At 39.7% G+C, this 72,089-nt stretch overlaps 5 protein-coding genes across 6 annotated transcripts; 2 read left to right on the top strand and 3 right to left on the bottom strand.

The window, feature by feature from the left end:
• LOC110432778 (PGR5-like protein 1A, chloroplastic) lies at positions 13,906–19,189 on the bottom strand. 2 transcript variants are annotated; one of them, XM_021453600.1, is made up of 10 exons: positions 18,629–19,189; positions 18,405–18,501; positions 18,055–18,155; positions 17,312–17,368; positions 16,637–16,713; positions 16,413–16,464; positions 14,734–14,844; positions 14,555–14,652; positions 14,381–14,469; positions 13,906–14,181 (listed from the first exon to the last, which is right to left on the bottom strand). In XM_021453600.1, exons 1-9 carry the CDS (start codon positions 18,962–18,964, stop codon positions 14,400–14,402), a joined length of 999 nt encoding a protein of 332 aa, XP_021309275.1. In that variant the 5' UTR covers positions 18,965–19,189; the 3' UTR covers positions 13,906–14,181; positions 14,381–14,399. The 2 variants fall into 2 exon arrangements, with proteins under 2 accessions (XP_021309275.1, XP_021309274.1); XM_021453599.1 differs by lacking the exon at positions 13,906–14,181 and having other exon boundaries at positions 14,380–14,469; positions 18,629–19,160.
• Positions 27,204–28,148, top strand: LOC110432628. The gene has a single exon (XM_021453399.1). It carries the CDS (start codon positions 27,204–27,206, stop codon positions 28,146–28,148), a length of 945 nt encoding a protein of 314 aa, XP_021309074.1.
• Positions 38,039–45,154, bottom strand: LOC8057319 (zinc finger protein VAR3, chloroplastic). Its single transcript, XM_002461823.2, has 5 exons — positions 44,460–45,154; positions 43,813–43,930; positions 40,206–40,558; positions 40,024–40,122; positions 38,039–39,537 (listed from the first exon to the last, which is right to left on the bottom strand). Exons 1-5 carry the CDS (start codon positions 45,119–45,121, stop codon positions 38,373–38,375), a joined length of 2,397 nt encoding a protein of 798 aa, XP_002461868.1. The 5' UTR covers positions 45,122–45,154; the 3' UTR covers positions 38,039–38,372.
• LOC8057906 (glutamine-dependent NAD(+) synthetase) lies at positions 47,938–60,256 on the bottom strand. The gene is made up of 14 exons (XM_002461824.2): positions 59,883–60,256; positions 58,922–59,227; positions 58,312–58,535; positions 57,546–57,649; positions 56,661–56,795; positions 55,583–55,751; positions 54,109–54,244; positions 52,055–52,193; positions 51,343–51,519; positions 51,029–51,196; positions 49,850–49,945; positions 48,749–48,877; positions 48,419–48,678; positions 47,938–48,301 (listed from the first exon to the last, which is right to left on the bottom strand). The coding sequence occupies exons 1-13, from the start codon at positions 60,074–60,076 to the stop codon at positions 48,457–48,459; spliced, it is 2,199 nt and encodes a 732-aa protein (XP_002461869.1). The 5' UTR covers positions 60,077–60,256; the 3' UTR covers positions 47,938–48,301; positions 48,419–48,456.
• On the top strand, positions 63,262–64,886 carry LOC8057907 (protein FAR-RED IMPAIRED RESPONSE 1). Its single transcript, XM_021453400.1, has 4 exons — positions 63,262–63,491; positions 63,786–63,921; positions 64,030–64,140; positions 64,254–64,886. The coding sequence occupies exons 1-4, from the start codon at positions 63,262–63,264 to the stop codon at positions 64,884–64,886; spliced, it is 1,110 nt and encodes a 369-aa protein (XP_021309075.1).

The following is a 72,089-nucleotide window of genomic DNA, read 5'->3' on the forward strand; positions in this document are numbered from 1 at the left end:
CCTTTGTGTGTTGAGTGGCCGTGTCTAGCTCCTAGGTACTCCTTTCTAGCTACATGCTTGGCTAAAAACAAATCATTCTCTTCATGATGTACCACACCCTACTGTATGTACTACGCAAAAAGCGACAATCAAGTAGTGCAGACGGTTGAGATTTGAGAAATAGAAATTACCAGTCGATTAAGCCAAATACGCCTTGTCAAAACAAATAAAATCACAGCTGCTTGTGGGTCCAGATAAATATTTGTACTACCATCGGCGTGCTCAGTTCACAGAGACTTGTCAGGTAGTGTTTTAATATTCAATTTTTAGTATAATTTTTTCCTAATGTTTCCAAGTAAAGATTCTCATGTGCATGACTAGTGATACTTAAAAACACTAGGAGAATTCCAACATTTTGGTACTGATTAACCCATAAAGATTTGTAAGTGTCACAACAGACTAATTAGGTTTAATAAATTTGTCTCACAAATTAGTCTCCAACTGTATGATTATTTTTTTATAATAGTCTATGTTTAATATTCCAAATTATTGTCTAAACATCTAATGTGACAAGGATTAAAAATTAGTTCCTGACCACTCGCCTGGATGCATTTCGACTGTCCTCGATGAGAGGAATCCGATGGGTAGTTGTGGACCGAGAAATTGTTCAGGACTAGAACCTCTACGTAAGAACAAAATCAAATCCTTGACATCATACAGAGAAATAAGTAAAATAAAAGAAAAAAAATTCTAATTGATACGACGTTTGAACTATATATATATTTAATAGTGCAATGAAATTGTTAAGAACATTACATGGTACACTTAGAAATAAATACCCAATGAGGCGAGGCATTTGCATCTTCTATGTCATTAAAGACTTACATGTGGATAAGATGATGACAATGTAATTAAAAAAAAGTCATGGTCCTCATCAACAATCTATAAGTTTAGATTCATGGATTCTACTTTTAATTTTCAATCCAATTTATTAGATTCTACAAGTATACAATACAACTACAAATATTTGCAACTGAAAATTGGTTTCGACTTTCGAGAAATACCTCGAACTGGAGGCTGCAGCGGAGTGGACGAACGCACGTGTCTTGGTCTGGATGCCAAATCGGCGAGCCAGGAAGTGAGGTTTATGACGAGTACAGGTGGACTATATTTAATTCTTATTACGATAGCTTCAATGGCAAACATATAGTACTTGGCACATTATTATTATTATTGTTTATATCTGCATTCTTCCTTTCTTAATTATTCTTACCTATGTAACAAAAGAAAGTACCTCATGGTGCCAATTATAATCGTCCAATTAGAGGTGGATGATGAGCCAACTGTATATTTTTAGCTTTCCTTGAAATTGAGATAATCTTATTTATTGTAGTATCCTGATTCAACTTCAAACCAAGTTTAACGAGACGAGCCTAACAAGCCAATAAGCTGAAGTAAGAAATCATTCACAATCAAGTCATTTGAAATTGAGATAATCTTAATGATTGTATTATCCTGAACTGACTTCAAACCAAGTTTAACGAGACGAGACTATAATGAGCCGAGCCAAAGTAAAAAAATCACTCAAAATTGTCAACGAGTTTGATCTGAGCACTTTTGAAACAAGCCACCGAGCCAGCTCGAGCTTCTTATCTAATGATCGAAGGGGGGACAAGGCAGTTTGGTGACGACATTGATATCTTTCTAACATCACTTATTATAATATAGACTTCACAAAATCGTGAAATGGATGCACTGAGACAGGTGATAAAAGTACTTGGCATTCTAGGATTTTTGCCAAAACCACAAAAAACGGCCTCCAACAAGTTGGCAAAACTAATTAGCATTTTTGTGAGCTTGGCAAAATTTTCTCTCCAATTGGCAAATATGCCAAGTCCTCCATCACTTGGCATTATGTGTATCCCAATTTGCCAACTAGTTTTGCCAACTTGTTGGAGGCTCAATTTTGTGATTTTGGCAAAAATCCTAGGATGCCAAGTATAAATAACAAATTGTCGGAGAAGGCTTCTTTTTTCACTTGGCATTTAGTTTTGAGACTTGGCAAAACTATAGATTTGCCAAGTGAGTTTTAGCAAACTATTGGACTTGCTAGTTTCCAAACTAACTCTCAACATTGATTTTTTAGCAAGACTGAAAAGATGGCTCTCCATTAACTCCCTATCTCAACTCCCAATCTTTCCATACTTAGGGAAACTTCACCTAATCGCACACATAAAAATGCATGTGTATCCATCACGACTAATCTAAAGGTAGAAGGAAATGAGGGAAGAATAAGGACTAGGACAAGATTCCCGATGCAAATGTATAAGAGAGAAAGAAAGTATAAAATTGGTTGGGTGATTTAGAAATAATTTGAGATTCTTGATGCAAAAATTACATTATATTTTTTAGGAGCGAGATTTTAGAAACAGTTGGAGAAAGCCATAAATATGCTCCTAACTTATTTTTAGTCACCCAAAAAATAATCAATTTACCAAATGATTTTTTAGAAATTATTGGAGATGCTCTAAGTCATCATCGATTGTTATTTCATTTGCTACAATGAATAATTATCAGGCCATTGGCAATCTTGTGAGGTAGACTACCAAAATGAATTCAAAACTTTAGTACGATAAAATAGAGTAATAGACGATGTGAAGCTTGTTCAGGAAAAAAAATAACTAAACCTACGTGTGCTAGACAGGTAGAGAGATGAGTCATACGTGCAGATTATAGCTAACAACATGGTGGGAGGGTGCCTTTTTAGACGAAGGCACCTTAATCTATATCCACCTCTACAGATCTGGCCGTCTCTAAAAGGGACGACCGGAAATAGAACTATCTCTGAAAATAAATTTATAAAGACAATTAAATCTAGAGCCATCTCTAAAAAACAATAATAGTTTAGTATAGTTCCATTTTTTGAAACAACCTCGAATAGATGAAAGATCCTAATAGCTAGAGAGCGGTGAATAGACTAATAAAATTTTCTACATATTACTAGAGCAAGTGTTAGACAAATAGTAAATGAAACCTTTTGCTCTAGCTCTACAGAGGTTGCAAGTCACCTTATTCCAACAATTCTAGTCAATTAATATCACTAAAGCACACTCGAAACTAAGTCGGTAAAGCTACTCTAGTTGAGCCAGCAAACAACTAATAGAAGCTAACCAAGCTACTCAATTAACTAGAAAGAGAGCTAAACTACTCAAACTATCTCTACAACAAGTAAGTAAAGCAGTAAAGCAAGAGAGGTAGAGTGGGGGTATTGCCGACGTTGCAAGAGACAGTACGATCATCAAGTGAAAATCAATGAAAGCCAAGGGAATCAATTTTTATCTTGAGGTTCACGTGTTTGTCAGCATGCTAGTCCCCGTTGTGAAGGCCGATTAACTTGGTGGTTCATGAGCTAATTGACACTACACCAAGTCCTACACTAACAAAAACCTACACAAGGGCACTTAGCTTCATAAGCAATCCTGATGCTCTGCCGGAGAATAAGTCTAAGAACCCCTCACAAATCACCAGGACATGGTTAGCCACGCTCAGGTTGAGTCTTGTGAAGACGAAAACAGACCTTTTGCGGGACGCTAACGGATGGATCGACGTGGCTGGGCCTAATGGGCCATGTAAGTATACAAGCCTGGCCTAGCGGGACTACGGAACGATTCAGTTTCCTCGAGTCCACATCCACCCAAGGGGAGATGCGATCGATTGCTAGTCATCACTTCATTTCTGCCCGCCATGATTACTAGTAGAGTACAGAAGAAGGGGCGGGCAGAAGAAAAGGTAAGTGAAATTGGGTTTTCTTATTTCGAATTTGTATGATGAACCATTGCTACGGTAATAACTAATGTTTGGATTCTAAAAAAACGTAATTTTGGTATTTAATTACATCATTTTTTCTTTCATCTTTAGAGGACTTGATGATAAAAGCATTATGAATCAGTTTTAAACCATCAAGGATGGAGACAAGATTTGCTATATTCTCTACAGCATAGTCATTGTTCAATTGGTATGTTCATTCAACATTACTAGAAAACATAAGATTACATCTTTTAGTTATGTTTATGATTAATTATGAAGAACAAGTAATTATTTACTATAAATTGGAACCTAACATGATTATGATATCGTTTATGAATTTATATGCCATTCACATTATTGTCTCTTTCTATATAATTGTTCCATCACTCGAATTATTAGTACAAAGTTCGCCATAGGTGAATTTTCATCCTAGATCCGCCACTGTGGCCATGAACAATCACCAACTTATGCCAATGCTCCTTCACTGTTCCAAGCCATCTAGGTGGCGGCACCATCAAAAGAAACAAAAAAACCATACCTCAAATGATCGTCAAGTGCCACTAGATGTAATCACTCAAGCAAATACACATTGTATCACTCCAACTCACTTGGATGCACAATCAACCAAGAGATTGAGTGGGAGAGCAAGCTTTGGCTCAGCTCACAAAGGATTATGGATGATCAAAATGTCCAAGAAGGTGAGCTACAATCGCACCCTTCTATTTATAGAGCCCCAATGGCTCACTAGCCGTTATGCAGCAACATTCGGTCACTCCACCGCAGCCAATCCGCATGCGCCACGCCATCTGGCTTCAAATTCAACCATTGTCGTGCCGAACGGCTAACTTCTAGTCACTGACCGAACACGGCTATACATTGACCAAACTTGCCACCTTCGCGTCCGGTCACTCACTTCCTCGCAAGCTTCTCAACAAGGCTAGATGCGCCTGCAATCGACTAGACGTGCCCCAACACTGAGTCCAATCGAATATAGAGAGCTCCCATAGCGCTCAAAATCGACGGGATGATGTAAGGTCTTTCCTTGTAAACCAGCCATGAGCCACTATATGTCACCATGACTGGATGCGTGCATAGTGGCAGTGGCGCATCCGGTTCGATTCCTTCACTAGGGCTTGGTTGATGACACAAAGCCGCGCCACCCTAGGGTTAGGCACCAGACTCACACACCTTGGGTCTTGTCCCTCTTGACCTTGTTTCTCCACCTTGTCAACTTCTATCTCTTCACCCTTGCTCCCAAGTGCTAAACAGTATATCATCATTATCCATGTGTAAGGATGAAAACGGTCGGAAACGGTCGAAAAACTCCTAAATTGTTTTTTACTTTTACATTTGAAATACGAAAACGAAAACGAAAACGGTAAAGTCGGACACGAAAACGAACACGAACTTACGAAATATCGAGAATTTCGAAAACGAACCAATTCGATCGGATTTATGTCGAACACAGTCGATATACGAAAACTCAATACGAAATACCGATATATAGTACCAAGTGCATGACTAAAAGTATATATAGGATCAAGTTCAACTGCATATAATAATTAAAAAGTGCATGCTCCTTAGTCTTAGGTATTTAATACAATAGCCCACATATAAATACAAGTCTAGAATAAGCAATTAATAGCTAACATGAACACAACTAGCCACTGGTAGAAAGAACGCAGATGTATGGTGAGTAGTCTGTAATTGGGCTGTGTGACCCTACAGTTGACTAAATTCGGTTTAAATCAAATTTTGAATTCGAAATATTTCATATTAAAAGTAGAAAAGTAGAAAACGGTCGAAAAATGTTAAAACCGTTTTCTACTTTTATATTTGAAATACGAAACATCTAAAATACGAAAGCGAAAACGATAAAGTCGGACAAAAAAAATACGAATTCGATCGCATCAAATATAGAAAGCGGTTCGGTTCGGTTCGGGATATTTCCGTTCCGTTTTCATCCTTATCCATGTGTGTTAGCATTTTCTCAAAGCATTTTCAAGGACCACGCTAGGTCCTAATGCATATGCACGATCAATAACACAGTGGTAAATGATAACTGTTTTAATCATGATTTTCTCCTCTTCATAGTATGGCTATGTGGATTATTCTTTTTTCTATTTTGAGGCCCGCTTTATGATTTCTGAACAATGATATAGCCATCTCTACAAATTAATTTTTAATGACAGCTTATCTTCTTAGCCGCCTCTAGCTAGAAATCCAATTTGTAGACGTGGGCGAAGAACCAACTGTTGATTTGCATAGAAGAAAATTTGATCAGCCGTCTCTAAACAAGCCGCATGTATTAGTGAGAACTCAAGATGATCGATGGAGCCATCATCCATGAAGAGGTGTTGGTATTTGGTAGGTAACAGCTACCTAGAGCTGTAGCGTCGTCACTGACTCACTGGGATGCCCCGGCCTGCACTACATACCCTAGAAGCTAATAATTAACGAAACGAACCCCGGCGTGGCATCATCGGTATAGCCTAGGCCACCGTAGTGGGAAGGCGCAGGCGCACAAGCCCTCATCGATCGGCGTTGTGTCGTGGCGGGTACGCAGGCGCACTTGGCCAATAAAGTACTGTCATTTAGATGTCGTTTAGGACACTGACACGGTCTCCATAACACAATTTTGATTTTTTATTTGTATAAAAATATTTAGGAAAAAAATAATATATGTGTATTTTATAAAAGTGTTTTTCAAAATAAATCTATTCATGTAATTTTCACATTTGCAAACTTAACAATTTAAAAGTTATTGATGATTCATATTCCTAATGTTTGACTCAAATCTTGTCCAAAACGATATCTAAATCCTATATGGAGGGAGTATGCCACATGTCAATTGTAACTGTAATAAGTGGATGGGCACACGCCTTACATCGAGCTATCCTAACATACATCTGGCTATTAGGGCACCTGCCAATAAGAGTCATTTACTAGCTCTAAGTCAACCTCTCAAATAATGTTAGCTTTAAGCAATGCCTCATAGTATGATTAGATCTACATGATACACTCACATATTCTTAGGATGTGTGTGTCATGGGCAGCCAACAGGCTGCCAGGGGCTGACAGGCCTGATAGTTCGGCCCAGTTATCTTTATAAGTTTAATTATCTTTGTATTTGCAATTTATATTAGTCCTAAATAGGTTATTAAGCAAAAGAGATAAAGTAGAAGGGACATAAATATCTGTAGTCTCTATTGATATAATCAAGCAATGAATTATGAAGAAACAATTCTAGTCTCTCTTAATCTCTCAAGCTCTTGGCAAAGCATAGCATAAGGCCTAGTTATCCCAAAATACCCCCTCAATCTCTCAAGCTCTTGGCAAAGCATAGGCCTAGTTATCTATCCAAAATACCCATCCCCATTACATCTGGTATCTAAAGTCCAGCGATCCTCTTCCATCAGCCGGATCCTCCAGCACCTCCGATCCTCCATTAGCCGGATCCTCCATCACCTCGGGTCCTCCATCAGCCGTTTCAAAAAAAAACAAACAAATATTGATCCAGATCGTCGCGTCGCCTACCTCATCCATCGTGCCGCGCCGCCACAGCAACGCCACCAGCCGCCGCCGCACCCCCATCACCACAGCCTCCGCGCCGCAGCCCCATCACCACCATTCGCCGCTGCCGCAATCATCGATCCAGATCCACCGTGACCCCCTCCCCCCTCCCCCCGCCGCCACCCCACCACCCACCGCCGCCACAACGCTTTGCCTCGATGGACTTCCCTAAATTTGTGGGGAAATCTGATCTTGTGGCCTTCGTCAACCAGTGCGACTCCTACTTCCGTGGAGAGCACATCATGGAGGACCAAAAGGTATGGCTGGTTTCCCGTAATTTGGAAGATGACGCCCGGGTTTGGTTCCTCCAAGTCCAGCACGATGAAGGCACCCCGGTGTGGCGTCGCTTCACCTAGCTCCTGCACCTACGCTTCAAATCACCCTCATGCCCCAACCTGCTCCATCAGGTATCCCTTGGTGTCGACAACACCCTACACATCCTTGCTGATGTGTCCACACAGCTAGATCGCCTCAGGGCACGTCTCTATGCGAAGGACAAGGAGGAACATGAACACCGACTCCTGGCACGCCGCCGAGCGTAGGCTTTTCATGCAACAAAAGCATCGAAGGAGCAAGCAGCGGTGCGCCTACAAGCATCAGTGCAAGGATTTCTTGTCCGTCGCTGGTGCATATGAGACGCATGTTCCTCATGTCGTCGCGCTGGCAAATCACAGCCGGATCTTGTAGCGTTCTAGGTCTGGTGTCTTCTGGCAACAACCATGGCAACACAACGACCAACACCACTGACAGTTCAACTTGTGCGACGAATTGCAGTGGCCATCTAATCTGTTCAAGCGTCCAGCGGACTCGTTGGCTGCTACGTCCTCCTCTTTTCAGTCCGTGCGACGCTAGCTATTGGGTCTTTCCTATGGGATCTAGGACGCTCTCAGCACCTTCCTCGACCACTATCACTGCAGCTTGAGGACGAGCTGGTCCTCAAGAGAGGGGGAGATGTCATGGGCAGCTAACAGGCTGCCAGGGCCGACGGGCTGATAGATCAGCCCAGTTATCTTTATAAGTTTAATTATCTTTGTATTTGTGATTTATATTAGTCCCAAATAGGTTATTTAGCAAAAGAGGTGAAGTAGAAGGGACATAAATATCTGTAGACTCTATTGATATAATCAAGCAATGAATTATGAAGAAACAATTCTAGTCTCCCTCAATCTCTCAAGCTCTTGGCAAAGCATAAGACCTAGTTATCTTAAAATACCCCCTCAATCTCTCAAGCTCTTGGCAAAGCATAAGGCCTAGTTATCTCCCAAATAACCATCACCATTACATGTGTGTGTGAGCCTAGCTAGCTCTTGATCAAGAGCTATTCTCCCTCTTCTATTAAAAAATGAAAAAAACATTTAGAGTTAGCTTATGAGTCATGGTTCGTCTATACACCTCCGTCCTAGACTAGTGGCAGAGGACAAAAAAAGTATGGTGAAGTCGATGACATAGATAACAAAAATTTCTTGTTAAATGGTTTATACATGTATAAAATGGTATTATTGGCATCTAATATGTATGAAAGTGAGAAAGAGGACGAAGAGATGAGCCTCTGTGTTACACTAGGGTTGGGCTATGCTGCTACAGGAGGTTCTCCATAAAACTTTAAGGAGGTTGCTGCAAAATGATGAGATTATCAAATCTTGCCTTCATATTGAAATAAAATTTACATCAAGATTCTAGTAATAAAATACCCAAACACGGTTCGTGTTTAGAGAGGACAAGTTAGAGGACGGTTTGAATTTCTAAAATATAGAGGTCTTTTTTTAGAAAATAGACAATGATATATGTCACCGTGCGCAAGATCCAACCAAGCTCTGATTCTCTTGAGCGAGCAGATAGAGGGTGATTTTAATAAACCAAATATATTAATGTTGTACATCTTTTCTATGTGGTGATTATAATAAATTGGTAGCATTAGTTTGGACACAGTCAAGCATTGTCAAAAGAAATTATAACTCACACTGTGGAGCAAATAATTAAGTTGTAAAATAGTGCTAGTTATGACAACAAAAAATGAAGCATGTCGTAATGAACCATCTAAAGAAAAGATGATGATATCTAGATTATTCGTTAAAATTAATGTATGTATGTTATATACATCATAGTTTAGTAGTATAAGTAATGTACTATATCTATTAATAACTATACTATATCTATTAATAAATGTACTATATCTATTGATAGCTATTTGCTTCCAAATATTATATTATATTATATTATATTATATTATATTATATTATATTATATTATATTATATTATATTATATTATATTATATTATATTATATTATATTATATTATATTATATTATATTATATTATATTATATTATATTATATTATATTATATTATATTATATTATATTATATTATATTATATTATATTATATTATATTATATTATATTATATTATATTATATTATATTATATTATATTATATTATATTATATTATATTATATTATATTATATTATATTATATTATATTATATTATATTAATATTAATATTATATTATATTATATTAATATTATATTGTATTTAGTGCTCCAACTTTGTATGGGCAGTTTAGTAATTCATATAGCCATAGACATTGTTAAATACCTACGGCCACCAATAGTGCCTCTTTAGAGTAGTAGCTCACCGCATTGCAACTATTCTAGTTTTCAAAAACCATATTCTGATAGTTTTCTGGTGCCGGCGAAGGGAACGAAGGCTTACCTCAAAGGTATGCATTGACCATTTTTCCATTTTAATTTATGTTTTTAAGTAACATTTTGCTATGGTAGTCTAAAATAATTATGGGACAATAATTTAATTAGATTGCATATGGTTACGATCATCTATTACCTTGAGTTAATACGTGATAAGTTGAACCTAACTAACCTAATATAAAGTCTAGTAGCATATGATGATATGCACACTCACCATCTAAATCGAGCTTCCCCCACCCTCTACGCCAAAGAGGCCACTGGAGGCGAGAGGGGGGGGGGGGGCTTGTAGATCGGTGTCGGAAAGTGCTCACCCCCTGTTTGTTCTGATTTACTGTAGCAAGAGGAAATGAGTTGAGAAAGAGAAGAGCACGATGTTAGCTTTTTATGAATGTAATGCCTCCGTGTTAGCAGTGTCGCATCTACCTCATGTGTTAGCTAGCATGTCAGGATTAGGAAGTGATTTTTTTATTCATGTGCATGTTTTTTCCATCAACTTCAAATGCTGTTTTTTTCTCCTCAATCATATTTTACTGTAATAAATCTACAAAAGAAATTAGTAGTATACGATGTGTTTGGATGCTGCCTGCTAGGTAACTAAGCAGCCAAGTAGCAATGTTGATCCTAAGCTGAGGAAATCGAGCGCCTGGGAAGAAGGTGGATGGTAATGTAGGTGATAGCAGCGTCGAAGAATGGGACTATCATTATTTGTAAAAACAATGTGGATTTCCATCGAGAAATCGTGGTTCATTTTAATTATAATACTTATTATACAGATTGTTATCCAAAGAATGTATTTACCTAAGACACATTACATGTTCCCCATTACCATTTTTGGAGGTAATGCACAAATCTAATTAGCTTGTCTAAATCAAATATCACATAATTATTTAAGTTCGTCATTCATTAGTTACAAAACAAGAAAGAAAAATGGTCTCTTATACAGAGATCGGTAACTACGTTAATGTTATAGATACCTGGACCTAGCAGGGGTGGGGCTGACCCCGATCATTTTCTGAATATCTAGCGGGAAAACAATGCTAAGTGTAGTACATTCTATAGTGCAGATCTAGTCTTCCATAATGCTGATGAGGAATGTGTATACATACTTTTATAAGAGTATCAGAATAACTTGAGGAATATGTATTCGATATTATAGGGCCTATAGGTATTATAAGATTAAAGGTGGAATGTACGAGTCATCAGAACCGGGGCAACCATTGAGATTATTTTACAAATAGCCGATACGTACCAAAATTTAACAAGTTATTTTTGTTTTATACATACAATATGCATAGGACGATGTTGCAACTAATAAATATCCACTTTTTCGTCATATAGTGCCACAAGCAACCAGTCGGATCGGTCCACTATAGATTCTACGTCTGCAAGTTCATGAGAGAGACCGGAAGATATGTCACTAACCCTTCTAAGGTAATGCTCTAATAGTCGTTTATATAGTTGTGTCATTTTTGGTTGCTAAGCATGTGTTATGAACTATAAATATATGATGTTTCTAACTTCCTCCGCAGCAACATGAGTTGGAAAAGGCGAAGCGCGTGACTCAAGCTTTTCTATACAACATAGTTGATGACCTCTGCACTTTTCTCTTGAGAGAAGTCGTTTCCACCGAAGGGAAATGTCACGATCGGACCAGCACCCTAGCAAAGCCTGAGTTCAGAGCACTAAGAGATATTAGTAGGCTAAAGCTAACTCGATCGGGTTATTAGAGCAGAGGTTTCAGATGTGAAACCTCTGATGTATGTAAACAAAAAAAAAACTTATGTGTGATGTTTGTAATTAATGTAAATTTATGTACAAAGTAATGGTATATATAAATAAATTGCATGTTGCATTGGTGGACATGATCGACTAGCTAGGCTTTTGTAGTTTCAATATTATGTATATATATATATGTGTGTGTATGTTGTATTTATATATATATTAAAAATAGGGTTTGGTGGAAAAAATTAGAAATTGGCGGGAAATTTGAAAATCTTAGCACAGGCGGTTTGCTTATGTGAACCGCCTGTAGAGAAATACAACTCTACAGGCGGTTCAGTCATGTGAACCGCCTGTAGAAATGCATTTCTACAGGTGGTTCTCAGTTATCCGCCTGTGGAAAAGTTTATTTTCCATAGGCCACCAGCGTAGACGGTTCTCCAAACCGCTTGTAGAAAGGGGTTATGAACCGCGTGTATAGTGTACCTCTGTATACTAGTGGTTCTATATTGCAGATCTAGTCTTCCATAATGCTGATGACCCTAATAACATATTTTGCTAGCTTTGCTCCTGGGATCCAGTTATTACCTTTGCACCTGTTTTGAAAAATGCAGATGTTGTATTGGTCTACTGGAGTGAGAGGATTAGAGAAGTACGCGTAAAGGGGGAAAATGTACCTACCATGAGGCTTGGTTGTTTATTCCTGCTTGAGATTGGTTGTTTAATTTATTCTCCACTGTTTGCAGCAGTGACCGACTATGTAACAATAGTAGGAGAAAAGACCAATAATATGGCTTAAGTTTCTAGAAATGGTTGTCAATACTTGGCTGATTACAAACTCATATACTGAGCTTTACATAGCTTATCTACGCTTGTCTGATTATATGATTATATTTTTCAGAAAGTGCTGAGAACCTTTGGGTTGAGTTTGGAAAATGATTCTCCACATAATATGATGGATGTGCTCTAGTTTTGGCAAGTCATTGCTTCTGGTTTTTGAGTTCCCAGAAATGATTGTGCGCATAAATTTTAGTATGTGAGACACAAACTAGTAGTATTGCCCGCTGAGATGTGCATTCATGTAATTCTTTTGATATTTGACTTTGTTAGATGATGTACACAAACATATCGTGTATGTGTACATGACAGATTGGATGTTATATGTATTGACATCCATGTGATATATATGTGTTTGTGCACCTTCATGTGACACGTGGACAATATATTAAGCTTGAATCTTGATTTGATATGTGATAAATGTTTTCTACTTGTATTTTTTTTGTATATTTGTATTGCCTTGTTGAATAGTGGGTCATCATTTTGTCAAAATTTGCCTTATGCTGATGCTTATACTAAATGTTGTGAGGGAAATACACAGTTCATTCGTTGAAAAATACTGCTAAAGTAGTGCAGGAGTGCATGGCCTATATATAGTGTTGGATGATATGTTGGTAAATGCTTGGGCCGCTAAAGAATATTGGTGGACAGTTGCTATAAATATTGATGGCAACATATGATCAGTGGACGAATGTGTGTTTGTTTCTAAAGACTTTTAGCCACAACACTTACACTAACTACACAACAAGTCTGATCATCTATCGCTATAGCTGCTTTTAGCAACGGATCATTCAACGCCAATATAAGGCCTTGCTTAGTTCACGATTTTTTTTGGCTTTAGCTACTGTAGCACTTTCATTTGTATTTGATAATTATTGTCCGACTAACTAGGCTCAAAAGATTCGTCTCGCAAATTACATGCAAATTGTGCAATTAGTTTCGTCTATATTTAATACTTCATGCATGCGTTTAAAGATTCGATACGATGGAAAATCTTGAATTTTTTAGGAACTAAACCAGGCCTAAGTGTTGTGGTGTAGTGGGCCCAAACATTCGACCTGCCCTGGCCACCTCAATAGTCAATACCATGACGCGTAGATGAAGAAAAGAATGTAGTACTAAGAAAGACCACTGCATACTCTCTATCAGCGTACGTGACGTCAAGAAGAGGCATCAGTATTTATGTCCTCGAAATTAACTTGACTACAAACTCATACTGGGCGACTTTATTCAAGTTATATTTTTACGATGGAACCTGGTTTACTTTACTGAACATCGCACAGAACGTCAAGTTCTTCAGACAGCTATACATATGCCAAGATAGTTCATACAAAATGGAACATAGCTAAAGACTTTTCTTTGTACACTCTATGCACATATATATACATATATCGATTTCGTTAAATCTATATAATATAGATGTCTAAACTTGTTTAAAGATATACATAGACTCGCATAGCAAACATACATCACGACATGATTGTCACCCGATTCAAGGACGGTCTTGCTTTGTACTGTCGATCAGGAATCTGTGGGCCGTCTTTCCTGCTAGCGAAATCTAGGAATATATCCATGCAGTTAGAACTCTGTAACATAAAATGTACTATGTCCTATCTATATCTTACATACTTTCCTAAACTGTTTAGTTGTTTAGCCCACTGTGTTTGATTCATAAATAAGTAACCACAACTATGAAATCAATAGCATAGACTTTTGTCTACCATTGATGGTTGCAGGCTAGTAGGATAATGACTCACCTAAACCACCATTAATTACTTATGCCTCAGCCGGTTCTGGGAGTGTAATCAATCGGGATGCAGAGTCATACTCCAAGACAGTGCCACAACTGATGCACAAGCATATCAACAGACGCTGCTCAGCATATAAGTCCGAATGCCTACAGAATTTGATATTAATAATGGAAGGCATACCTTGCACATTTCACACTGTTTGTTGAACCACCGCTAGACACTGATAAAATGGTCCCGAAGAAGGAAAGATTTTCAGTCCCACAGTTTGGACATGGGCCCTGAAAAAAAGAATAATCATCTATATATGCGTGCTCCAGTTAACCACGCAATAATGCATGAACAACAAAAAGGAAAAATACCTTCAAAATCAGAAAGTCTTTCACTATGACATTGGTGAATGCCTGTGCTACCCAAAATATTAAAGGCAGTGCAGCAAACCATGTGAAGATGAAACTGAAAGGCTCTGGCAACTGCATAAATAAGAAAAATGCAGTTACAAATAATTAAATTTCTTAGTTGGCACAAACACCAACTAAAGAACCTACAGTACGAAAAAGTTATTTCAAATGTGGCATGCATGACAAGAAGGATGTCGCTCATCATTGCATTAGAGAGAAGAAATTTTTAGAAGTAAAACACATCCGCTTGCGCACGCACACACTGTAAGTTACATGCTTGCCATGGTCTAGAATGAAAAGACGACCGCCGCTAATTTTTATCAGAACTCTCAAATACAAGTCTGATCTGTAGTATTGCGTCAAAAAAGTCTAATCTGTAATAATAAGCTGGTCTCAGAAACAACTAACCAGGAAACAACTGCATTATTATCTTTGTTGAATTATTTCTATTCCTTCTTAACTTCAACCTATCATTTTCTTGATGCAAAGAAAACCTATTATTTTCTTGATGCAAAGAAAAAATAATCAGTGGTAAAAACAAGTGGAATAAATTGGTTGCGTGCACATTGCTTCATCGGCCGATCTGATTGCCTAGCATGAATGTTTCAACAGTTTGGACTGGTTTGGGAAAAAAAATATTATTCAGAGCTAAGGCCAAGCTGCTTAATGAAATAACACGCATGTTCTCGAAAAAAAGAGCTAAGGCCAAGCCGCTCACTTTATGCGGGAAAAATATGATGTCATAGGAGGGAACTTTTTAATATAAGAAAATGAATTTCCACTATCCTGAGGTAACATGTTATTACATTTCTAAAAGGGTTCACTTAATAGTCAGGCGTGGTAAATTTAGCAGCACTGCAGCAGCTAAAGATGAGCAACGGGCCAGGCTGGGCCCGTGCTAGGCACGGCCCCATAGGGCACAGGCCCGTATGGCCCATGTGCCACCGGCTCGTGCCTCCACAGGCCACCGTGCCTGCCTGACAGCCCAGGCACGACATGTGGGTCGATTTTCGGGCCGGCTCATGGCCTGCTATATGAAAAACACTAAATTTAATACAAAATTCAACAAAGCAGAAGTAAATCACATTTAAGTCGCAGACATTGATACTTCAAATTTCACATAACACTATACTCAGATCATATTTCACTTGCAAAAAATCACAAGTTTCACAAGTCATGGAACTTGATACTTCAAGTTTCACAAGTTCCTTAATACCGGGCCGACACCGTGCCTACTGTTAAAAGCAGGCCAGGCCGTGCCGCCCAGCGGGCCGAGGGGTCGGCCCAAGCACGGCCCGCAACGTGCTTCGGACCGGCACGGGCACGGTTGGGATCGGGCCGTGCCGTGCTCGGGCCAGGCCAAATCACCGTGCTTTGGGCCGTGCCTTTAGCCCGCGGGCTGCATGCTCAACTTTAGCAGCAGCCCACACCCACTACAGCACCACTAGAATCATCCACAGTGGAACCCCAATTTTCAACTTCCAGGCTTCCAACTCATGAGAAACAACTTTCAGTATACTACAAGAAATTATCAACGATAGTGAAGTACTATTGTAGAATTTCTTACTTCTTATCCAGAAGCCTAAAGCCCTAAACAAAAACAATAACATATACTAAGACTTCAATTTGCCAATACTTACCTCAAGAAGAAGTGTGATTTCAAATCCCGTCAAATCATCCAAGAAGAAGAATCTGTCAAGAAGAAAACGTGCATTAGACATCTTAGAGTTGTTAATGAAGATAGTATCCCTCCTAAAACAGTAGCTATATTGGGCTGCGGTGTAACATGACCATTTGAAATCAGGAGAACTTAAGTAATCCTCTTTTTATTCCTTTCATGCCAGAATTTCCATGTAATACTCACAGTGTCAGAGCTACCACAGCTGCTGGAACATATAGCAGCAACATCTTGAAGTAGTCAACAGTCAAGTCACTGTAGACCTGCACAAAATTCCATAGAAGGTCAGGATTCTTCGAATGGACCAACTCACGTTACTTAGCAAAATCAGTGAAAATGGGAAAGTCACGTCTAATCCTAACTATAGTATAAACTCATCTGACTTGGCTGTGTGATACTGTTTTATTAAATTTCCTGGTCAGTTTTGGTAGTTGGTACCAGAGACCTACAAGATAATGTTTCTCATCTTTGATTTCAAGGTGGAGACTTAATATCACAGAAGATTTCACCCATTACACTAGAAAACTAAATAGAAAAAATTGTATAAATAAAGCATAATTCAAGATTTAACCCACTAATAATGTTCAGTTACAGTTCACATGGTATAGAGGCTGAACACTGTCAGGCTTTTGATCACTGAAGGAAGCATAAACAACATGTGGTGAAAAGTTTGGTGGCAAGCTAATGAAAGGACTGGCCTAATCTTCTGATAGTAAGGAAATAAACTATGCCTTTCTTTCCAATATGTGTTGTCATGAAGAAAAGTAAATGGCAGGGATAGTAAATTTAACGATCATTTTTACAAATAAAGACTTATAAGTGAACAAGTAGAGGTAAAAAAATCATGGAGGCAGTACATACCTTTCGACTCCGTAGACTGCATCTTGGACCTTCCGTTACAATGTCACTTCCTTCTTTCTAGAGAGGAGAAATTATCAAGGAAAATAATTGCAGATTAAGAACAATGTTTTATGTGCTTATGGTGCAATCACGGGGGATTTTTAGTAATAGGCTACTGCTACTTATTTTACTTTAAGTTTGTAATGACTTGCTATATTGTTAGCACCTCATTTTCTATACCACGCTATTCTCTCTCATCATCCTGAAAAGAACTCGAGTCGTGGATGCAAAGAAGCTGGTGATGCACAAACCCTGACTTCGCTTGTGGGCTATCAAATTGACGAGTAAACAAAAAAAATGTTTTCCCTTTTCATAACTCAGAAAGAGATCGAACCAAGTTTGATCTTAGAACTACATGCTTACTGTGCATTACCCCTGCCTCTATATGCATGCTCTTTTTTTTTCTGTAGTTTTTCCAAACATCTAAAGATGGTCTTTGGTGGAGTTTTCACAGCTCCAAATGACTTTTCCACATAAGATATTTTTCTCAGCTTGCTTTCTAGTTGCTCTAGTCATATACGGAGTACTTGACTTGAGAAATAGAGAGAGATTAACATCAACCATCCTTGGTAAGTAAATTAAGGAGGAAAATTGGTTGGTCGATCGTAGGGACTAAGAATTGCACAGAATCGCTTCAGCTTTTCGGACAGCATATGACACCATCATCGCGCTAGCAAAAGATTCACAGGATAAAAAGAACAAACCTTAAGTCTCAGCTTTAGTTCATCGAATTCTTGATCCGTCATGATGGGGTTGCCAGAGACATATGCCATGGAGGCTTCCAAAAGCTTTTGCTCATCTGCGCCTAAACCCAGGCAAAAGCAAATGAATATTGATTAGGAATTGGTATTAGCAAATAATTTCTCTGCGCTCGAGACAAACAAAAATTGCTGAATGCCCCAGCGTCTGTCTCACTGTTATCCCACCAACATCACATAGTTCGTGTATCTTGGTTGTGTTAAGGAAAATACTATGTGTGGCAGGCTTTGAAATACGTTTATGCCATCGACAACAGTAAGCAACTTGCAGCCAGAAGGGGCTTAATGGAACTTACTTAACATCACAACGCTGCTTCCTTCCCACATGAGCTCCTCCTTGAGGTTATCGAACTCCTCGTTGGACATGATCGCCTTCTGGTCGTAATAGAAGGCCTATATACACCAATACCCACCATGCATGAACAGCAACCAAGATGTTGGATCAATTAATTCGATTTTTCACCAGCAGGTATCAATCAACAGGGTAAAATAATAATAAAAAAATAAATCGGGCACGTGCCTGCAGCGCCTGGAGAAACTCCTGCTCCATCTCCCCGATGGTCTTCTTCTTCTTGCGGTCGATGCTGCAGTACTGGAGCACGTTGCTGTCCACCACCTCATCTTCCACCTGCTGCTGCTGCTGCACCGGGCCCTGCCCTTCAACCTCGGAGGCGCGAGGCCGGAACCGGCCGCGGGCGCGGGCAGGCGCCGCCGCCGCCGTACTGGCGACGCGGCACCGCGGGGAGGTTGACGCCGCCGCGGCGGCGGCGGCGCGGGGCAACCGGCGCAGCAGCACCGGCGGAGGGAGGAGCGAGGGCAGGCGGCACGGTAAGGAGAGCCTCGCGTCGGAGGCCATGGCGGCGGATGCGCTCGGCGGGGTCCGCCGGGCGAGACGGAGGGCGAGAGCCGGGAGGAGGAGGAGGAGGAGGGTGGCGGTGGCGGTGGCGCCCGCGCGCGGGAGATAGTAGGTTCTAGTTGTGTGTGTGTGGCGCGGAGGGTCCGAAATGCATGCGAAGGGATAAAGGCAGCGGCGGAGCGAATCGGAGATGCGTGGTCCACCGTCGACGACACTTGGTAACGGAAATTAAAGCCTTCGCCGCCGTCAGTCGGACTCGAAGTGCATGCAACGACCAACCATCGATCGACACAAAGCCTTTGGCTGCCGTCCACTTGGGTCTCCATCTCCGTCTCCGGCCCCATCCCAACGGGCGCGACGGCGACGCCTTTGCCCACGTACAAAACGCTTGCTGTCTAGATAGCTAGCGGGCTAGCTAGTGTGGTACGTATGGATGTGTGCGCAAAAAATCTTGGCCAAAGTTGATGCACACAAATTGAGTTTCTCCGATCCACTCGTGCAGACTTACGGATGGAGCTAAAGCAAATTTGAAAGGATGCGCCTTATTTTATAGACGTAAGGATCTATAATATGTGGATATAAATATGGTGAAAATTTACCTTCTTTTACTATCTTTTTAATTTTACTTAGATGCGGCCGCAACCACAAACGAGCAATATATAGCTCGGTGAATGCATTGCTATGTTTTTGCATTGACTACTAGGTGGCCGGACAACCAAATAGCTTCGTATATACAGGACCATTGCATCAGTGGATAAAGTTCATTCCATCTAATTAGCATGATTTTCAACTTTTCACTCATCCACCACTACACCACAACCTTTAAACAACGATAGACAATCCGTTGCTAAAAGGAGTGTACACCAATAGATAGTCCGTTGCTAAAGGCTATAGCGACGGACCGATGTCGTTGCTATTGAAGCCGTCGTTATATGTATATAACGACGGACATCATATTTAGCAACGGACAATTCGACGGTCCAACTTTTAGCAACAGATAGCCTGTTAGAGCTTTTAGCAACAGACAGCCCCTCGCAATAAGAACTTTTAGCAACGGATAATCCATCGACCTTAATCAAATAAGTTAAAAAAATAAAAGCTGATCTAAAGGTATAGCTAATGATCAAATATTAGCCATATTCACATACACATAAGTAATGACATTAAAAAGTGATCACATTATCCATACATTGATTCATGTATCGAACAAGTACATTATTTTGATTCACATACACATAGGGTTGGAGAGAGCATCCAACTGTGACTATTTTGTTTGCAATAGGACCACCATGCGCCGTTCAATTAAAATGAACGGTTCAGATCGCCACATGAATTATATGGGCTTGAAGGAATTTGAGCCCAACGATGCAACGAGAGACCAGGCCCATGAATCATATAATTTGTTGAGGGAACTCATAATTTTTTATTCTACTTCTAATTGGAACTATGTATAGAATTTTTTGTATAGAAAATAATTCCAAATGAAAAAGTCATAAGCAAAAAAATTGTAAAAATCATCAACACCTATAAATTTTATTTTGGTCATTTCTCCATCGGACTTTGTTTGAACGATTTAAATTTTGAATTTCAAAAAGTAACAACTTCAAACAAGATTTTGAAATAGCAAATTATTCTGGCTAAAAAACTCATCACCAACAAAGTTGTACAACTCATATAGGTCTACAATTTTTATTTTGATTATTTCTTCATGGGACAAAATAGTAGTATCAATGTTGACAAAATATAAATTTCTCATAGTTTATGAAACTATATGAGAGATATGTCTATTTATGAACAATATTATTACCACTTTATCGGATGAAATAATGAACAAAACAAAAGTTGTAGATCTTGATAAGTTCAACATCTTTTATGTTCATGACTTTTTCACTTAAATCATTTAGTGTTTTAAAATATTGTTTGAAGTTGTCATTTTATGAAATTCAAAATTTGACCAAAATAATAGCTATTAGAACACAATAAATTAATAGAGAATGATTTTAGAAAATTGTAGGAAAAAGTATCATTAAATTTGAAGTTAGTATGAAGAAGAAAAACTAGTTACAAGTTTTAGAGAGAAACTAAAAAGAAAAAATATGCTTGTTCATATGAAGTTAGTATAGAAGGCGCTTTGTTGATAAAACCTGTTCACATGAAAATCATTGAATTCATATATAGCGACGGACGATCCAACTCAGTTACTTATATACAGCAACGGATGATGCAACACAAAAGTAAAATAATTATAGCAACGGACGATCCATCGATGTATTAAAATTTAGCAACAGATGATCCGAGAGGCACCTTTAGCAACGGTTTGTTCAACGCTAATTTTTATCTTTAGCAACAGACGTCCGATGCTATTTTAGTGTTGTGGTGTAGTGCACGGTAAAAGATGCAACTCATAGAAGGCAACCAAACACACAAGAAATATCACACATCAAAGAAATTAAATCCAGAGCAAATAATGGATTAGGGTTATCAAACAGGTCCTCGATATAATGGTGACATTGACACTTGTACAAAAAAAGATTTTTATAGACGTCTCCTATATATTTCTTACAGAAATGGTTTACTTAGTAAATTGTTGTGACTAGCACCAAGAGCACTACAAATATATTTTTAGAGCCAGTTCTGTTAAGTTAGATTTATTTTTAAGAATTGTTTGGGTTAAGAGAGCCGTTTCTAAAATTATGATTTTCATATGGATGGTTCCTTAATTATGTCAACTGCCTCTAAAAATAGGTGACTTATAGGGACGGTTAACTGAAGTCAATCATCCCTAAAAATTAATTATTAAAGACAGATGACTTAAAAATAGTTGCAACACTAATAATTATAACTTTTTCAAATGAAATTAGATGTAGACAAAATTTATATTAAAATTACAGAGCTAAAGGAGATTAAAACTTTGTAGATAATGAAATTTTTACTTAGGACTATTTAGGGGCCTAGATATAAATATTAAGTTCTCGAATTCTGAATTCTATTTTTTATTTTAAAAATAACCTTGCATGGAGACATGTCCTATATCAAAATAACGGATCTATAAATTTGAGGACCGTCATGACACATCCTCAAGACACCGATTAGTCAGCCGCACAAGCAGCCCACAACAACTAAGCTAACATAAGCCCAGCAACCATGACCACGTAAGTCGTGCAGACCTGGGCCTAACGCTAAGGTAGGAGGTCGGCCACGACCTCTTTCCTTCCACCACATGAAGCCAAACTCCCCTCCATCCTAACTCCTAAAAGGAACAGGTAAAGATGGAGCTCTAAGTACGCCTGCTCTACAGGAGTAGGCACGCGCCCACTTGCTCTTCAAGGACTAAAGGGACAGCTATCTCTTCAGTCCAAACATACGTCATCCCTGCGCCACACCTCACAGACAAAACAACATCGGCAGGCGGTGATCAGTACGGTGACCCACCATCCAAATATGTCCCATGGAACACGGGAGTAAGATCCCACCCACTATGAAGTAAGGCTCACGACTACAGGCTTGAATTCATAGCCAACGAGGGGCCACGACCCTGAAATCTTAGGATTGTGGACATCGGCTCCATGATCAGCAAGATTACCGACAACCTAGGGGTGTGGCCACCTGCTCCCGGATTGACGCCTCTAGAAGGATGAAGACGATGATGAAGACCACGGTGGGCTCATGTCGCACAGGGCAGTTGGCAAACAAACATAGTGCCAACATTGTCTTCACAATTGGCATTGTAGCATCACGTCACACCCTACAACAACGTGGGCACAAGACCTTGACAACAGCCACGCCCAGATGTGCATCGGTGCCAACATAAGATGGCCTTTCATTTCCTTGCAAACCAAGTTTACTAGATTTATCCCTCCCTCAGGTTCACAACCACATGATTGAAAGAACCTATCTCTTTGTATACGCCCTGGCCCTGGACTGTATATAAGGGCAGCCAGGACACCCTTCCAATGCGACATCAAACAAACGGACTCTTGAAACTCCCTTTGAGCAGTCACTCTCCACTCTCCTATCTCTTTCACCTTTCTTGCATACCTCATTGTAAGAACTTCAGAGCATTCAATCGAGGAACATATGCACTTGATCTTCTCTTAGACCGAACGTAGGACTCTGGCCTGAACCAGTATAATTAATTTCTTGTGTCTTTTGAACGCTACCATCGTCTTCCTAGAGGCTAGAGCAACGTGACATTCGTATAGATTCACTAGTCAGTTGACAAAACACCAACTTATCCAGGTAACTTTATGGACGAGCCATGCACAGATGCACTACATTTAAGTATAGAAATTAGCATGACATTCATATAGATTCACTAGTCAGTTGACAAAACACCGACTTATCCACGTAACTTTATGGACGAGCCATGCACTACATGTAAGTATAGAAACTACTATGCGACCATGCACTACATGTAAGTATAGAAACTACTATGCGATGGTGTCTGGTTTATGAGTTATGACTGCTATATATATTGCCACATGCATCCCCCGAGAAACGAAGTTCACCTTAATCGTACACAAAGTATTTTTGCAAAGGACAAAGTATTAAATCAAGTGTTCCCTTCCACGTTAACATGACTCATGCAATGCAATGTGTTTTAGAACTCAACTGGGTCAGTTAAGACTACTACCGCAGCTTTTAAATTAAGAAGAAAGAGGATTTTTTTTTAATCCAGCCTAAAATTTGCTCTTACTAAGATTCAAACTCAGGACTTGGGAGGTGATACAGGAGTGGCTAGATCAACTGATCTAGCATCCTTTGACAATGCAATGTGCTTTAGTCTCTACAAGGGACTAAAGACACACATGGGCCTCCACAGATGGCACTGCCAAGCAAAGCCCAAAAGCACGCTGAGGCGCAATAACAAAATCCGTTTGTGGTAGGTAAACATTACCTATTTCCCTAAAAAAAGCGTAAGCAGTATCTTACATACTGCTCAAGAAAAAAAAAAGGCAAACATTATCCTATACACTTATTCGAATTAAGGAAGGATGGTAATGCTTTTTTTGGTTAAATAGTTTGTGCTGAAACATTTGGTCCAGGCCTCTCTTTCGTGTGTGAGATTTGAACCAAAGACCTCTTACCAACTTAACTACACCACATGTGATAATATCTTGAACACTCTTCCTTTGAATTCACTCATGGGAGATCTTTAGTCCTATGTTGGAGACTTCAACCGAGATTAAAAGTAGTGGCGTAGCCACACTGCCACAGGGTATGCCGGGTATGCACTGGCGTGCCCTGCAAAACAGGCTAGCAGTAGAGTACTATATTGTATCTATGCTGTATTTGTTAAAAGAAAAAAAACATTTCTGGACACCATCTTCTCATGATGGGAGGCCCATGTTATACACTGATGTGGCCCTCGCAGCCGAGGAACTCCAAATTCTCCAAAGTTGAAAAGTCCGGTATGTGTGATCTGGACACGGCGCTTTGAATTTTTTTATCTAATCTCGATGTGAACTGTTACGGATATTTTATCCGGGGTGATCTTATCTCCTCGGATCCCCTTACGGGAGATCTTTCCTAACTACGACATCCCCCCACGACCGCCTACGTGATATCACCCACGACTCCGAGACCGGTTCCACCTCCGTGATATCACCCACGACTCATCGTGGGCTCGAGTTTACTTGGGGCGAGAGTTTCCTCTCCCCCCGACTGTATAAATACCTGTGATCAATGAATAAACAAACACCCCAAGTTCATTCTATTCCTCTCTGTTCTCGTACTTTGGCATTCCACTCGTAACACGTTATCAGCACATCGCTCTCCCCAACCCCAGAGGGGAATAGCTCGGTTGGATAGAACATCGTCGAGGGATCGACCTTCGCCCAGGGCATCACCCCAAGGTAGAATCATGCCTTTCCCTCGCCGTAATCCTGCCTCAATGGCTTCTCTCATCCTCCAAATCGTCTCGATGGCGATGAACCATGCCCGGACATTGGGCACACACTTCGGCAACAACCGCCTTCAGGCGGAACTACTGGAGGACATCCGGGAACTCCTTGGCGAGGCTCGCGGCTATCGCTTTCGTGGCGAACGCCGTGATCTCAACAGGAACCCCGGGCGTTTTCCTGTACGACGTCGTTTCGGAGGAAACCGATATGCAAACGTCGGCCCTCCGTCACGGCGTTCGGTGGTGTCGTCCACGGCTTCGCCCGCGGCGCCACCGTCGAGGGCACCGACTCCACCGGCGCCTCCAGCGCCGGTCCTCGCCTTGCCGGCTCCACCCCGGCCTCGGTGTCCGCTTCACGGCGACGGCCCGTGCCCACCACCGCCACCATACATGGTGGCCAGCCAATGGCTGTCACTGGGCATAGAGCCGCAGTCGCCGATTCGGTACCCGACGCCGACGCCGTCTTCCGAGCAGGCTGCGCACAGCCCGCCTCCGCGCCGTCCGTCTCCACCGACCATCGCAGCGCGGATGTCGGCGCCGACTCGTCTGCCGGCATACATCGTCGATCCGGCGCTCGCTGCACCACCATCGCCACCACCTCCTCCTGCGCGTCTCCGCCGCACGTGGATCAGCGTCCCCCACGGGCCTTCGGCTCGGGGACGCGCTCCCCCGACTTGAGCTCGTCAATGTGGGGAGGGGGGGGAGGAAGCGGCGCTGCTCGCAGACTCGACGAACGGCGGCCGCGACAGCCGCGGCTCGGCAGTGCTCGGCTCGACGCCACCGCGGCCTCCACGCGCGGCCACGACAACGGCCGCCTGACGTCGCGTACTCGCACCGCGGGTGCCCGCACGTGCCCCAACCGCGCGGCCACGGGCTCGACGGCAGCTCGCCCGACGCGCGGCTCAGCGACCGCCTCGACGCGGCGGCCCGCCAGGCCGGGTTCGGCGCAGCCACGGCGCCTCGGCCTCGACGCGTCTCCTCCCGGCGTGCGCGCCTGGCCGCAGCGGCGCGCGGCGGGGCACCACGGCGCGGCAGCACCAGGGCGCAACGCGGCCGGCTTCGACGCGACCCCCATGCGCGGCCTCAGGCCTGGCAGCAACACCCGACGCGCGTCCCCGCTCGCGGCCACCCGACGTCGTGTCCTTGTTGACGGCGCAGCCCGTCCTCGTCGCGGCGAGCACCGCGCGGTTTCACGCGCCCGCACGGCGCGGCCCACGCGCGGCGCGCGTACCGGCTCCACGGCGCGCGGCACGAGGTGGCCCCGTGGCCCACGCGCAGGGGCGCGCCACCTGGCGGCGGCGGCGGCCTGAACCGCCCAGGGCCCCCTGGCGGCGGCGGCTGATGGCTTGGGGTTAGGGTTTGGAAACCCTAGCCCCTGGCCTTATATATGGCCCACCTCCCCCCTCCCCAAATTGGGCCAAATTGGTGGCCCAGGCCCAGGTTGGGGCCTGCGAGCTTTTAGCCTGGGCCAGTTATCATTGGCTATTTTATTTTTATGAATTAGCTAATTTACTTTCATTTCTTTATTTACATAGCATTTATTTTTTATTTCCTAAAATTACATCAGCTTTTTAGTCTAATTTTCTTGTAAAATTAGACACTGATGTATATATTGCATTGTAAATATTTTTACATTCCGCAATCATATTATGAATGAAAAATTTATTACATGTCGGACGTGTTTTGTCTTTACAATTCCCTATCACATGTAAATATGTAAATATTTTTATGGTCAATTTTTCTCCCTATTTGGAATATTATTTTTCGCTAGATGTCACCTTACTTTATTATTATTTTGGCGACCACAAGGTAGTACTCATACTACTGCGGGATTTATTCCTCAAAGTGCTCTCCCAAATTTAATAATAAACATACAAGGACTACATCCCAAAGTGAAAATATAAAATGGTCTACACCTCCATGGTGACTACCTAAGTTCCACAAAATGAGAAATCAAAATACCATAAAACATATGCAAGTTTACCTTGCTACACATAAACAAGTCTACCTTGTTATTTACATACGCAATTTTACATTGCTTTACATACGCAATTTTATATTGTTTTACATACGCAATTTTACATTGCTTTACATATACAATTTTACGTTGTTTTTATATACGCAATTTACATTGTTATATAAATATGCAATTACATTCTTGTTAATTTTACAACTCCGAAATTAATTAAATTTATGCAAATAAACATGTAGGCAATGGCCACCAAAGAGTCTGATGCCTAAGTTTCTTCTAAGAAGGAATTTGCCGAGCTAGCTCTTGATGGACACAACTTCCCTACATGGGCGATGGATCTCAAAGTGAGTCTATCGTTACGCGGAATGTATAGGGCAATTGACACTCCCAAACAGGGAGATGCTCCATTGTCTGAACCATCCAAGTACCATGCCTTATACATCATAAGAAACCACATCCATTCAGATCTCAAAGCTGAATATCTGATGGAAGAGGACCCACGGGCTCTCTGGCTTGCTTTGCAACAGCGGTATGAGCAACAAAAGGCAGTTATTCTCCCGGAGGCCACTCATGAGTGGAACCACCTCCGCATTCAAGATTTCAAATCTGTGAATGAATATAACCATGCCATGCACAAACTCAGTTCCAAACTGAGGTTTTGTGAAAAGGAACCATCTGATGCGGAGAAAATTGAAAAGACTTTGTCTACCATGCTTCCCGCTCAAATGATCCTCCAACAGCAATACCGTGAGAGGGGATTCACAGTCTATTCTGATCTCATTAAAACATTACTTCAGGCTGAGAGGCACAATGAGCTCCTCATATGGAACTCCAATCAAGGCCCTGTCGGTGCCAAGCCCTTGCCCGAAGTACATGCAAATGCTCAGAAACAGACACCAAAGGATGCCAACAAGAATGGCAATCCTAGATCCTCGAAAAGCAAAAACAAGCGCAAGGGACCCCGTAAGCCTCGAGGTGCTAAGGGCAAAGGCAACAACTCTAAGTCAAAAGACAAGTCCTCAACTTGTACAAAGTGTGGTTGCTACAACCACCCGACTAAGAAATGCCGCACCCCTAAGCACCTTGTGGAACTGTACTTGCATTCCGTGGGACGAGGACGCTCCAACCAAGGTGGACAACCGTCTGAAGCACACTTCAACGATCTGGCAGCCCCAGGATGTTCCAACCCCGCCCCAGCGGGACCGAGCAACACAATGGCGCCTCTTCCACCTGATGACATGGCAAATGACTCCACCAACAACATGATCATCGAATACAATTCTGATGATCTGTTCGGCGACTACAACTAGATTGATAGTCATTTGAGATTTTAATTTCACCATTCGCCTTCGGGATTGTAATAATTGACAATTTGTTTTTGCTGCACTATGTTTGATGTTCATTGACTTATGCACAATTCAACATCAATAAATGTTTATATTTCATATATATTCATGTTGAGAATTTCATTCTCTTTTATATTCTCTATTTTCATAGATTGTACGGGAGTCAATCCGATGGATGAGGAAATGTGCCTAGTGGACAGTGGCACCACTAACTCTATACTTAGAGAAATAAAATATTTCCAAACTCTCACAAAGAGCAAAGGAAATGTTTTAACAATCGCTGGACGCGATGCCGTAATAGCAGGTTCTGGTAGAGCTATTATTATGCTCCCTATGGGTACAACGATTACAATCGAGGATGCACTTCTGTATCCTGATTCAACTCGTACCTTATTGAGTTATAGAGATATCCGCAAAAATGGGTATCATATCGAAACCCATCACCAAAATAATGAGGAGTTCCTCCTCATTACAAAGGATAACGGATATGGCAGAGATACTCTCGTAAGAATTCCCTCAACTTCGTCTGGATTGTACTATTCATACATAAAACCCGTACAACATGTTGCGTACAAAGTAATTTTTCAGAATGTCAATGCATTCCAAACTTGGCATGATCGCCTTGGTCACCCTGGCATAGGGATGATGAGAAAAATTACTAGCAATTCTGTTGGTCACTCGCTAACCAATGCAAAATTTCCCCAATCCTCGGATTATACTTGCACCGCATGTGCAACAGGGAAATTAATTTTGAGGCTCTCTTCCCTCAAAATCAAAGTTGAACCACTCAACTTCCTTGAACGCATTCAAGGGGAAATATGTGGCCCGATAAATCCTTTATCGGGACCGTTCAGGTACTTCATGGTTCTAATAGACGCATCCACACGATGGTCTCATGTGTCTCTGCTATCGACACGAAACCATGCTTTTGCCAAAATAATTGCGCAAGTTATCAAACTCAAAGCGCAACATCCTGAACATCAAATAAAATCCATTAGGATGGATAACGCTGCTGAATTTTCCTCTCGTGCCTTCAATGACTATTGTATGGCCTTAGGAATACAAGTACAGCATTCTGTCCCATATGTCCATACACAAAATGGGTTAGCCGAGTCTCTCATCAAGAGAATCAAGCTCATTGCTAGACCGCTATTGCAGAATTGCAATCTACCAACCTCATGTTGGGGTCATGCAGTCTTACACGCTGCTGAACTGATTCAATTGCGACCAATTGCATACCATGCAACATCTCCGTTGCAACTAGTACATGGAAATCCCCCAAGCATTTCCCATCTACGAAAGTTCGGTTGCGCTACATACGTACCGATCTCACCACCGAAGCGTACAACAATGGGCCCCCATAGAAAATTGGGGATCTATGTGGGATACAAATCTCCGTCGATTATAAAGTATCTGGAGCCCACCACAGGGGACCTCTTTACGGCCCGGTACGCTGATTGTATCTTCAATGAAGATCACTTTCCGGCATTAGGGGGAGACTTACCACATCACAAACAATGCTAGGAAATCAATTGGGATGCCCCAGACATACCCAACTCAGATCCACGTACTTCAGAATCTGAACTCCAAGTTCAGAAAATCATAAATTTGCAACACATTGCAAACAACGTGCCAGATGCATTTACTGATTATAAGGGTGTTACAAAATCCTATAATCCAGCGAGAAATGTACCGGAAAGAGTAGAGGTACCAAACAAAACTACTCAACTCCCTAGTAAGAGGGGGAGAAGTACGGCTATCTCCACGGATACAGCTTCTAGCAAGCAAAGGAAACGGAAGACAAAATCTTCTGATCCAGTAAATGCAGCTCAACCTCATGTTGAGAAACACCCAGTGGAGGTTCAACCTTCACATCCCACATCAACAGTGCTCTCAATTACTGATGCTGGGACATCGGAATACCCTGATGCGACCATCTTGGGAAATGATGATGCATCGGAAAGGGTCCATGAAATTTCCATCAACTATGCAGAAACTGGAGAGTCATTTGATAGAAAGACTACAATTGTCGACTCATATTTCTCCGCAATGATTACCGAAATCCTTGAAAATGATCCAGATCCTAAGACCATGGCAGAGTGCAAAACGCGCTCGGACTGGAACCAATGGAAGGATGCAATCCAAGCAGAAATATCCTCGCTCACAAAAAGACAGGTATTCTCACAAGTAATACCTACACCTCCACAAGTATTCCCTGTGGGATTCAAGTGGGTTTTCGTCCGAAAGCGGAACGAGAACAATGAGGTGGTGAGACACAAAGCGAGGCTTGTAGCACAAGGGTTCACGCAGAGACCCGGCATTGACTTCAATGAAACATACTCTCCAGTAATGGGTGGAATAACATTCCGATACTTAATCTCTCTGGCTGTATAAAATCGTCTATCTATGCAGTTGATGGACGTAGTGACTGCATACCTCTATGGGTCACTCGATTCGGACATATACATGAAGGTTCCTGACGGAATCCCAATACCGAATCAAAACGCAAATCGCAACATGTATTGTGTAAAGCTACAGAAATCACTCTATGGCTTAAAACAGTCGGGAAGAATGTGGTATAACCGACTCAGCGAGTACCTTCTGCAGAAGGGCTACTCCAACAGTGATGATTGCCCATGTGTCTTCATCAAGAAATCCCAAATGGGATTCTGCATCATATCGGTGTATGTTGATGATTTAAATATCATCGGCCACAAACAAGATATTGATGAGGCATGCAAACATCTTAAGACGGAGTTCGAGTTGAAGGATTTGGGTAAAACCAAATTCTGCTTAGGCCTACAGCTTGAGCATCTTTCAACTGGAATCTTTGTGCATCAATCTGCATATGTCCAGAAAGTATTGGAGAGATTCAATATGGACAAAGCATATCCTTCCAAAACCCCTATGGTTGTTCGGTCTTTGGGACTAAACACTGATCCATTCAGACCACAAGATGAGGGGGAGGAAATCCTAGGACCTCATGTCCCATACCTTAGTGCCGTTGGAGCACTAATGTATCTTGCCAATAGCACCAGGCCTGACATCGCTTTCGCAGTGAACTTGCTAGCAAGGCACAGTGCCGCTCCTACCAAGAGACATTGGACAGGAGTAAAACAGATCCTCAGATATGTTAATGGCACAAGGGATCTTGGATTATTCTTCCAAAGAGGAACAAATTCTGAGATGATAGGATACACCGATGCTGGATATCAATCAGACCCCCATAATGGCAGATCACAAACCGGTTTCGTATTCTTACAAAACGGAACCGCCATATCATGGACATCATCCAAGCAAACCTTGGCAACAACGTCCACAAATCATTCTGAAATAGTCGCATTATATGAGGCCTCACGTGAATGCTTTTGGCTTCGCAGAATGATCAACCACATACAACAGTCGTGTGGTCTTAAAGCTATCACAGCTCCAACCATTATCTATGAAGATAATGCGGCTTGTGTTACACAGATGGAGACAGGCTATATCAAGAGTAATATCAACAAACACATCTCTCCAAAGTTGTTCTATCCTCATGAATTACAACAAAAAGGAGAGATTGATATCTTGAAAACCAAATCATGTGACAATCTCGCTGATCTATTCACTAAGTCCCTACCAGCTTCCTCATTTGAAAAATGTGTCAAAGGAATTGGTATGCGACGACTTAGGGATTTGCAAAGTTCAGGGGGAGAAATCTCCTAGACATTGGCCCGTCTACACCATCATATTATACTCTTTTCTCTCTATGAGTTTTTCCTCACAAGGTTTCTCATAAGGAGTTTTTAATGAGATAATATCAACACAAGAGTGTCATATTCCTTGTTTTCCCCACAGGGGTTTTAAAGGAGTATCAAAGACACATATTGTCCTCTAAACTACAACATGAGTTTTCTCCTGCAAAGGTTTTCTCATATTAGTTTACAATGAGGCAATCATTAAGTGCTATAATTTTCTCCTTCTTTTCCCAAGCGGTTTTAAGGAGTTTTACTATAGCGCATATACACACGTATTTTTCCTTGTTTTTATCCTACAGGAATTTTTGGAGGAACAATACGATTCATTGATCTCAACAAGTGATTCGATCAAGGGGGAGTGTTACGGATATTTTATCCGGGGTGATCTCGTCTCCTCGGATCCCCTTACGGGAGATCTTTCCTAACTACGACATCCCCCCCACAACCGCCTACGTGATATCACCCACGACTCCGAGACCGGTTCCACCTCCGTGATATCACCCACGACTCATCGTGGGCTCGAGTTTACTTGGGGCGAGAGTTTCCTCTCCCCCCCTGTATAAATACCTGTGATCAATGAATAAACAAACACCCCGAGTTCATTCTATTCCTCTCTGTTCTCGTACTTTGGCATTCCACTCCTAACATGAACCTTGGATCGGAGGATCACCGTCTATATCTATTTTGCACGTCCCGCATGTAGTATATACAATCGACTTAATGTCTTTACTCGCTATTTTGGTTAGGTAAAAATTTAATCTTTTCTTTTCATCTTTTTTAGAAAATTATTTTATATACTTTCATGGTTATTTATTACTAACATCATAAAATAATAAATTGTTTAGTTATTTAGCAATGTGTTTTTAATATTTGTACAGTTACGAAGAGAAACTTCGACATTGCATCTTATTGTTCCCCTAATCTAGTTGAACCCTTTAATCGTTCAGCTGATCAGGTTGAACTAGTAATGGAAGTGTGGTTGATCTGGTTGATGAAGATAATATATGTCTCATGAGCCGTACTATTTTCAGCGAATGAACATTGTTTTTCTCTCATAACAAATTAATGAATAGTACTTTTAGCCATGACTTTTAAGTAAAACGAATATAATAAGGCATTCATGTCGATTCAAAATATCAAATAAAACAATCTAAAAATAGCATCGTAGGTATATTTAAATTATCGATATGGTTTTTGAACTATGTTATATTGTATTTAGTGAATGGTTTCAACTTAATCCTTGAATTTAAGCCTTATTATGTTACTTAGTGCATGTATATACTAAATCGCGTTGCAATTGTTACCGAATTGCTAAAATAGATGTACCAAATTATATTAATTTTTTTAGTGGCATATCCAAAACTAAAATCCTAGATTCGCCACTTTAAAAAGTCACCCTTTAGTCCTGGTTGATGTACCAACCAGAACTAAAAGTTAGAGGACCTTTAGTCTAGGTTTATAACACTAACCAGGACTAAGGATGGTTTTTAGTCCTAGTTGGTGTTACTAACCGGGACTAAAGGTTTTGCTTTAAAAGTCTGCTTCACTATTCGTTGAGTAGGAGATTCTAGTCTCGGTTGATGGTTCCAACCGGAACTAAATCTCTATTAGTTCCGGACTTAATTTAGAGCAGGACTAACTTATCAAAAGTTTGTTCTTTAGTGGTAGTTTGTAGAACCGTTCATGTAAATAAAACAAAACTAATAAAAAGAAGGAAATAACAAATCTCAAATTGTATTCATGGATGCCAAGCCAAAATCAGTCGTATTTTTTCAGCCACAGAACATAGCATCAGCCGCAGAAACGATCCAACAAACAGGGCAGCCATCCATAGAATAGTTTTTTTTTCTCTCGCAACAAATCAGCATCAGCCGCGTAGAAACAATCTATCTTTCTGACACCTTGCTCTTGCATTGGCTTCAAGGGCTGACGACGATTAAAATCTTTCTTTTCGGACTTAATTAACGACACCTTGCATGCAGCATGCAAGGGGAAAACGATGTACGTTATTTTCATGTGCGTGCTCCTGAGGATAACTTTAGTTGGCGGCGTTGGATGGACAGCGGAGTCAACTGCGCTGCTGACTGATGATGATTCGATCCTTGCTTTTGGTAGTGAAGGTGAGAGCCTCCGGTACGGTGTCCCTACCTCTCTCTCTCTCTCAAGTCTCACCTGACGGACTGGGGCAGGCAGCTTCGTCGACGGTATGCATGGTTACATGGTTACTGGTCGTAGCTCGCTACTTGGCCACCACGGAAACCACCTCACCCACGTGTGTGTTCTTCTCTCTTCCACTAGCTAGCTATATATGTTTGCTTGCTCCATCTCTTCTTGCTAACAGTACCAATAATAAATACCACCAGCTGGTTCAAACTGATGGTGTGATCCAGAGTGCAACATGCCAAACACAGAGACTTATTACGTTGCATATCGGTATGTGTAATACAAACACCCTTTTCAACATGGCTTGCAGAAATGTTTGTTTTGCACACACTCTTTAATTAGTGCACAATTGTTCCTCGAAAAACTTCATGCATGATGGGTTCGTTCTTCCATCAGATTACTACTATTTCACTCCCTGTTCGCATAGTCGCATGCATGCATATGCTTTTCTTCCCCATATATACCATGGCCAGCCTGTGATGACTTGCGCGTTGCAAGATTTATGCCGACATGGTCTGAGAAAAAAGTATCATCGTGATAATAATCGCAAGAGCTGAGGCTTCAAAACAGGGCCATAATTTACCATTCTATTCTGCTGCTTGCTTATTTGTTTTTCACTACACGGACATAATTGCAGAGTGCTTGCACACGCAACTATGCTCCTTCTGTGCTTCTGGACTTTCCTATCATGGGCTCTGAATTGTTGCCCACGTTTTTTCACAAATAAATGACCTTTTTAATTAATCATGTTTGCAACATATAATAAAGCTTTATGACATCGTAACACTTTGGAAATTGGATCAAACTCTATTCGCAAAACCTTTTTGTGTTGTCTCTAATGCATGTACGTGTTCTATTTTTATTAGTCTACTACTACTCTTGCTTTTTGAAGTGTAGTCCTCATTTTAGTTTTTTGCTCATACATCAAAATTTCCTAACTTATATGAAAATATTTTGACAATACTCGTAAAGGTGTATTAACATTGATCTACATATCAAGACTTATGGTGGATTTAATAAAACTAGCTAATTGGATACTGCATATTTGTAGTGTTTTTTTTTTGTGGGGAGGGAGGGTTTGAAATCATTGGGGTTTTCCCTCATGGTTCTATTGGTTCACAATATTAATGTTATTCCTTAGAATAAAATCATAAAGGTTTCGTTTGAAATCAAGATGAGAGAAATTAAACCCAAGGAAAGCCTACAAAAACTTAGGACAAACTTGCACTGTTACAAAAACAATATTAGAAGACAAGAATTATTTTTTAAGGAAAATTCTTAAAAAATACCTGGTTATCATTACCTCCCTCAACTTTCCGAAAATTCATTTTTCCTCTCTAAACTCTAAAATTGGGCAAAACATCTTCCACAACTTTTAAAACCGTTCATCTTACCTCCTAGCCTGGTTATCAGTGGTTTTGAAAGCGGTTTTGTCTTTTTTATAAATTTATTTTCGCTGAATATTTAAAAAATCATAGTAAGTCACAGAAAAATCATAAAATGGAAAATCTAATTTTATTGGACTCCACATGATTAGATTTACACAGTAAATATATAATATGGTATGCTTTAGTACAAAGTTTTTGACGTAGCTTTATATCTATGTTTTTCTTAAATTAAATGGAATAATTCATAACTATAATTTCTATGATCCAATTGTGGTGAAACTTTTATGGTGTGCTAACTATTATAACTTAAACTGTAGTAAAAATTTATACTCATTGGATCATGCATAACTTAGTTATAGATTTTATTTAGGTTTATGTTTGTTAAATATAAACAAATCTATAACTAAGTTATACACATGATCCAATGAGTATAAAAATTTTAATACATTTCAATCATATAATAATTAGCCCACCATAAAAATTTCATCATAATTGGACCATAGAAATTGCAACTATGAATTATTCCAATTAATTACAGAAAAAGCATAGATCTAAATCCACAACAAAAACTTTGTAGTAAAACATATCATGTTATATGTTCATTGTGTAGATCTACTCATGTGGAGTCCAATAAAATTATATTTTTCATTTTATGATTTTTTGTAGTTTACAATAATTTTTCAAAGATTCAGTTGAAATAAATGAAAAAGGAAAAGACAACCCCCCTTTTAAACTGCTTATAACAGCGCGAGGAAGGTAAGATGAATGGTTTTTAAAAGAAAAGAGAGATGTTTTACCTAATTTTAGAGTTCAGAGAGAAAAAAAATAGGCTTTCACGAAAATTGATGAAGGTAATGTGAATTTTTCCCTTTTTTTTGAATGAGACACTTTTATCGACCCTCCTCTAGAAATAAGGCCGAGGCCCACACCCAGCAGGCCCACTAAGCAAACTCTTCCCTCCCTCCTCTCCCACTAACAAACGACAATACTCTTTCTCCCAGCTCTCTTCTCTCTGTTTCTCCCAGCTCTCTTCTCTTGGTCTCTCTCAGCTTACCACTCCCCCTTTTACGTAAACGTCATTTCTAGATATTTAAAAAATACTGAAAACTAAGTTATCAAAATACAAAATCCCAGAACTGCTTAGAAGGCTGAACTTTTAGTTTCAGGGTCTGGTTTTTGATGTGGGGACCTCAAGTAGATCTTATCATGTTAATTGTAGAGAATAACTTCAAGTCATTTTGAATCATATCCAACAAATAATTTCATTAACATTTTAAGGTCTAAGACAAGCTTTTAGTTTTAGGGTCCAACTTTTGACGTAGGACACCAAGTAAATCTTGCCACGCTAATTCGCATTGAGTAACTTAATGCCGTTTTAAATCATATCCAATAAATTTCAGTCAATTTTGTTAAAAATTTTAAGGTGTGAACACCAGCTTTTAGTTCCAAGGTTCAGCTTTTGACAGTGCTAATTGGCATGAAGTAATTAAATTATCAGCAACAATTTTTAGTCAATTTCAATAGAATTTTATCGTGTGAACGCACGATTTTAAATCAGGGATTCTGACTTTTGACAAGGATCCATATATTTGTGCAAATAAGAGCTTGAATTGTATTTTTATGTAAACCTGTGGGTTCACTTGGGCCTTGTTTAGTTCACTCCAAAAATCAAAATCTTTTCAAGATTCTCCATCACATCGAATCTTGTGGCATACGTATGGAGCATTAAATATATAGACAAAAACAAAAACTAATTATACGGTTTGCCTATAAATCACGAGATGAATCTTTTGAGCCTAGTTAGTCTATGATTGAATAATATTTGTCAAATAAAAATGAAAATGCTATAGTATCGAAATCCAAAATATTTTCGGAACTAAACAAGGCCTTTGGCGAATGAGAGGAATCGTCATGGCCTCACAGTCATAGGGTGAGGTAGCATCATGGAAGATGGTCATGGGCCCATGGTGGAACCATAAGAGCCATGGTCAGATGGATTGAAATACCCAGACCCATATGCATAAAGTAGATCCATCATTTATAGTGTAATGAAGTGTAAACCCAACTCACTGAGGGCCTGTTTAGTTCACACCCTGAAAAGTTTTTAAAGTACTGTATCACATACTCTCTCCGTCTACGAAAGAGTCAATTTCTAGAGTTGTCCTAAGTCAAACTTTTTAAACTTTGACCAAATTTCTAGAAAAAAATGCTAAGATTTATAGTATCAAATTAGTATTATTAGATTCATCATAGAATATATTTTCATATAATGTGTATTTTATATTATAGATGTTGTTACTCTTTTCTATAAAGTTAGTCAAACTTTAGCACGGATTCTAGGAATTGATTCTTTCAGGGACGGAGGGAGTATATAACTATATCAATTAATGTCTAATCAAACTAACTAGACTTCAAAGATTCCTCTCACAAAAATACATGCAAACTGTGTAATTAATTATTATTTTTATCTATATTTAAAGCTCCATGCACATGTTCAAACATTCGATAGGATGGGGTAAAAAGTTTTCATGTGGAAACTAAACAAGGCCTGAATCAAAACACAAAATGGATAATAACAGCACATGCCTGCCATTATGTTGCATTTTTCACATGGCAGATTGAACTTTATTGCCGGCTCAGAAAGTAACAGTGAAACAACATGACTTTAACGGACATACACGGTGCCATGTGAATTTTCATAAGTCAGGCCCCTTCTTGTAATATGTATGCCATAATTACTGCTGCAATTGGTAGTGAAGCCAAAGAGATGACTGACGTAAAGGAAACTGAGATTAAAAAAAACATACATTTCAACCATAGGAACTTTGGCACTCAGTGGTCACTCTCTGCTACTTATGACACCACTCTTGTTATATTCATATATCTTCTATTTAAATGCCTCAGTGCCTGCCGTCAAAGCCACCACTTCTATCCCAATTTCTTCTTACATTTCTTTGTAAACCTCTTGAACCACTATCTAACTGATTACCCCTAGCTCTGCGACTCTTATCCGAGACTGAACTGCCACGGTGCATATCAAAATCGTTGAACCGTTCATTCCGTTCTGTTCTACCATAACAGTGCCCACTAGACCGTCTTCCATTCAAATTATGTCTAGTGTCACCGAAGTTATCCTTGATGTTCATGGAAGACTTGGTCCGTGTAGACTGGAACCGATCAACCATACCAGAATCCACATCATCAGAAAATGGTTCATCATCACTGTAGGCAAGTGCATTGTGCCTAACAGAAGCTCTGTTAGGACTTCCCTGACTACGGCTTCCATTATTTCTAAAATCTTTGTCGATATCCTCATCCAGATCAGAATTGATCCCATCATCACTCTCTGATCCGAAAGATGCCCTTCTATAGTTATTTGAACCACTCTGACCTCTGGTTTTATGCCAGGAATCAGCAAGATGAGTCGATCTAAGGGAAGGGTGATCCTCAAATTCATCCTCATCCTTGGCTGCATATCTGGACTCTCTATTATTATCATATCTGGACTCTCTACTATTGTCATATCTGGACTCTCTACTATTATCAATCTCACTAAAACCTTCTGAATCAGAAGCACTTTCAAGATCTGAATAACTCATCCTTGACACTCCACCTGTCTGACTACCTTTTGACAAGTCAAGTTCATAACTATCAATGTCATCCTCTTCATCATCAAAATCATCAAAACCATTTCTTGAAGATGGCAAGCTCTCTCTTTCTGAGAACTTATCCCCTCGTCCTGTAGTCATTGTCTCAGCCATTCTATATTCCTCATCCTCAGAGACCTTAGAAGCGCCTCTATAAGACATGTCAGCTGATGAGCTCTCCCTCGCCTTAGATGAATCAGCAAACTCAAATGCAGCAACATCTGCACCATCTGACTCGTTATCATCAAAATCAAAGTTCCATGCACTAGAAACATCGGACTTGCGTGGAGGTCTTTCCAATCTTTTCCGCAGTGCAGATTGCTTTGCTTCCATTTGGCTGTTGGAGTACTCATCTGCAGGACGGTCATGTTCACAATGGAAACATGAGATATTCCGCCTATAGTTCAAGAAATTGCACCTGAAATTTCATGTACACGAGTCAGCCCATAAGCAATGGCAACAATAGCACATAACAAATTGATTCATGAACCACTGGAATGAGTGTGCTATTTCTGTTTTCCATATTCCTCAAGATCACTTCTTCAGAGACATAAGATGTCACGGAGAACCTTCTTAGAAATCTTAGTTCTTAGATACCAAGTCATTCTTGTTCATAAATCATAAGTGTGTTTGATTACAGACAACACACATAGTGCAAACATGAATGCAAATATGTGTTGTTCATTCAATAAAGCTACTACAGAATGCGCCCGCCGCCATGAAATATACTGATTCAAGATATCAATTTGTTTCTTCAGAACTATGCGTGAGTAGCAAACATGGATGCAACAAACATGAACAGTGAAGGGGTTAGTGCAGTGTGTGATGCCACGTGTATACAATTACGACAGAATAGGACAGAAAAAAATAGACATCAAAACAGAATTCCTATGAGTATGCTTACCGAGGGCATTCCCACTCTCCAGGGAGGAGTTGCCTTTTCGGACGCTTAGCATCACACTGCAAGCAAACAGTGTTTTTTGCAAAATTCATGAAATCACACCTGCAAAATAGACCCCAGTAAGTAAAAATAATATTTCTCAAGTCAATAAGATTCCATAAATCAGAGGCAAGTGACAAAATTACTTAGGGCAGAGCCAATCTCCTTTCTTCATCTCAACATCATCACGTCCCACTCGCTTCTTTGGTGGGGGAGGTGGTTGCTTCACTTTAGGAGGAGGCTTCTTTATTATAGGGGGTGGGAGATTAGGATCAATAGGAACAGCACTCAACTTTACAATCTCATGTATTAATTTCCGAACAACAGTCTTCAAAGATTTTAATTTGAGAAGAGGTTTGTTCTCTACAGTTTCCTTTATGTGATCAAAACCATAGATCAACAAAATGCGCATAACATCAAGAGTCCGAGCTTCATCTTCTTTACGTGTAAGGATATAGCCCCTCGTGCATACAGTTCGTAAATTACAAGAACTACATACCTGCAAATTAGAAGCAAAAATAAGGAAACCAGATGGTCAGATTTTCCAACAAAATACAATGTTTGATGTTCACTTAGGCATTGCATTTAAGAGTGGACTGATAAATTATATGCCCTGGCACTCACAGCCTCTGATGATTATTGCTTACAATGCTACATGAACTCCATATGCTGTATAAAAAGTAGTGCACTAGCTAGGAAAAATGTGAAGAATAGCAAGGCACTAAGGAAGCATAGATTTGACATCTGATAAGCTTTATCTACGTGAGAAAATATAATACAAATAATCTGTGTAAAACACAAGTATTTAGATTTTTTGAGAAGGCTAAACTGTAACGGAAATCCCATTATAAATGCATGAACTTATATGAGAAGGGTTACATAAAATAATGAGAGAATGAAAAAGAACTATCAAGCATTAGAGTAAAAATGCCATCGAAACAAAAAAGAAGGCACAAACCAGACAAGGTAGAAAGCAATTTGGATAGACAAACATCTGACATTTTCAACATGAGAAAGTAATATACATATAGTATCAGAGGACACAGACAGAGTACTAAAATAATCCACCTCGGTGTGCACAGACAGAGTACTAAAACAATTCTTGTCAGGCCAGTCTCAGTGGGGGTTTCACCAGGATGTCATGCGCATTTATTAGAGCGTCATGTCAGCAAAACTCCACTTTTTGCATGAAACGAAGAGGAGAGAGAAGGAAGTAGTTTCACCATGGTGAAACTCCGCTGGCGTTGTTTCCCACGCGGTGAAACAGGATGAAATCCCCATTGAGGACTAAATCGTTTCACCATCTTGCATGTGATCCAATCATTTTGCAGTAATTAAATGCTCTGCTCAGCCTAGGAAACATCAAGGTGAAACTCATGCATTGTGGAGGTTGTTTCATTGTTCGTTTCATTGATGCTCTGTCAGCAGATTTGTTTTGGAAACAGTGCATTGAAACGGGCCATTGAGACTGGCCTCAGTAAACAGCGGTGTGCACAAACCAAGGTGTCACTAATTCTAAGAAAAGGTTAAAAAGAAATTACCACATACGCCCCTATTAAATGACATGCTGCAACAAATCAACCTCACATATTTCACATGGAGGGATTACTAGTAAAGGCAAATAAGTCTTAACAAGTAAATCATGAATTTACCAGAATCAGGCCTCATTCTGTCAAGACACTTCTACAGAAATAGGTGAATTCCCCGCGTGTTGCTGCGGGATTTTTTTTAAAAAAATAAATCATTATATACATAGCATTACTATATGGTATTTAGTATATTGTGTATACATATATATGAATTTGACTTGCATGTTATTTTATTGTATCAGATCTAGTAAAAAAATTGCTAAGATAATACTAAATATTTAATTACATTATAGAGGAATAGGTGATGAAACAAATAGTGTATGTACATAACTTGTATGTTAATAAATTAAAGATTTAAAGTATTTCACATGATATAGATGACATGGATATTTTTTGTAATTAATATGGGATGACATAGATTTAGTGGGGAATGATGTGGATACCTTGCATGAAGAGAGAAATCATCTAGTGGGGTTTATCTTTATAAGAGTATATGATTCAGGGTACAAGTCAATGGCACTAAGGCATAGGTTAGGTTGTCATTTGACAGTGTGAAAAAAAGACAAGATTGTTTAGCACACATTCTTTAGATTGTATTAATTATGTAATGACCTTAAGCAAATGAAAATGTTTGATTTCATGAAGCGAGGATGAAAAAATCATCAAAGGTTAAGCATTCTATCATATCTGTTAACTGTAACAATTTTTGTTTGTATGACACCATGTTCCAAATGTGTTCTTGGCAGCAGCCTAGGTGGCTTCAGAATGCTATGCAGCACCCTTCTGTAAAGCTTTTGATCAAGTTGGATGGCGAGGAGAACATGATGCAGCCGGCGCAAGGAACAAGGACAGGTAGTCTGCAAAGAGATGATGTAGAAATACCCCTGGAGGGAGACAATGGGAGGCAGAAAACACAAAGAGACTAGCTAAGAACAGGTGTGGTCCCAGAAGAAGAAAAGGAAGCAACTGGAGGTACAGCCAAAGGCAATATGTTTAAGCCACCCACAATACCCATCCCCGTCCTCCCTCTCCTTCCCATCCTGTATGCTAGGCCAACTGGACATTAGGCAAAACCAGCTTCCTACCTAGCATCATTTCTAACATAGTCTACCACATACCGATAACATAATCCAAACCTTTCATATCAAAGCAATCTCTGCTTCAAATTATCTTTTGTCTCTGTTTCATCTAACTCATTGATCATAGATTCATAGACTATCTGACAGATGAATCAGGACAAAACAATTTGGTATCAAAAGCATTTAGCTTATGTTATTTCATGTAAACTTGCTTCAGATTCCTGTTACCATGACCATATCATGGTGGCTTGGGGCTAAGCTACAACCAAGGAATAAGTAAACCACAAGAATGAAGTATTTTCAGACTTAGGGCCCCATTGAAACACAGGAATTTCACAGTAATCAATTCATTTTCACACTAAAAATACAGGGAACAGGAAAAAATCCCACATTCCAAATAGGGCCTTAGTTATTGAATTTCAGGTTTTCATCAATTTAAGTTTACCTAGTGGGTCCGTTGACTGTTTCATCAATGGAACAGCAGCGCATGGACAGGGCATAGACAACTGAATGAGTTGATGCTAAAATATACTAGCAAACCAAAAACATATACTCATGGAATTTAAAGTTATTTGACTTCCCTAAATGGGGAGCTACCAAATTCAATTACTTCATACTGGAATCAGCATAAGAAAAATAAACTGCGCTTGCGAAGCACAGCTGGACCAAAAAAAAAAGTCTATGTACTCCCAGAGTACACAATTGTTGTGCTATGGTATTGTCAAATGTGAGGCGTCAAGTATATCCCTCATAAACTCAATATAACTATTATATCAACAGCAACAAAAACAACAAAGCCCTTTAGTCTCAAGCAGGTTAGTGAATCCTAGAGTTGACACCCAACACCATTCACCGACAAAAAGGGAAAAGAGAGAAAAAGAAAACCATCTATTGTAATCGAATAATTAAACAAGAAAATGGACTCACAGAGAGTGTTTCTTTGGTACTAGTCATTGCTACAATGACAACTGGAGAGCATGGTGGAATAGATACAATCATACAAGTCAGCACACATAACACAAAGTGATGACATGTGAACTTTCGGGTATTGAGGAACAAACTTTGGTTTAGAATATGTAACTTACATCGCCCTCATCAAGATGGACACGTTTTCTTATCAGTTTTGCCGAAAACACGACTTTTGCATCCAAGCTAGGGCACCCATGGCCGACCAATATCTGAAGATCCTTCCTAGGCAATGACCTGCATAAGATTTAAGAACCAATAACATGATTACTAGTGCAGCTATCATTTGTTCATTTGTCACACCTATGATCTATCTACAAAATTCTCCAAATGACTGCTGCAATAACAATAACCCTTTTCTGATTTCTGGATGTGATCTTTTTACTACTTTTGATGAGGCAGCATTGGAATGGTTCAATAGTATGCATTATGCAACGTTGGAATGCCAGCGAACTGAATCAAAATATATGGCCTAGAATTATCTTAGTACAACAGTATAACCTACTACCTCCATCACAAAAAGAATGGAATCCTAGGTGCATTCTTTGTTAAAGCATCTAAAGTTTGGCCATGTATATAGTTAAAAATATTAACGTTTATGACTCAAGATACTTTTGCTAGAATTGCATTCTTTTCTGGGCATAGGGATTACCTTTTTAACTTTCAGCCCTGTTTTGAGTTTAAAGAAAAATCCTAATGAATTCAAACCCCATATAGTGTAATTAACAAGGAACTAAAAATTCAACCTCAGGGGCAATAACCATACTTGAGGATGTCGAACCGGTCTCGGCCAAAGTTCATGCAGGCGTTCTTGACAGTAGTCCAGTCTCTGGAGAAGTCGAACCCTGCCTCCTCACTGACCTCTGATAGGTCCAAGGGCACCGCGGCGGCCATGGAGCTCTCATCGGCACCACAGGCCCGGCCGAGGTCGAAGTACCTCTGCTGAGCAAGCCGCTCCATCAGTTCGATCCATTCAGGCCAGGGGTGCACCAGCTCCACCTCCCTCCGCAGGACCTCCTCCATGCTCATCCTCGCCACCTCATCGGCAGATGCCGCCGCCGGAGCAGCTTCCTTCTGACCATCCGGCCCCGGCCCCGGCTCCGGCTCCGGCTCCGGGCCCGGCTCTGCATCCAGCGACGGTGCCTCAGGCGGTGGCGGCGCGGGGCGGCGCCAGGACTGGATGCGGCGGAGGGCGGCGTCGCGGGCCGAGAGCTCGGAGGAGCGGGAGCGGTCGAGGGCGTCGAGCTGGTCGAAGACGAAGGAGAGGCGGGCGGAGAGGGCGGGCGGCTTAGAGGAAGCGGACGAGGGCGGTGGGGGTGGGGATGGAGAGGAGGCGAAGGGGCGGTGGCGGAGGAGGACGAGGAGGGACGACGGCGTGGGGATGCCGCGCCGGCGGCGGAGCAGCAGCAACGGGCTGTGGTAGGCCATATGTGAGCATTGGGTTTTTGGGATTCCGGTCAAAACCCTCGTCAGTATTTTTAAGGCCTTGTTTAGATCCAAATTTTTGTTGGATTTTGACACTGTAGCACTTTCGTTTTTATTTGACAAACATTATCCAATCATGGAGCAACTAGGCTTAAAAGATCCGTCTCGTGATTTATAAGTAAACTGTACAATTAGTTATCTTTTTTATCTACATTTAATATTTCATGCATATGCCGCAAGATTCGATGTGACGGGGAATCTTGTAAAGTTTTGGGTTTTTAGGTGTATCTAAACAAGGCCTAAGATAGAGAGACGATGGACGGCATTCGGCAGTTCCCTTTCAGTGATCATTTTTCCTTAGGCCAAACTTGAAGTTTACAGTAATCATTTTTCAGTTCCCTCTCAGTATGTTTGGATAAAATGTTGCCTCTGTTGAGAAATCAATACTGTGCACACACAATCACAAGTAAAGAAAGAACATGGAGAACCAAGAACACACACAGAAGTTAGGGAAAGTGAGAGCTCTTATATTCACTTTCTTTGCTCATTGATACATCAAATAAGGGTCACCGGTCACCTCAAATTTCTAGAGGATGGAATGTGTGTGAACTCCTTAACTTCTTCCACTCTCCATTAATTTGACTTGACCATACTTAAAGTCTTATTTTCATACACTGTTTGAAGACCTTGACTTACCACGACTTACCACAGTCTTTTGCTAGAGCTGAGTTCGGACAGGTCCGTACCAAAGAGCTGTTTTTCTCACCTCTTAAAATAAACTAGAAGCCGATTAAATCAATTAGCCTACTATACTACCACGATATTGTCAATTATTCTACTATTGCGGCTAGGGACGCTTTAGCTCCTTCAAAAAAAATAGCGGTGTTAAGCTTGACAGAGAAAAAAACTTTCATTACTCGTGTGTAATCTATGCATCATTGTTGCATTTGTTACTTCTAATAAATGATGTGTTGAACCACTAAGAAATTATTGAGTTGTTCATGACAAAATGTTGGATGAATATCATATTGGCTTATGTTTGAAATAAGAGAGATGCAGACATTTGAGTGTTTGTGTTATGAATTTCCTTAGTTCTATGTTTCTGTGTGTAAGGGCAGCTGCAATGAAGGATATAAAGGCCTTGTTTAGTTTGCAAAATTTTTGGATTTTAGCTATTGTAGCACTTTTGTTTTTATTTGACAAACATTTTCCAATCATGGAGTAACTAGGCTCAAAAGATTCATCTCACAAATTACAGATAAACTATGTAATTAGTTTTTATTTTCCTCTATATTTAATGCTTCATGCATGCGACCAAAGATTCGATGTGACGAGGATTCTTGAAAATTTTTGCGAACTAAACAAGGCCAAAGGTGGCAACGAAAGGTTATAGTGTACTATAGGCAATGAAGGATTGACCCATGAGCAAGACAACAACAAAAGTTGAACGCAAGCCTAAGATCGACTATTTAATATATTTGGACCAAGTAGTCTATATTAGTGGGTTCCCTAACAGTAGTCTATAATTATTTGTGTTGCTACAATATAAAAGGCCCAAATAATCTATACATGGCAGCAATCAAGGAAAAGAGACGGAGAGAGTCATCTTCTTTATTGCTTATGGGTGATTTATAAGCTTATGGAGAACTTTTGTTATACTATTTTATGGCTAGTTCTAGAATGTTGCAGGTTAAATGAAAGAATTAGATTACTTTTTAGGACAAATTGTGGTTGCTCTAAGGGAAACCATAACATATTTAGGCTAAGTAGTCTATATAAGTGGGTCTAGTGACACCGTTCTATAACTATTTCTATCTTCACAATGTAGGGGGACCAAAATAAACTATTAATGTAGACCCTCTAACAAAACACACAAGGGGGAGAGAGAAGACGGAGAAAAAAATAATGGTTTCTCTATTTTTATAGGTGGTCTATAAGCATATGGATAGTTATTGCTTAGACGGGATAGTTGCACAATATTTCAGACAGACTGACAGACTATATAAAATATTTAAATGCATATAGACTATTTTTTCATACATAAATTTAAATGTATATAGACTACTTTTTCATCACATTGTGGTTGCTCTAAGAAAAATTAATAGATCCTTCTCTCCTCAAAACAAGGATCGGGTGACTATATGAAATATTTAAATACATATAGACTACTTTCATCATCACATTGTGGCTGCTCTAAGAAAAATAACAGATTTTTATCTCCTCAAAACAAGGATAAGAGAGACAAATCGAATGAAGAGGAGAAAGTGACTTGTTTTTGTGAATTTTATAATACCTATTCTTCAGCACTTCTACATCAGTATTTTTCAGTAAATAAATAATATTTTTCTCTCACAATAATTCAGCATAAACAGCAAAATAAGCTAAATTTCAGCAAAGCAAACAGTATTGCCATGCAAGTGAGTCCCACACTTGCATGTGCATTGCGCATGTCCTAGTTGCTCAAGAAATTTCATGTTTTTTATAAAACCGCTAAAAAGATGATTTAAAGCTTTATTTCACTATATAGCTTTTCTATAGCACTATAGCTTATGGAGGAGGCTCTTCTATATATTTAAAACCTTGGTCGAATAATCATCACCATGTTTATCCATAACTTTTGAAAGCACGTCATCTTTTTTTTGTTCTCATCTAAATTTGAAAACCACAGCCATGTCAGCCCTAAACTGCTTTGGGTGGGTCAGGTGCCAAAATTAAACGGAATGTAAAGCCAAGATAAACAAAATGGTATTGAAAACTGATGTTAAAATTAGACAAATTGGAGAGCTATGGTGCAAAAATATGGAGTTCTTGAGTCAGGGTAGAAATCACATCACATCATGCACACAATATTATTTAGAAAGGACACTTACTGACATAACAAAGAAATATCAGTTTAAGTAGATCTTTACACTAATGCTTTCCTTTTCACTTTGGATCGACAATCTGTTTAGTAAAGGGATTCCATCTTATTTTCACATGTTTTTTGGTTGCCCACTTTGTAGATCGTACTAGACATTAGACAAAATGGGAGAAAAAGAACTGGTAGCCTACATTTTGCATCAGTCCGATTTGTGTTACCAGAGCAACTTCAGCTCTCTTATCAGGGAGAAGAAATGCAGTACAAGGGAACCAAGCAGACAAATTTACATTGGCAGCCCGTGTCCTGGGGGCCGGTGCATTATTCTGTCAAGGCCAAAAACCAAAATATTCATCAGCACTTCAAAGCTAGCACAGAAATGGTATCCAGGTCAAGTAAAATTATAACCAGAAGTAATAGTTGGCTCTTGGCTGAAGCTTTACCTTGAGGAACCAGCCCCCGTGTGTTAGTATGGTTCTCTTCAGAACCCAGCACTGGGATTGGCAGATCCCGCCGCCACAACTCCCATTCCGCTTCCCTGCGCACCTGTCTGCCCTCTCAGCTTCCCTTCTGCAGAAGTTTCCCATTTGCCATCTTTGTCCATCTCTTGCACAAGCTCATTGATCTTCCGAAACTGGTAGGGCCACCTTGAGTTGTACAGAAACTGGCGAAGGTCGAACCTATTGTCCTCTGGTGAATAGCTCTGCAAAAGTGGCAGCGCAGGGTTAGAGCAGCAATCAGGCAGGTGTTATGAGAATGTAGTAGATCGGTACCTCAGCATGATAAGATGGTGTCAAAACAGTCATCTTATGCCGATTTATGGCATAGTACTTGAAGAAGTGCTTCACTTTGTCTGCCACTTCCGACGGAGATAATCTTCCACACCAACTGTGGCACAGGTTCTGCAGCAATTTGTATTAGCATAGTTAGGGCCCCACTCCGTTCAAACATATTTGCAAAAGTAAACTATCCGTTGAAGGTTCACTTTAGGATGGTTACAGAATATATACCTTCCTATACACATCTTTTTAGTTTTAAATTAATAAAGCAGAAGACAACGATTAATGTCTCTAAATTTCTGAGTCTATAATCTAGGGTCCCCTCCAAATAAACAAATTGCCTTTTAAGTTTCCCTACATCATTGACTCATCCTCAGAAACTTCTTTGAATTTGCTAAAGTAATGTTGTTTAGCCCTCTTCTGCATGATAGTTCACAAGTTGCAAACTCGTACACAACAACAAAGTTACAATAACTTTAGCAAGTACTTTAGGAATTTTCATGTTAGACACTATATAGCATGCAGGAAAGGTTCAATATTCCCATGTGAATAGAACTGCTGCTATGAGATTCCTGCAAAGTTCATCCTGATTCCTATATTAACTAAAATTTGCACAACCCTTACTTTTTGTGCTTCAGAAACAGTTTTCAATCATTTAGTCCTACACATGACTGGAGGGAGGTGAAGCAATTGGTCATGAAAAATATAGAATATTAGGGCAAAAACATAGAAAAGAAAGATTTTTCGCAACATAGAAGCCGCTACAAAAATACTTTGAAGGAAATTGCTGACCACGGAAGGCTCAGTTGTTATACATGGGCAAATTTAAAACTTAAATAATAACAAAGAGAAAAATGCTATCCCTCATAATATAAATCTATCCTGCAGTCAATATGCTGATAAAGCTAGACAGACAGCACATAAAATTTTTAACTGCACTGCAAATGAAAAATGTAATTTTAACAGAATGCTGAGGAATAAAATAATCAAGGCTTTGCTTGGGACAAATAATTTTCTCTGATTCTTGTGGAAATCAAAGGGTTCCTTGTGCAATCCTTGTGTTCTGAACAAGCCCTTAAATATTAAAATACATACCTGAAACATTGAAACAGGACCACATCGGAAAATTTTCCTTAACCTTCCATAAATAGACAACTCCTCATATGTCATTCCCATGTCTACTTCATCCAACTAATAATGAAATATAAATATGGTCAAATGAGAGTCAAGATGGAGAAAAGGAAAACAGTCAAGTTGACATGATACAACTTTCTTGTCAGCTGGTTAAGACACAAACAAATGAACTTAATGATAGTGTAGAAAAAAAAAGAAATATGAGGATGATACTAAACTGAACCTAGTCTAACAGATATTGAAGTGAAGATAGAAGCACTACTTAAGCAGAAAAAGGTATAATTAGCTATTAATGAGTATTCTAACACAATGAATTGAAAATTATCTGCTACTTCTTATGTCAACCCTCAGTTCAATCAGGAGAAGGGCAGTCTACATATTTTAATCTGTAAATCCCAATTGTCTACATAAACATGCATTAGCCACAAGGGCATGGGACAGTCAAATTTTCAATGAGCACCTCAGAAGGACGTTATGATATGAACTGCATAAAGAGAAACTAGACCCACAGAAAATGCAACATGACACTGAAAAATTATGCAACTTTCGGTCATAGAAAGAAGTTCATACATTTAATTTCACTTAATATGGAATCCAAGTAGCTAATACAAACAGAAAACAACACCATGATAAAAATAACAGCAACTCCCTAAAGCAAAGAAGATCAACCAGAACAGCTAGGATGATTTTTTTTTCTCAAATATGCAGGAAGACTGCATATCATTGCATTAAGAAGGAACAGCTAGGATGTTGAATGCATACAAGTGATCTTCAAGGCCAACATTTTCCAAGTCAAGCAAAGGTGCTTTGAAAATTAATTCAGTCCTTGGATCCCCTTTCAGCTCTTATGCATAATGTCAGGTCCAATTGTAAACAGTGTGATATCAATTTTAGCCTCAATGTCTACATGAGGCTTCATTCTGTTCAATCTTAGCCCTCTCTGGTTCATCTCAATAACATCTGGAGAACTTAAATTTTATACCATTATGTGTGAATGAGCATGCATGAGCCCTACCATGGTACAAGCCTCGAGTAAAAGTTCAAAGTTTTCACAATTTTGCTCTACAGATTTATGCACATATATCGAACATGACTTCTAATGATTTCCATCTAAAAGTTGGAGATCAAGTTTATATATACCTGATTGTAGTTTGCCCGTATGGGCTCAAGCTCTGCAGTAGGTGGTGCAGCTTCAACCTCGGCCAAGGAAGAATACTTAAGATGAATTGCTGCCCATCGTAAAAAAGCCCTCAGGTCTTGCTTACTTACACTTCCAATGGGGTTTATATCAGCTGAACTGCAGTCATACTTTGTAAAGCAAGAACAGTCTTATTACCATTTCCACACACCAGCAAACAATATATTGCAGTTACAGAAATCATAAAGCAAATGCCATACCCATTGGGCATCTATGGAGCAATCTAAAGACACAGCTAAGTTGAGCAATGTGTTACCTTTGTCAAATAACCACGTAACCCTTCATCGACGTTCGAGCTTCCAAGAACAAGATAGAACCCAGATTTGTTGTGGACCCATGGCATTAGAGAAGCCATCATAAAGGCTAACACCATCCTGATTCGGGCTTGAATATTTTGCAATCCCAGATTCTCGGTATTTGACCCCCCATCAATCTAAAGCAAACAAGAAATGTTTTTGGGTACTAAAATAGACTTCCTCACTTAAATTGAAAATCATATTCTTCTTAATGAAATGGCACACAGCACTCCTGCATTGTTTGAGGGAAAAATGAAACTCATATACCGTTCGGTCTGATATTTTTACCACTGAAGGGTAGCCACATGCTAATCGGCTGGCTACCATCAATATTTTAATCTATTATCCTTGCTAGCTACTGAGAACTTTTGGCCACAACAATATCATCGAAACCCCTTGTACTCATGATACCAATCTATATTTTAAAACCTGTAGATCTAGGACTGGTAACTTATAAGGATGGCCTTACATATAAGGTGCTAAGTTATGTAGATTATAAAAGCGTAATGTAAGTCATGTATACCCAGACCACCCTGTTCAAGTCCTCGTCAACACGATTTGGGTGCTTATTTTCTTCTTAATGAAATGCCACCTAGTTCCTCCTAGGTTGGTCTAGTTTATTTTTATGTTCTCTGCACTGCAGTAATAATTTAGTACACGTTGAAGAAATACCTTGTAGCGTGGTCGCTTCCCAGTCAATGTTTCAAACAAGGAAAGAAAAGCAGATACTATACTATCAATGGGTACATTCAGGTGGAATGAACCAATCTCCTCAGCTAGCCTTTTGGCACGCGATCTGGTATCTTCAGAACTGTCCAGAACATGGCAATGTAAATAAAGCAGACTAACAATCTACAACTTCAACAAACAAAACTTCTACAATCACAGATACCTAGAATACAAATTAAACAAAAATGAATGAAAAGCAGAGATCTCCTATTTAACTCTTTGGATTGATTTACATTGAAATCATCACATGATTACCATTTAAAAAAACACAAGTTACAATGCTGTAGCAATTAGAAATTAAAACACTTCCATCACATCAAGGAAAAAATTCAAACTTCAACTACAGCCATGCATGTGCCAAATACAATGTTTCTAATGAAAAATTGTGGGGAGGTTCCCCAATCCCCACAGCACAAGCTGTTTTAAATTAAACTAAAGAAGAAAACATGTGTACAGAGTTTAAGGAAACAAATCAAAAAGGGAGTAAAGACTATCTAGCCATGATCCACCTTGTACAATAACTTCATCTTTGAAGTTTCTTTTCCACACTGAGAAACTTGGGATTTTGTGTTGCCAAAGTACCCATGCAGCTATATGGAGAATTGGCCTAATCTGAGGGTAGTTGGAGTGGGAGTGGGGATGGGTTGTCCAGTCTGGATACTTTATGACTGTTGGTGTTGGATGCATCTTTTTTTCTTGAACACGCACGAGAGCTGCATGTCATTGTGTTAAGAAAGAAATATGATACAAAGTAACAGGAATAGGAATTAAAGAAACTCCATGCCCTTCCCACACCATGGACAGAAAAACTAAAAAGGGCACATGCAAAGTCTGTAACCCAACTCGCACTACACGCCTAGACACCCAGAGCAAGCGACTTTGGGAGCAGCTCAAGGAGCGATGTGGCGCCAGCCAAGCACTAGAGAGCACTTTCATTAACAGTGCCATGCAGAACTACTGGAACATTGGGTTCACTATGGAAGACAGTCTCCAAATTGTCCAGGAAACCAAGATAATTAGAGAGTGGAACCTTTTCAAATCTCCTTATGGGAAAAAAACCTTGGCCAGAGAGATATCCCCCTGGACTTCAACTGTTCAACTGTCTAACCAGTGTAACTTGGGAGTCAGAAGTTGGCGAATCTCCTTAGGGACACCTTTGAACGCTCCATGTGTGTTGGATGCCTGGTCTTCAACTTTGGTGTCGAAATTTGTAAAACGACCCTTTCCCTCATATCAAATACCATACTCTTCATATAAATTTATAATATTGTTTGACCATTTTAACAGTAGCGCAAGTATTTTTCAGTAAGCTGCCAATATACAGGAGGCATATGTGCATACATATGCAAAGAAATCCTTCCACAGTGAATGAACTACAAACAAGTACATATACATATAACAAAGAACATATACAATAGCAATAAGCATTATCAACATAGCCACTTACACAATAATAATTCAATGCATTGGGCCTGATAGGCATCGCACCCCAACCTTCATCCAGCAGATTCTCAAGATAGTGGTGCCACCCAAGGATATGAAGGGGCTTAACTCACTGATTATTCTTGTGGCTTGGGAAATTTGGAAGCGTAGCAACTGTTGTATTCTCACTCTTCAATTGTGCAAATCCAAATGTCACAGTGGTGCTGCAAGCAGTCACTAATGACTTAATGAGTGTATCCTTTGGTGTGCTAGTGGAACAAAACGTCTCTAGGAGAGGCTTCCCAGGTTGTCTCAAATAGGCTAGCGCTCCAGACTTGTGGTTGTTTGGTTGCCAGCTGCTGCAATTGGCTTGCTTTGCTGCTTCTGTTTTCTCCTTAAGTTGTGTTAGGAGTGTATCTTGTGACTGTGTCTTGGGTGTGTGTTTTTAGGGTTTCTCTACTTCCCTTTGTACTCTCTTCTTTCTTAAAGAAATGATACACAACTCTCTTGTGTTTGAGAAAAGGGAAATGGGAAGGGCACACAGTAGAATAAGGTCACTACAAAGAAAAACTCACCTATTTTCAGTTCCCATGTAAACGGTGTAAAACAAACGTTTAGCCAATTCCCTGCTATCTGTGGGGATCTCCCCATCTTTATAATGCCCAATCCGAAGAGCATCCGCCTTAACTTGCTCATCTCCTTTCTCTATATCTGCAGGTTGTTGACATGATCATTAATTCTTTTGACAAAATTTGATCAATTAATCAAGAGGAAATAGAACACCAGGAACTTTGTCCAGTGAGATATTTGACGAGGAAGAGTTCAAATGTGGGCAATTCACAGACTTCGGTCATATCAGCTCAAGTGCAGATTTAAAGAAGGCATAAATTTCACATAAGCAGCAAAAATGATGCTTGCAACTTAACAACTCATAAGACAGTTATTTAGTATATGGTGGATATTCATCAACCTGTTTGGTTTATTCAATTACATCAAGCTCCAATGGAAAAAAATGGAGATGATGTCAATAGAGTATTCCATCATACCTATTTTTAAATAGCTGAATTACATGTATTCATCTTACCACTTTCAGATGTCTGAATTACAGCGCAAACCCTCAGTATGAATTAGAGCTGTGTATCATATATTAAGAAGAAAAAAGGGTTTTGAACCGATGCAACACCATACAGTCAAACCACACAACACTTATAGATTCTTGCCTCTGAACACAAACACTAAAACAACCTCGACCAACAAACTAACTACCACTTGACCCAACAACAAGGAGATGTGAAACCCCTCAAGCCCTAGCTAAACACCAAAACTGTAACTCCTCCCTGATGAACTCTATTACCCCCATTTTAATTTGAAATTAGGCAAGATCCCATCAAACACGCAAAGATTGTGGTGATTCCAGATTGCCAGGCTCCAAGGATGATAATGGAGTTTAGACCTTTCTGGACTTGGCCATCCACTCTTTCATTTGTTTTGGCCTACCAAATGCCAACTAGAGATGTGAACAGAGACACTTTATTCAAAAAAAAATTTAAAAGGTTATGACAATCACAGAGCCCTATACATGTCAGCCCAAAGTAATGCTTCAGTATTGTTCCATTTGATCATGTACAGTTTCCATGATATTTTATGTGTTAATTTTGATATTAGAATAATTACTTTGCTCTAATTTATTCCCCATGCCATGACATGAACCATAGTTTTATTTCAATGGAATCAAAAACAACACATCATCTGATAATTCATAGTCATGTGGCTTTCTCATCCCTAAATGTTAACATATGCATCTGTTAACAAGTCTGATAATTCATAGTTAGGTGGCTTTCTCATCACTAATGTCAACATATGCATCTGTTAACACTCCTGCAAACTATGTTTCGAAGACAATTCAGAGAACCTTCTACTAAAAGGTTTTTCTTATCCCTAAATAGTAACTTATGCATCTGTTAACACTCCAGTAAACTATGTTTCAAAGACAATTCAGAGAACATTCTACTAAAAGGTGAACGAAGGAATACAGAAATTAGATCTGACCTTTTATAACAAGTTGGCACATGCACCCGACTATTGCTGCAACAGATGAACTATCCGCACCACCAGAAAGGGGAAGCAAAAATCCTGATGCTTGACTCCTCCTCAAATAATCCCATAGCCAACAACTAGGTCCAAATGCAATCTCTTCTTCAGGACAGTGATACACAATCTGTGCTCAAAGATGGGCATGATAGAAAAGGTTACTCCAAATACCCATTTGCACAGTTTTCATGATTTGTAGGGCTCAAGAGATAGACAAGGGAGAAAGCATTTGCCTATGAATACTTATAAAAGGACAATCAGGGTAACAATGATTTTATGCAATGTTTTCTCAGTATAAAGCAGATGTTCAAATAGATTGTCAACAATACTTACAATATTAGCAGGAAGAAACTTTACAAAATAAACCCAGAATGCTAGAAAATTTATACATAGGATTATAAAATTCCAAAGCCCAAGCACGTTTAGTCAATAAAAGCTCCAAGAACTGGCCAATACCTTAGTCTATTTTAAGATTAAAAAGTGGGGCTCTGCTGTGAAATTCTTCTAAAAGCAATTAGTTTATATTGTATATATGATTATGGGATGAGCTAACAGGCATTACCTATCAAAGCTTAATCATCATATACTGGTGACTGGTTTACCTTGTTCAGGCCCATACTAAATGCTCTAATTGGAAGAAAGCTTGAGTTGCTTTCAGATATGGTAACAAAAAACCACCTACTAAGAGCATCTCCATCAGATATCCTATCCAATCTCCTATAACTAAAAAATAGTGTTTTAGGAGATAAAGGAGCTGCAGCAGATCTATTGCATCTCCTATACCTACAATTTTTAAGAGATCTCCTAAAAGAAGCATCATCTCTCCTAAATAAAGGTGACAACCCCCTCTCCCGTATCCTTAAAAAATATAGGAGACAAGTTTTAGGTAATCTTCTGCAGCAGTACTCTCCTATATCCTAAATTGATTTTAGGGTACTCTCTTAAAGCAACTTATAGGAGATGTAATATGAGAAATCTGGTGGAGATGCTCTAAAGCATTACAGAATAACATTGGAATATTGAAAGGCCATCTAACCTCAACTGGGGAAGTCGGAATCATTCCACTCTGAAATGATTGGCAAAGCTTATATGGTACCTTCACAAAAGGTACATTTTTTCTGTGGCTTGCTTGCTCTCTGAAACTAGAAACAGATGCTCGGTAACTCGATACCTGATCACATAAATGAATGATTAGCTGTGCTAAATATGACTCATATTTGCAATAAAACTGCAGCTAGATAACTCATAATTTGTAGTAAAGCAGAACAAATGTGGACTTTGGAGTTTGGACAACTGCATATAATAAAGTAGAATACGACCCATGTTTGCACAATTCACAGCTCACAAACCTAAAGCTTACGAAATATAATAAAGCAGAATACATATGGACTTTGGAGAATTGCAAACAGGCAAATGCTCAATAAGAAGTTTCTAAAAGATGCAAAGAATAAGTAAAAGCACGGAATGGATATACCAGGCCTAACAACTAAACTAACTATTATACCCATAATGATAATTTATTAACAAATATTCTTTCTATGCAAACAGGGAAAAGTGTTTTAGATGGTAGATATAGAAAATTCGGGGAGTAGTTGAATGTATTGTTTTTGCCACAACCCACCTTACCAATTTTTGGGAGGGTCCAAAGAATTAGGCACTTGCTTGGATAGATGCAAATTTTTGGAATGCTCATGACCCTAGTTCACATCATATGAATTTTATTGTCAATCCTGAGATCCTGGCAATCTCATGGGCACTATGGACAACATTTTCTTTTTGCTACTAGGAACAATTTTATCAAGGTTCGTTGGGCAACAAACCAAAGAATAATTTTCATGTAACTAAAAATAGAACAAAAAGGAACAGGAAACAATCAAAGGAATACACAAATACAAAAAATACCTAAAGGATTAGAACTTACAGCATCAAGATCTACCAGAGCATCCAGAACTTCTACATCCTTCAACGAAAATTGAGATCCCTGAGCTATCAAATCACCGTTTACCGCAATGCAGCAACAACCATCTAGTGGGAACATTAAAAAAAAGAGAAAAAAAAATTCTCTGAATAAGTATGATCAACATAGAACACAATTGCAGAATTAAGAAAGGAAGGGTCAAATCAGGAATGTCATTCAGAAACCTTAAAGTGGAAAACAGCATACATAGTAGCTAATACATCTTCTGTAAACAGCACTCTCAGAAGGCACTTCAGTTCATAAATCATAAATGAACAAATTCAATTTCTGTCCCCAGTAAAAAATCGTCATGGATTCATGGATAAGCACCTGCTACCCCAGCCATCAGCAATTATGAGGTATAGCCACAGGAGTTTCAAGAAGATTTTTTTTTTTTAGGAATTCCATTCATAACATCACATCCCCTCTGTCGGAATACCCAAAACCACTAGGTCCAAACTGACATGCCACATATCCTACATACAGTTTCAATACTGCAACCTCCAACAATAAGGGAGAGGACAAAGCATTTTGCTCCTAAGTTTTGTTTGCGCAGTGGATGATATCATGTGGATGTTATAAACAGACATTCAAGTCAGGTATAAAAGAATTAAAAAAACATAAATGTTGTGTTCGTGTTGTAAATTGGTTGACAACTCAAGATGAGAAAAGAAAATCAGATAATAAAAAACAAATCTACAAGAGCACAAACAACGGCATTTTGAGATACCATAATAAAGACGGCCACCATCGCATCCCTGATGATTAGCATACATGTAAACACCGCCACATGTTTGAGTTGCATTCCTTATGCAATCAATCCGAAGATTAAGCTTCCTTAACTGATGGTGGCTTCCACTTGCATTCATGAAAACCTCAACACCATTCAATGCTAAGTCAATCCGAGGAGCGTTTGCTGTAAAGAGCTCTTCACAGGTTTCAGCAGCCAAAGACCTGGACAAAAGGATTTGTTTTTTTTAAAAAAAAAGATCAAATAGTAACTAATGCTTATGTAGTGCTTTATCATCAATAATAGCACCACAGAGAGTATATAAATTTACTAGTTTACGAAGCATATAGACTAAACCTTCATGATTAACTGCAGAACATTTCAAACTAAGAAAGTGGTATGTCTTATTTCAATCCAATATCCAACTTAATTTGGAAAAAGTTTACTCAGCTCTTTGATACCATGTACTCCTACATAATACAATTGACTTCTAATCCATGGCAGCAAACCAATGGTTTTCTCTAGCATGTCTCCATGTGCATGTTCACTAGAAAAGCAGGAAGCTAAAATTACAACGACAGAAATAAATTCAAGTAGCATTCATACTTACACATCTAAAAACCGCATGTATCCATAACCAAAAGGCACAGTATCCTGCGATATAGCCTCTGAGACTTCAATGGGGAGCTGAAAGTCAACAATCTCATCTTTAAATGTCCAAGCAGAAAACCAACGGAATTCCCGATAATTTCCATCATTTGCAAGGGACATCTTTGGTCGGATCATGATTATCTTGCGATTTAGGCAGAAGACCTGGCAATTATACCGCACACTATTGAAAATAACTGGCATCCCTATGCTGCATAAGATGTTGTCTGTATAGTTCCCAGTTAAAATGTCCTTTAAGCACTCCCATCTGCAGATTGATACACAGAATAACTAACGGCAGATGCAAATAATACATAGACGGATAATAAAACACGATGCATGAATAATATAGTGGTTCCATATAAGGAGTGCATACTCAGCAGTTGTATCAAGATAAATGGAATGGTTTGAAGTCCCTGAATTCCGAAAAATACAGCTTAAAGGGCATGGGTGATTTGGTTGCCCTGCCATACATATTTTATTTATCATCAATTTATTTATTTACATGTTCTTTGTATAGCAGACAGAGATAGTTTTCCAATAAAAAGACTAAACTTAACTAGTACAACTTGTAAATCCTAGACAACATAGCTAATTCAACCCAGGTGGACAAGTAAACCCATTCCACCCAAGTGAACTGGTTCCACCAGAGTGAAGTAACAGTAATTGAGTCTACCAGAGCGAATTAGAAGTAGCTTATCCTATCCTACCAGAGTGTAGTTTAGCAGAATCCCCAAATCGTGGAAAAGATTAAGGCTCCACCACACGAGAACGTAACCACTGTAACATAGTGCGTGATACTTTTATCTCCAGCAACACGGTAAACAGAAAGAGCCCGTTACCGAATTCCATACGAGCCATGGGAGCCGGGCTGAGCCGGCCGAGACTATAATAGAGACAGAAGGTACTAGGCGGTGACGTACGCGTGGGCGGTGGTGTCCTGCTCGAGGAAGTGGTCCTCGCAGCCGTAGCCGGTGAGCTCGAGCTCGGGGCCGACGCGGATGGCGGCGCCGGCAGCCTTGGCGCGCGCGATGGACTCCTTGACGTTGCGGAGGTTGGTGTCGAAGTCCATCGCCCACTGGTTGAGGTTGCACGTGGCAACCCGCAGGAGCCTCATCTCGCCCGCTACCCAGATCAGGGGGCCACTCCGCTCCTCCCCCTCCTCCTCCCCACCCCCGAATCGAGACCGCCGGCGTGCGAGGCTCGTTGGTTCGGCCTTCGGCGCGCGCCGGGGAGAGGATTGAAGGCGGCGGTGGAAGAATGCTTCGTTTCGGCTTTTCGTGGGGAAGTAGTGTGAGGGGATCGAATCATCGAATCGAACATCGAAAGCACCGGACCGGAGGCGTGGGGCCGCGTAGGCTGTGGGATCCACCCGTCATCGTAACTCAAAGCCCCCACGCTAAAAACGCTGCCACAGTGCCTTGCGGACTCGTCCATACGTTCCGTTTTTGGGACAGACAACTGCTGCAGTTTTCGTGTAGGCCGGTGGAGCATCTCCAACAATTGGCCAAATGACTTGTCATTCTAAAAATTTGGCAAAAAACGCAACAAAACAATCTCCAACAGTTTGCTATATGTATTTGTCAAATCTGAGCGTTTGCCAAATTGTAGAGCCGCGCGTGGAAAGGCTTTGCCATCGAGTGCGCGTCCTTCTCCGTTTCGGTTCCCGCACAGGTCAGAAATTTTCGGGGCGTCGCACACGCGCAGTCGAGGGCGCTATTTTAACGAACGCCGTCTCCGCAGATCCTCGCAGAGGTCGCGAAGGTCTCTGCCCAGGGTGCGACGGCGGTGGGGGCGGTAGCCGACGCCGCGGTCGCCTTCGTCATCGTCGTCGTCGGCTGCTCGTCGTTGTCATTGTTCGGTGCTGCGACCGAAGCGACGACGACGACGGGCGCGCCGCCACCGGCCGGGCTCACCAACTGCGGCTGCTTCCTCCGTGCGTGCTCCTTGGCGAGCTCGCGCGCGAACCGCTCCACCTTGTCGGCGTTGGTCTCGCCGGCCAGCTTCCGGCCCTGGAACAGCACCGACTCCACGCTCCTCTGCAGCAGCATCGCCTCCGCCTTCCACACCGCTTCCTCTTCATCATATAGTTCAGAGTTTTATTCGTTGTTGACAGTTCCATTGTAGTTTCAGTTAGTTGCAAGATTAGTTAGGATGTGGGTCTTTTTTTTAATTTGGCAAGCCCAAATGGCAAACTATTGGAGATGGTCATTTTTTCCTACTTGTCAAATTATTTAGCAAGTTGTTATAACTCAAAATTTGGCAAACAAATTTTGTCAATTGTTGGAGATGCTCAAGAGGGTATTTAGTTTCTTTTTAGGAAGCGGCTAATGCACGGCCATGCATGCCTTAAGCAGACCGCACGCACACTCCGTATTAGGAAAAATCGAAGGCAACCCCGTCTAGACAAGGCCCACCAGAATAACAGGCCCATGCCCCTCTTCCCCTCGCCTGGAAGCTTCTTCCCCTCGCCTGGAAGCTTCTTCCCTGTTTTGCTTTTCCCTTTCAACCCTTAAAACAAAGATGTCCATGGCGCCGCCGCCACCATCTAGACAGCTGGCAGATTCATCCAAAACAAAGGCAAGCTAATACATCCAAAAACAAGCAGATACGTGCGATTATACAACAACTTTGTACTATCAGCTTCTTCTGCTACTACTTTCAACAAAAATAGTCCCAAAAAATAGAACTAGCCAGATCTGTTACTAGAAGCAATTTTGTTCTCTTGAATCACCTAACGCCAGATCTGTTACAAGAAAAAGCAGATCTTATCCTAACTTTTGAGCAATTCACCACTTTTGCATAAGCAAATCAGTTGTTTTGCATAAGCAGATCTTATCACATAGTACTATAGTTCCTACTACATTAGCAGATCTGATACTACACCACTGTACGTTTTGGTGCCCATTAGATGACATGGATATATGTTGTATGCACCACTCATGCAGATGTACATCTTTCTGCATTAAAAAGCTTCTTGTGTTAGCTGCCGCACATGGTTACTCCTATGCATTAAACTTTTTTGTGTTAGCTGCTGCACATAGCTTCACACCTGCAAAAATTAAGTAAAAAAGTACAACTGATAAAATTAACTGAATAGAGGACAAGCAAGCCTCAAATATCAAACTTTCTCTAAAAGGAAGAGAACACAATGACACTAGATCCATAAAAAGTTGAAAAAAACTGAGTATGGAATAAACTACAAACCTAAAAAGCATGTACTGAATAAAGCTAGCATGTATTGAAATACAACTAAAAAAGCATGTACTCAACAAAAAAAAAATTGCATAAGTTGCTGGCCTATTTTGTCTAGTTCTGTACACTATTATTGCCTAATAGGTTTGACTAAGTTGCCTACTGTCATGATATAGTAACACACACCTATAGTTAATGTTTTGCATACATATCTCAAAAAAATATGGATCTTAACAAGCTGCCACCAGGTTTGGATGAAGATTTCTTGGATGCATTTGATTTTGATTATATGACCAGCAACCCTACCTTCTGCACTCAAGTGTCTACAAATCCTGAAATTCCTCAGCCTAACGATGAGCATGTGAACCAACAGATTTTGCCTAGTATTTCTGAAGATGGTCATGCTGGTTTAGCAGAGACAGATCCTGCAGTTTCAGAAGAGTTTCTTCCTACCATTTCTGAGATCAGATTGTCATTTGAACAGACAAGAATAGAGGTCAGGAATGAAGATTCTACTACTAATCCTGTAGTTGCTGAAGTAGCAGAAGAGGAGGAAGAGGTGTGGTCTACACCTGAAATGCCACACAATGGGATGTCTTTTGCAACCTTGGACGAAGCAAGGGAGTACTACAACTCGTATGCAAAGAGAACTGGCTTCTCGATTAGAACAAACACGTCACGTCGGTCTGCAATCACAAGAGAAAAACAAAAGGTGCAGTTTGTGTGCAACAAGGAAGGCTTTGGCAGGAAAAGGAGAGTTGTTGTTCAGCTTGTTGATGGAATCACTTGCTACTCTGATAATGATGAAGCCGAAGAAGAGGATACTGCACAAGAAGAAGAGGATGAGCAAGTAGAAAAGAGGAAGAAGTTTGACGGATGTAAGAAAAGAAAGAGGGAGAAAATGGTATATACAAACTGCAAGGCAAGGATGGTATCAAAATCATTGGCTCTAGATGGCAAGTGATCTATTTTTTGGCCGAGCATAACCATGATCTTGTGGTTCAGCCCTCACTCAAGAAGTTCCTAAGGTCCCATAGAGGCATACCGAAGCAGGAAAAGGACTTCATTGTTTTGCTACATGGATGCAACTTGAGCACCGGTAGAATCATGCAGCTGATGAGCGAGTTCTATGGCTCAGCACAGCTGGTGCCATATGACGGCAAACAAGTGTCAAACTTCCGCTCCACCATCCACAAGACAGAAAAATTCAAAGATATGCAGGAAACTTTGGATTACTTCAGAGCATTGAAAGAAGAAGACCCTGAATTCTTCTACAAGATCAAACTTGATGACAACCATAGGGTTGAGAACCTGTTTTGGGTTGATTCAGCTACAAGGTGTGCTTACAAAGAGGCATACAACGATTGTGTCTCATTTGATGCAACCTATATGACCAACATATACGAGATGCCTTGTACACCATTCATAGGAATCAACAGACACTGCCAAACTTTTCAACTAGGATGTGCCTTTATAAGGAATGAGAAGACAACTACCTATGAATGGTTGTTTCTAACATTTCTAGAGGCAATGGATAGAAAAGCACCCCTTAACATAATCACCGATCAAGATCCTGCGATGAGAGATGCCATTTGCATTGTGTTTCCAAACACAACCCACAGGAATTGCAGGTGGCATATCATGGACAAGTTTTCAGGCACAATTGGACCGATCCTTGCTAAAAATGATGAGCTGAATGAGGAGTTTGTGGATTGCTTAAACCACACTATAAGCCCAGAAGATTTTGAGTCAAAGTGGGATACTATGGTCTAGAAATACGGTTTGGAGGACAATGAGCATTTTCAACACCTATACCACATAAGGCAGAGCTTCATACCAGCCTACTACATGCACAGTTTCTTCCCATTTCTCCAGTCGACTCAAAGGAGCGAGGGGTTCAATGCTTTGTTGAAGAAGTATGTGAACCCAAACTTGTCAGTGCTACAGTTTGTGAGGCAGTACCAGAAAATACAAGAAAAGTGTCTGGTTGCACAGGATGGGCAAGACTTCAGGACCGATGAGAATGAGCGAAGACGATGGTCAAGGCATCCACTTGAGAAGCATGCTTCCACTGTATACACAAAGAATATGTTTTACAGGTTCTCCAAAGAGTTTTTCTCTCCAAAGAGTTTGAGAAAACTGCAGAATATGATGTGAAGCCTGTAGGGCAGTTCCAATATTGGTTGGAGCCCAATAATAGCTTTGTTTTTGGGTATGGAAAAAGGAACTATCTTGTTACAGCAATAGAAGAGGATGAAAGCTATTGCTGCGAGTGCAGCAAGTTTGATAGGGATGGAATCATTTGCTATCACATTATGAGAGTTATGGTCAGAATGGGTGTGGAATTAATACCAGAAAGGTACATCCTTAAAAGGTGGACGCAACAAGCAATTGCTAGTGATACTAATCAGGTCCAAAATCTGAATGCACCAGTGGGACTTGTAGCCCGTGGGATGCCATTGACTAGTGAGAAAACTTTGAGATTGACCAACGCAACCACCGCATTTGTAGCAATAGCAGTGGAAGGTTGTACAAATGATGAAAACTATGCTATTTTGGAGAAGCACATTAAGGAGATGCGATCTGAATTCGAAGAAATTAAGAAAAGGACGATGGCAAATAGGCAAAACACTAGTGGTGCAAAAGGTGGTGCTACAGAAGGTGCACAAAATGGTACAGGTGTCTCTACTCTAACTGGACCTTCATTGCAAACTGCAGCTTTAAAAAACTAGACACTATATTCTGCTTTACTTCATCTTTGTACGCCTGTACTAGATTGATTAGATGCTTATTGCATTTCACATTGTAGGTGTAGTGGCTGGTCCAAATACATCAAGTGTAGCGAACCCCCCCAAAATCAAAAGCTAAAGGGCGCAGGAAGTAGAAGGGTCTAGGTGATGGAGGCTTCTTTGAAAAGCACTATTAATCTCCCCATTATCCAGAATCCCATATTGTAGAAAATACTGTAAAAAAAGAGAATTAAAAAATAATGTTAGAGAAAACAGTAGCAGAAAAAGTGCTTGTTTCAAAAAAATATGCATACAAACTTAGAAACATCAGTAAAGTAAAAGAAAAAAGGGAGGATTCTCATAGCAATTCTTAGTGGGAGTATTTGTTTTACAGGGATCTTGGCCTTTCTGTCTTTTAATGCATGTATAGCAATTTCAGCTACTATGTTGAATAATTTTCCACCCGGTTTAACTGATTCAGAAAGGTGCTTCAAGCTCACATAGTAATCTAGATAACTGATTATGATATCGCTGCGTACAACATGGTGGACATTCACGGGGTGTGGAAAAATCAATGAATCTCATAATGTCCAATAGTGGCCCACTAAAATCCCATTTAGTGTGCTTTTCTGATTTTTCATTCTTTTCCACAACACTAGCAGAAGGAGAGAGCCTTTAGCCATGAAAAGAACAAAAAAATAGTGTTAGTACTGTTGTGTTACTAGAAAAAAAACTTGATTTAAAAACAAGGACAAAAAAATGTTGTCTATTCATAGTTACAATACTATCTCTCCATAGTCAAGCAATTCATTCAAATAACATAACAAAAGAGTGATACTAGTATAGGTGACCATTTAACACAGAAACACAACTGACCCATAAGTATAAAAATAGAAACAAAAAAATAATTGCCGCCAAATTACAAATAACTTGCCTCACTAAAAAATATTAAGTTGCTTAACACAAAAAAATATCTCATTTACCTCAGCCTTTCCCTTCTTGATTGAGAAGGAACAACTACTAGTGGTATTGGTTCTGATTACCTTGAATCACCAGCCGATGCATCAACTTTAGTGTGCTTTTCTGATTTTTCATTCTTTTCCACAACACTAGCGGAAGGAGGCAGCCTTTAACCATTGAAAAAACACAAAAAAATAGTGTTAGTACTGTTATGTTACTAGAAAAAAACTTGATTCAAAAACAAGGACAAAAAATGCTATCTACTCATAGTTGCAATACTATCTCTCCATAGTCGAGCAACTCATTCAAGTGACATAACAAAGAGTGATACTAGTATAGGTGACCATTTAACACACAAACACAGCTACCCCATAAGTATAAATATAGACACACACAAAAATTGCTACCAAATTACAAATAACTTGCCTCACTACTAATATTAAGTTGCTTAATAACTAAAATTACACGCATATTTTTAAGTGGTTCTCTACTACTCATAAACACTTAGAAACACATGCACCAAAATACATTGTTTTAGGATTCATCTAGCCTGTTGCACACTCCAGCTTTCCTACATCAGAAAAAAGTTGGCAAAAATAAATCAACTTTGTTGTCAACTTTACTATAACAACATGGCAGAAAAAAAAGCGTGTGGAGCTAGAAAAATGTAATTTTTTTGTGTGGGTGGGGTAGGAAGCAGAGGTGCAAGATTTGTTCAAAAAATTACTAAAAAATTCAATCCAATAGAAACTGTAGCATACTTAACACAAAAAATATATATCTTATTTACCTCAGCCTTTCCCTTCTTGATTGAGAAGGAACAACTTCTAGTGGTGCTGGTTCTGTTTCCCTTGAATCACCAGCCGGTGGATCAACTTTGTTGGTTGCATCATCCTTATCGGAGACACTCTTGTCTTCTAGCTCCACTTCTTTGACCACCTCCTCATCCTCTAGCTCCACTTCTTTGTCCACCTCCTCATCTTCCTCGTCCTCGTCCTCATCCTCGTCCTCCTTCCAATCCTCCTCCTCCTCCTCCTCCTCCTCCTCCTCCTCATCCTCCTCGATCTCTTCATCTTCATCAACATCCTGCTTGTGAGTATTGGTAGTTCTTTTCTGTATTGATCTTCCTCATTCCCTCTGTCTTCATCTGTGTTCTGTTGATGAGGACTGGTAGTTCTTCTCTATCTAGATGTTCTGGGCTCCTCTTCATCCTCAGAATCATCACTAATTGTGGACACCTCACTTATAAATGTTCCTATCACTTCAGTGAAACCGATACAAGCTTTCTTGACAACTTCAGACAATTTCATTTTCTTCTATAATTAAAAAAAGTGTAAAAAATGTTAGCTCATAAATGATATGTATCCCTTAATATTGTAACTGGACACACAATAAGCTTTGTGGTTCCTCCCTAAGTAATCCTATCAACCAGCTAACATCTGTTTCAGCTGATATATATGCCTATTTTCAAGAAAACTATGTAGTTTCTGAAGCAAAAAAACCTAGAAAAGGTAATCTATATAAAAACAAAGTGCTCACACGTCTTTTATGGGTTCCTACACTTCCTTTTCAATAACACAATAGACAATCTCTAATATAGACTTCTCTAGTATAGACTTCCTGTGGCGTTCCCCTTCTATGCTTTTTTCACAGATTTCATGTGGGTTAGTTCTCTGCTTTTTCCATAGATTTTCTGTGGTTATGTATCTATCTGATACCTGAATGCTACTAGTTACTGCATTGATGTGTCTTAGTTCAATTAAATTCAAGTTACCTGATACCTGAATGCTAACAGATGTACTATTAAGTTTCAATTCATTTCACATGAATGCTTCAGTGTGAGCAACTCAACATGTTAGAGTTATCTAAATACCTAAAAAATCATTCCACTGTTGTTTTCCATGAACTGAATGCTAGTGCGTGTGAGTGTCAATAATTAGCATTTAGACCAACTGAAAATGTACATGTGCATTGATTACTTACTGAACTTCATTGGGAATAAGCAACTAAATGTACTCTGACCAGGTAATATTTTGGCAAGATCAAGGCAAAATAATTCAAATCATTAGGCAATTTTTACATCAGTCTTCTCTAATCTCACTTTTGTTTTTTCTGCTCTTAGATTACATGTTAGTTTCATTTTTCTCTGCTTTCCTCAATGGTATTAAACTGCATCTAGTGCATATTTTGTTGCGAAAACATTCAAAAAACTGAAACTGGCAGAAAAATTTTTCACGGCTCCCAAAAGTGAAACTGAAAACTGAAATTTGGATTCTATTATTTCCATACCTTTGAAGACATGGGTGCAGATGCCCTGCGTGAAATAAAATTATCTATGTCTTGGAGATCCCCAAATAAAGAGGTCTCAGTGACTGAACCAGCTAGTTTCTTGAGCTGTCACACAAAAAAAAGAAAAAAAAAGAAAAAAAGATTTGACTAAATTCACAAATGCATAGTACATATAAAAATTGACATAGAAAATATACAAAAAAGTCATACCTTGAGTTTCCCGAATGTGCCATTTGTGTTAGTATCCATTTTTATGACCTTGTTGATAAGTTTCATGTTCCATGCTGCAACTCTTGGCTGTTTTTCAAGGATTTGTATGTTTCCTACCTCCAAAGAGTCTAGGTAAAGTATCTAAAAAAGGCATATATGTAAGGTACCATTAAAAACATATAAAAAGGAAAAATGTAGTACATGAATAGAAGATTAAAAAAAGAAAAAGAATAGACACTCACGGAGAGGAAATACAGACACCCTAAAATAGAATCCTTTTTATGCATCTTTCCCACGGATCCTTTGAGAGTATCTACTACAAATTTGCACCAATTCAATTCCTTAACTTTTGATAGATCAACCAAAGAAGGATAGCACTTTGGGCTGATGCACAAAGCTGTGCTCCCACACAGAAAAGTTGAGATAGCAACCATGAGCCAACACCGGAGGTAGTCATCATTTGCTTCCTTGTTTGCACACAGCCTTTCTGTTATTGTTGTAATTGCAGGAGACCTTCCGTTGTCAAAGTTGCACTTTTCATTGATGAAACTAATTGCACTTCCATTGAATTCATATTTAACCTCATCTTCACCCATAGGTAACCCTAGTATCCTGTTCATAGCAGCTGCATTTACTTTAATCTTCCCATCCAGGAATTACAAGCTCTTCTGATTCACCATCCACATTCTTCACAAGCCATTTACTTAGGGCAGATGGCAATCGACCACTTCCTATCTCAAGCAAGCCTCCAAAGCCAGCATCACTAACAAGCTTCCGCTGGGCCTCTGACATTTCCTTGTACAATTTAAGCAGTCTAGCAGGCGTTGCTCTATTCCTTACACCCTGAAAAAAATGCAAAAAAAGAAAATGGGAAATATAAAAAACAAAAAAAGTATAATATTATATACACTTACAAAAAAGGATGATTCAAACCTACATGTGTCCCGCTAGTGCGACCACCACCAGCGCCCCTCTTTTTGGTAGCCATTGTCTGTAAGTAAATTTAAAAAAGAAGTTAGAAAAAGATCATACTGATTCAGAAAAAAGCATACACAACTACCAGCAGAAAAAATGGCATGAAAAAAAGCAAAAATGGTAATGTTGTAGTGGATTGCATTTTCTTAGGCAAAAAGGTGCCATTCATTAGGCAAAAATGACCAAAACCAGTAATTAAGCATCAAATATCCTAAACAAATAACTAACAGGATATAGGTCATCGAAAAAGTAGACAGGGAGACTTATCTCGGAAACCACCATGTGCTACAATACCCTTGCCCCAACTTATGCACTAAACCCCCTAATGGGATGGGATACAACTATACAAGGAGTAACAGTTACACATTTCTTTACATGGTACTGAACACTTGCTGGACAAAAGACGCTTCTGCAGTTGATACTCAGTGGCCACAACAACCTTGGTGCTGGCATGCTCTGTTTTCTCGGTGCCTGCTACTAAACTATAGTCAGTTGATGCATGTTATTACGTGTCTCTTATTTTGTATACTATCTATTGTATTAGGGACACCTAACATCCAATACAGATGCATGTTTGCAAAAAATAGAAAAAAAGATCTGCATCACTTCAATTATTTGTGGTTCTGTTCCATTAACTAATCCAGGCAATACCAAATTCAGGTGGATTTAAAGGGTTTGACAAAACTGTATAGGAAGTCGTTGTTCCATCTCAAGCTTTCAGTGTTGCACTTGGAAAAGAAGTGAATATCTGACAGTAACAGAAACATCACCTATCAGTTTAGCGTAGCACACCTGTTGGAAACCCACATTCGATCCAGATATGGGGCTCTCAGATAACTCCAGTAGATCAAACCTCAATACCTACAGGCGAGTTCATGCCAGTAAGTGGCACTCCCTTTGATTTTCTGACTGAGAACAGGATTGGAAGCACAAAAATTGATCAGGTCCCTGGTGGTTATGATCATAATTACATGCTTGACTCCAGTCAGGTTTGCGACACGTGGCAAAAAGTGTCAGACCCATCTAGTTTGAGGGCCCTAAACATTTGGGCTGATGCACCTGGAGTGCAGTTCTACACTGGGAATTTCCTTCATGGCATTGTGGGCAAAAGAGGTGCGGTCTGTGGAAAGTATTCTGGCCTTTGCCTCGAGACTCAAGGTTTCCCTTGCTCATTCTACTAGAAATCTAGACACATTTGAGACAACACAACACAGAAATTGCTAACTGATATTGCAAATTGCAAGCTAACTGAAAGCACGTTGAAATTTAAAACTAAAATTACTAACAAATACCAAACAGAAAGACCAATTAAAATGACAAAAATAGCTACCAAAAACTAAAACTAACTGATATTACAAAACTGGAATCTAACTGAAAAGCACATGGAAATTACAAACTAAAAAAATACTAACAAAAACAAAAAAGAAAAATAAAACTAAAAATACTACAGGGAAGTGCAATTTCTGAACTGAAGTTACTAACTGCAATTGAAAACTATGAGTACTACCTGCAATTAGAATCTAAAATAAAAAAGTGAAATTACTAACTGTAATTTGTAACTGAAATTGAATTGCTAAAATTGAAAACTGAAAGTAGTGGTACCTAAAATTAGAAACTGAAAATACAAAATGAAAAATAGTAACTGCAATTGCTAAACTGAAATAGATAGCTGCAGTTACAATACAAAACACGAAGCAGCTGCAAAAAAAAAAACTAGGAGAACATGGCAAGCCGCTGCTCAAACTTGAAGCCAACATAAACTTGACTCACTACCAAATTTTATCCCTAATGCCACCCTTTTTTGTCGCAACAACACAATTTGGTTGCAAGAAGGGGTGTTATCGCAACCATTTCAAGTTGTCATTGCGATATATTGGATTTTTGCCACACAATTTTTTCCGTGGCCTTAATTTTGTAGATCGTTGCAAAAAGTACTTGTTATCGCAACCAATTGTAGAACGGTTGCAACAACTGGTCACTCTTGCAACGACTAATATTGCGTTGCGGGTTGTATTATTGGTGTTGCAATATGAAGTTGATATTGCAACAATTTTTTTAATGGTTGCAACAACCTCTTCATTTTGCAACGTAAAAAGTTTGTTGTATGCAGTAGTCACTATCGTGGCAAAAAATAGATACATATTGCAACTAGCAATTTGGTCGTTGCATGTAGTTTTATTAGCGTTGCAATATTAAGATGGTATTACAACTATATGGCTGATGGTTGCGATAGCCCATCATTTTTTAATGTTATGATGCACTTACCAGTTCATCTTGCTGATGAAGCTAGACTTGGAGGTCCTGTATGCTATAGATGGATGTATCCAGTAGAGAGGTACCTTCGTTCTCTTAAAGGCTATGTCAGGAACAAAGCGGAGCCTGAAGGTTCAATTGCAGATGGGTATATTTCAGGAGTGTCTCACATTTTGCTCTCGCTTCTTTAAAAATATTAGTACCAAGCTGAATCGTTCTGAGCGTCATGAAAGTGCCGCTTCTAGTGAACCACCATCTGGACTAAGTGTATTTGCGAACATTGATTACAGTAGGAAAGGAGGTACTCTCGAAGAAGTTTCTGATACTGATATGCAGAAGATGAGGCATTACATATTAACCAATTGTGACGAAGTCACTCCATGGATAAAGTAAGATAATATTTTTTTAAAAAAAATTGTTTGGTGCTCACTGCTTATTTATAATATTTGTTTAAATAATGAACGATATTTTTTATTGTTGTTGGACGAATTGTAGTGTGCACATGGATGAGCTGAAGAA

Source organism: Sorghum bicolor, chromosome 2 (genome assembly GCF_000003195.3).
Source record: "Sorghum bicolor cultivar BTx623 chromosome 2, Sorghum_bicolor_NCBIv3, whole genome shotgun sequence".
In the NCBI taxonomy this organism is placed as follows: Eukaryota; Viridiplantae; Streptophyta; class Magnoliopsida; order Poales; family Poaceae; genus Sorghum; species Sorghum bicolor.

Excerpts from the sequence above, each read along its gene's own strand:
- LOC110432628 (XM_021453399.1), top strand. The coding sequence starts at position 27,204 with ATGTATAGGGCAATTGACACTCCCAAACAGGGAGATGCTCCATTGTCT.
- LOC8057907 (XM_021453400.1), top strand. The coding sequence starts at position 63,262 with ATGCAGCTGATGAGCGAGTTCTATGGCTCAGCACAGCTGGTGCCATAT. Across the intron at positions 63,922-64,029 it reads AGTCAAAGTGGGATACTATG|TCGACTCAAAGGAGCGAGGG; the intron begins GTCTAGAAATAC and ends CCATTTCTCCAG. Across the intron at positions 64,141-64,253 it reads AAATACAAGAAAAGTGTCTG|GTTCTCCAAAGAGTTTTTCT; the intron begins GTTGCACAGGAT and ends TATGTTTTACAG.
- LOC8057906 (XM_002461824.2), bottom strand. The coding sequence starts at position 60,076 with ATGAGGCTCCTGCGGGTTGCCACGTGCAACCTCAACCAGTGGGCGATG. Across the intron at positions 52,194-54,108 it reads TACATGGGAACTGAAAATAG|TTCTGAAGATACCAGATCGC; the intron begins GTGAGTTTTTCT and ends TGTTCTGGACAG. Across the intron at positions 49,946-51,028 it reads TACGGGCAAACTACAATCAG|TTGGATGAAGTAGACATGGG; the intron begins GTATATATAAAC and ends TTTCATTATTAG.
- LOC110432778 (XM_021453600.1), bottom strand. The coding sequence starts at position 18,964 with ATGGCCTCCGACGCGAGGCTCTCCTTACCGTGCCGCCTGCCCTCGCTC. Across the intron at positions 16,465-16,636 it reads GCTGTGGTAGCTCTGACACT|ATTCTTCTTCTTGGATGATT; the intron begins GTGAGTATTACA and ends TCTTCTTGACAG. Across the intron at positions 14,845-16,412 it reads AAATCACACTTCTTCTTGAG|TTGCCAGAGCCTTTCAGTTT; the intron begins GTAAGTATTGGC and ends TTATTTATGCAG.
- LOC8057319 (XM_002461823.2), bottom strand. The coding sequence starts at position 45,121 with ATGGCCTACCACAGCCCGTTGCTGCTGCTCCGCCGCCGGCGCGGCATC. Across the intron at positions 43,931-44,459 it reads GACCGGTTCGACATCCTCAA|GTCATTGCCTAGGAAGGATC; the intron begins GTATGGTTATTG and ends AATCTTATGCAG. Across the intron at positions 40,559-43,812 it reads TCCATCTTGATGAGGGCGAT|GTATGTAGTTCTTGTAATTT; the intron begins GTAAGTTACATA and ends TCTAATTTGCAG.